The 72,089-nt window shown below is 37.4% G+C and overlaps 1 long non-coding RNA gene across 1 annotated transcript; it reads left to right on the top strand.

Annotated features, from left to right (window-relative positions):
- The first annotated feature begins 10,721 nt into the window (after positions 1 to 10,721).
- On the top strand, positions 10,722 to 22,243 carry LOC116574470. The gene is made up of 3 exons (XR_004279332.1): positions 10,722 to 11,279; positions 12,002 to 12,192; positions 17,237 to 22,243. It is a non-coding gene; the product is annotated as an uncharacterized LOC116574470 (long non-coding RNA).
- Positions 22,244 to 72,089: the final 49,846 nt, after the last annotated feature.

A 72,089-nucleotide genomic window follows, 5' to 3' on the forward strand; every position in this document is an offset into this window, starting at 1 on the left:
TATAATTTAGATAACATAGCCTTTGGTTAATTTTCGGCCCAATTTTTTTCTCTGAAAATGTATGTATTAAAAAGTCTATTCTCAATTTGTGATAACAGGTTTTAGAAAACATTTCTCTTGTATAAATCATCAGCTATTGTGTAGTGTTAGGAGTTTATAATATACTATTTTCACTAATCTACTTTAGTGAATTAAAAGCTTGTTCAAATGAAAAAATGAGTTAGGCAAAAGAAAAGTCAATAATAATAACCAATATTTATTTAGCACTAACCACGGATCAGTCATCATACTAAAATGCATGATGTCTTATCTGTATTCTCTCATTTGTTCCTTTCAAAACACCTATAAAGTAGGCTATTATTCTTTAACTTCCATTTTATACATGTTAAGTTGAATTTTTTTTTAATATGTGATTTTTTTTTTTTTCCTTTTTGCTTCACAAGCTTGCCCTTTGTCTCTGGTTAAATGACTTTGTGTTACAGGGCTGAAAGCGAAGTTGTCAGACATGCCTAAGACCCTCTTGTCTTGTTACTTTGTTGCAAGACTCTAGGCTCACTGAGGTAGAGCAATTGCCAGAAAGGGTACACTAACATTTTAAGAATGAGCCCAGTAGGGGAGAAAGGAGACCACAAATGCAAAAAGGTTATTATTTCTGGCTCAAGTTGTCTCATGAAGTTGCAGTCAAAATGTTATATCCATGTTCGCCTGGGTGGCTCAGTGGGTTAAAGCCTCTGCCTTCAGTTCAGGTCATGATCCCAGGATCCTGGGATCGAGCCCCACATCGGGTTCTCCACTCAGCAGGGAGCCTGCTTCCCCTGTCCCCTCTCTCTGCCTGCTTCTCTGCCTACGTATGATCTCTGTCTATCAAATAAATAAATAAAATCTTTGGGACGTCTAGGTGGCTCAGTTGGTTAAGCGGCTGCCTTCGGCTCAGGTCACGATCCCAGCATCCTGGGATCAAGTCCCACATCCGGGGGGGAGCCTGCTTCTCCCTCTGCCTCTGCTGCCACTCTGCCTGCCTGTGCTCACTCTCTCTCTTTCTCTCTCTCTCTCTGGCAAATAAATAAATAAAATCTTTAAATAAATAAATAAAATCTTAAAAAAAAAAAAAAAAGATGTTATATCCAGAGATGTGGTCATCTGAAGACTCAGGGAGAGTTGGAGTTGCTCTTTCTAAGACGGTAATTTTCTATTTTTAATAAAGTGCTGCTGGCTATCAGCCAGAGGCCTCATTTCCTTATGGGACCTCTCCATAGAGGGACTGTTCAAGCATTTTCATGCTATAGTGGTTGGCTATTTACAGAGAGAAAGAACCAAGGTGGGAGTGGCAGTATATTCTGTGACTTGCCTCAGGAGTTGTACAATGTCATTTCTGCTCTCCTCTGTCAGTCATAAAGACTGTCTCTGATACAATGTACAAAGCGACTACACAAAGAAATGAATTCCAGATGATAAGGATCACTGGAGACTGTCTTGGAGTCTGGTTACCACACCAGTGTACTCTGTGAAGGCCAAAAGTCTCTTTCTGTTAACATCTCTTAAGATACCCAGGACCCTTACATTATTGTTGGGAGGAGAGAAGATACTCCCAAAGTGAATGAGATTAGATTTTCTACTCACCTAGTAACTTTGGGAGGTGTTCAAGTCAGTCAACAAATGTTTGTGTCATGCATTGTTCTAGGCAGTGGAAGATAGTCACTGGCAAATGAGACAATGAAGTCCTTGCCCTCAAAAAGCTTCTATTCTAGTATAAAGAGATAATCAATGAATGCATTTTTTAAAAAAGTAAGATCATTTCAGATGTAAATAAATTCTGAATGGAAAATAAAATATGTGAGTTTGATGTAAACTGGTGGAGGGTTCTTTAGTAGTAGCTCATGGGACTCTATTCTGAGGAGAAGTTGTTAAGCTGACATCTATCTGAATGGTGGAAAGAAGACAGGTACCTACAAATCTTAGTGAGGGGAATAGAAGAGACATCTAGAAGAGAAAAGGCAAAGGTATTAAGAAAGGACCAAACTTAGAGGTTTAAAGGGGAAGAAAAAAAGCCATGTAGCTAGAATGCTATGCTAGAGGGTAAGTTAGGAGCCAGATCAGGTAAGGTCAGGGTAAAAGATTCTGATTTTCTTTTAAAGTCATTAAGTAGTTATGAGTAGTGGCAAATAAGAGAGAGACATGATCTGATTAACACTTTAGAAAGTTAACCTTGGCTCCTCTATGTAAAATTGAGGAGTAGAAAGTGAAAGACTTCTATAAGCCTGTTTCAGTCATTCAGGGGATAAATTCTGATTACTTGAATTAGAGTAGAGGCAATGAAGGCAATTTTTTACTATGGGTAAAAATAGAATCAGAATATACTTTGGGAATGGAACCAAAAGGACTTGCTGGTGAACTTGAAGTAGAGTTTTTAGGCAAGTGAGGAATCAAAGATAGTGACAAATGACTTGAACCACTGGACAGAAAGAAGGTGGCACCATCCATGGAGATGGGAATGGTAAGGAGGAAGCTGTATAGACACCACTGGAGACCATTCCGTTTCTATCACTAAACTATAATATTCAGTTTAATTTATGTTAATTTAGGACACTCACTAAACATCAAGTGGAAATGTATAGGCAGTAGGATATTAGTCTTTGAGAAGCAAGATTGGCAATCTAATTTGAGAATCTTCTGCCTAGTGATATAGAGTCATCAGCACATAGATGGTATATAAAACAATGAGACTGGATTTTGATCACTAAAGAGGGAATGTAGACAAATAAATGAGCACATAATCAGGGATATTAGGGAGATGAAGGAAACTAGAACAGCAGCTGAGGAGGAGTAGGCAATAAGGCAAGAGAAAAACCACAGAAGTACGTTATCTTGAAAAACAAGTGGGAAAGTACCTCAAGAAGAAGGTTGTGATCGGGTATGGTAAATTTTACATATGCATAAACTTTTATGTAAAACTGTACATAAAAATATACATACAAATAAAATTCCTCACAATAAATGCATGTATATTAATGCATACACATACATTTATTAAAGAGACTTACTATGAGGAATTGACTCAGGCAATTATGTAGACTAAAATGTCCCAGGGTTTACCACCTGCAAGCTGGAGACCCAGGAAAGGAGTTGGTATATTCCAGTCCAAGTCCCAAGGCCTGATTAGTAAGAGTATCAGTGGTATAGTTCTAGTCTAAGGGTAGAAAAAGTTCAACATCTCAGTTCAAATAAGCAGACAGAATTTTCCATTCCTCTTTTTTTGTTCTATTCAGGCCCTGACTAGGTTGGATAATGTCCCTCTATGTTGGAATGCAATATACTTTACTTAGTCCCCAGTTTCAAACATGAATCTCTTCCAGAAACACCCTCACAGACATATCCAGAAATAATGTTTAACCAGATATTTGGGCATCAAGTTGGGCAGTCAAGTTGACACCTAAAATTCCATCACAGGTTAGAACTGTTAGAACTGAGAATTAGTAACTGGATTTTGCCACATGGAGGTCGTAAGAGCAGTTTAGGACATGAAAAAGCACAAAAGAAGAATGACTGGCCACTGTGGCAGAAGGAAAACCAGATGAATGCTGGTCGAGTTACAGGAAAGGCAGTGTCCAAATTATTTCAAAGAAGAGAGTATGTCAAATGTGGCTGAGATGTTGAGTAATGTATAGGTGGCATACTGACCATGAACTTAGATAAGATATGGATTGTTGGTGTCCTTGATAAGGGTAGTTTTAATACAGTCACGGGGATGAAAACAGAAATAACTGAGGAGAGAGAAGTGAGGAATGAAGCCAATGAATCTGGACAACATATTGGGGAGTTTAAGGACCATTCAAATGTAGTCAGGTCTCCCAAAATTCTTGGAAAGAAGACCCTATATTATAGAAAAATTAGTCATTCTGACTTGTAATAGATATTTCAAAGGAATCTCTTTGACAGCATTTGTGAGACGTACAGATTATAACAGTATTTCTTTGGTAACTTTGAAAGATGTAGAAAGGCAGTTGAATTTTTTCCTGCTTGGCCTAGGTATGATATGTTCAACATCATTCATTTCCAGAGGTGTGATTTTTAAATGTTAGTATGCTTGGACAACACCTTAACTAGCCATCTGTGCATTAGTATAGCTACAAAATAGCTTGTTTTTATACATACAGACTATTTGTTTATGTTTATAATGACTTCATGAGAGGAAACATATTCTTTTTTCAAATGAAGTTTCTAAATTAATCCAAATGTCTTCTTAATTTCATCCAAATATTGAAATGATAATGGAACACTGAAAGATTTTCTACTGTATCCCTCTTCCCCAAGGCAAGCTGCACTTAAATGTCTTTTTCTATTTTATTAAATCTTGACATATTTCACATTGACATAATATAAAAATATATTGTATCTATTTAATGAACATCTGGGTACTATCACATAACATTAAAAAAACCTTTTGTTTATTTTTCCCTGATTTCATTTCCCACCCTTCCAAGAGGTATCCATTTTCCTGAATTTGGTGTTTATTATTTTTACTTGTATTTTTACATTTTATTACATATATTATATGACTGTTAATACACAAGTATTATATCATTATTCTGTGTGCTTCCAAACTACATTAAAATATCATATGTTGATATGCAATATGGTTTTGTTCAACATTATGTATGTGAGCTTTTTAATGGTAAAAAAGTTAGCTCTAAGTCCCTGCTGTATAATATTCCGTATTAGAAATCTGCCACATGTATATCAATGTTCATTATGAGGAAAATTTTGGATTGTTTCCAATTTTTGAATTTTAGAAACAATACTGGAAAGAGTTTTCTTATAAAAGTCCCCGTGTGTGTGTGTATATATATATATGCATGCCTGTGTCTCACAGTATTATGCCTGGGATAGAACTGAAGGGTACATTCTCCTTCACAGTATTAGATATTGCTGTAGTCCCCTTCCAGCAATTTGCATTTGTTAACACTCCAACTCTCAATGTAGAAAACTTTCCTTTCCTCTGTCAACTAGTCAAGCGTCCGTATCGTCATCCCCTACACCTTTAAAGTCCTATTTTAAAATCTTCTATATCTCTTCCAGTCCCGTCCATGTTGCTACGGAGGACATGGGGACTTAGAGTGGAGAAGGGAGTTGGGGGAAATTGGAAGGGGAGGTGAACCATGAGAGACTATGGACTCTGAAAAACAATCTGAGGGTTTTGAAGGGACGGGGGGTGGGAGGTTGGGGTACCAGGTGGTGGGTATTATAGAGGGCACGGATTGCATGGAGCACGGGGTGTGGTGCAAAAATAATGAATACTGTTATGCTGGAAATAAAAAAAAAAATTAAAAAAAAATCTTCTATATCAGTCTTGTTGATACCAATTGCAAGTAATGACTTTCATTAATTTTTCATTACAACCCTTAAAAATTTCTCTTACTATGATTCAAATTTCTTTCTTTTAGTTCTGACCTCAGGTGAAATAAAGAATAGTATGATTTACAAACTACTGCTCTTTAATATTTATTGTTATTTAAAAATCCTTGATTTAAGCTGGATTCTACAGATATAATAACCACGAAAATATTAATGATTTGATGATATGTATATGGTCCTCGCAGTTCTTGGAACATACGTGAATTTCAAGATACATTGTCCTGGTGTGTGAGTGGTGAGGGTACAGGAGAAGAGTAATCTCAGGACAGTCAGGGCAATAGGGCAGGTAGGATGGAGTAGGATGTGGGGAATTCTGCAATTAGGAAATTTATTTAAATACACTTAATCCAGAATCTTCTAAACTATTTGACCAAAATATATTTGTTTAAAAATTGATTATCATCTTATGGGACACTAGTTTTTCATGAGATATAGCATTTTTAGGAAAACAAATGATAAATATTTTCCTAAAAACTTAAGAATTTATACTTTGATAGGAAGAATTTACTTAGTGTTTTTGATTTACATTAAGAGCATCAAAGAGACTTTCTTTTTTTAAATACCAGAAATCGTTTGCCGATTTTGAATGTCTGAATGGTAATATTATTTTTAATGGATTAAAAACATAAAAGAAATGAGTGTTTTTAATTTTCTCTTGGGTAGTATAGTTTAATTGATAAAATGTTGGATGGTGTTTCTGTCCTCTTTATTTTCCATTTCTAATACAGAATCAATTAAGAGTAAGCATTTGGAAATAATTCTTAACATAATTCTGTGATCCCTTTTATAATATAGTTAATGCAATTCCTCCAAGTAAATGGATATCAATTTCAATAAGTTTCCTAAATGGAGGGTGCTGTATGAGGCCTTTCATCCTGCCCTTTTAAAATTGACAATTAAGTACATAAGAAGTAAGTGGCGATTTTATTAGAACCCTACAAATATCTGGCCAAGTCAACTGCTTTTCTATAGTGTTAACTTCTTTTTGTTTAAAAATATGAGGACTGAATTTTTTTCACTCCACTCCAGGCAATTGTTGCAATTAATTAAAATGTAGTAATATCTTAGGTATTCACACAGTTATATATATTAAATTTATATATAATTCAACTGTATGCCTATATGTAATTTTCAATTTAATAGAATGGTGGATAATGCTAAATGATGAAGAAATGTAACTACATTAGTCTACCAGCACAGACTAAAGACTGAGCAAAAATAACAATATTCATTTGTTAAGCAAATACTAATTGACTATCTACCTTGTAAGCTCTTGGAGCCTAAATTCCTAAATTAGATAAAGGAGTGCACAGTAAAGAAAAAAGATGAGTAAATTATATAATATGTTGAAAGGGCAAAAATGTACTGAACTCAGGCAGTCAAAAATCCACACATAACCTCACACCCCATCAAAAACTTCACTACTAGTAGCACTATTAACCAGAAGACTTACGGGTAATCAAAATAGTCTACTAAACATATTTTGTGTGTTATATGTATAACATAGTATATTCTTATAAGACAATAAGCTAGGAGAAGAGAAAAGGTTGTTAAGAAAATTTTAAGGAAGAGAAAATACATGAATAGAATTGTGCCGTATAGAAAAAAAAATCTATGTATAAGTGGATCCATGTAATTCAAACCTCTGTTGTTCAGATTTAACTGTATATGTATTTATATAGGTGTCTGTATATTATTTAAATATATTTATAATATAGATTATGAAACATCCTTTATAAAAGATCTAACTATATCTCTTCAGGTCACATGGTAAGCTTATTTCATATTATTTATTTTATATGTAACTCATACATAAAATATATAACATATAAATATATTTTTATCTCCTATTTATTTCCATAGTAATAGCATGTAGTATAGTGTATATATTCCAAATCCCTTTATCTTTTTTATTCTTCTGAACTTAAATAAACCTGTTTTAATACCTCATATATTTTTATTATTGCTTAATTTCATTATCCTTATTACAAAATATAAATGCTTTGACATTATTTTAATGCAAAAACCACTTTAAATATTCCTTTCTTTACATATTTGCAGGTTGCATTGTGAAATCAGAGTGAAAAATTTAATGTTGTGATATATTTAAGCAGCACTAGAACATTATTGCTTGCCGCTGCTCTATGTGAAACAATTTAAACTTACATAAATGTGAAACCATTCTATTCAAAGTGTTTCTATTAGGTAATATATAAATTGTAGTTTCTGAAAAAAATAGACTGGATAATTTTCAAGACAAATGCTATCATCTGCTAGTCTTTTTCTGTGAAAATTTAATATGCTTAAACTTAAATAAAAGACTGAAAAATATGTAGAACACAAATTTGAATAAAAGTTGAACATGCAGGAAGTAAAGAAATATTATAGTATTTTTCATTTGTGTTTTATTTTAAGTAAACATTTATTATTTATCTCTTCTTCTTCACCGGTAATAATGTCCAAGCTTGTTTAATATTATGTCTCCAAGGAAGCATAAATTCCATTCATTTATACGTGTATTCATTTAACATAATATAGTATATTATTGAATATACCATGGCTTCTGTGACTCGCTGGAGGCACAGAATAGTGGTCAAGAGAGACAAATGACTAAGTTTTCACCACACAGTGGAAAGCACCAAAATAAAGGTATGCCACAACTGTTTTGTGAACCCAGAGTAGAGAATACCTATGAAAGAAGGTTCAGAGAAGGTTCAGAGGATATTGAGTACTCAATACTCAAGGTAGGTAGGAGGAGTGAGGAGGACATTCCAGGCACAGTAAAGAGCACAAACTAAAATGTAGAGATAGGCAGGTCCAGGGACTAGGTGAGAAATTACCTGTAGATCATTCTTAGTCGCATGGACAGTATTCTGCAGGAAAAGGGATGATGAGGACTATTACAAGCAAGTGTCATGGCTGAACTGGGTGTTAGAAACACCACTGTGGCAATATTACTCAGCCATCAAAAAATATATATATATTAAATGTTGCCATTTGCAATAATGTGGATGGAACTAGATGGTATGATGCTGAGTGAAATAAGTCCATCAGAGAAACACAATTATATGATTTCATTTTATGTAGAATTTAAGAAAGGGAAGAAAGGGGAAAAAAAATAAAACAAGAAAACGTCAGAGAAGGAGACAAACCACAAGAATCTCTTAATCACAGGAAACAAACTGAGGGTTGCTGGAAGGGAGAGAGTGAAGGGGTGGGGTAACTGGGTGATGGGTATTAAGGAGGGCACGTGATGTGAAGAGCACTGGGTGCTTATATATGACTTGTGAATCACCGAACTCTACCTTTGAAACTAATAATACACTATATGTTAATTAATGGAACTTAAATTTAAAAAAAATAAAGAACTATTAAAAAAAGAAACAGCACTGTGACAACAACTTGGAGAATCGTTTAGAAAGTAAAGGAAAATGTGGTGACTACATATTAGTTATCGTGATAGTCCAGGAGAGAAACATTAAGGAACCTGAATCAAATCAGTAGTGTATCATGCTAGCAGAAAGCAGAATATCAGTGGTAAGAATTAATGGGATAATACAGTAAAAGGGAGAGCAACAGGATGGCTTCTAAGAGTCCTGGGTGACTAAGTGGGTTGGGGGAGAATTGATGGAGGTACAGAATGTAAGAGGAGCAAGTCTGTGAAGAAAAGGGATGAGTCCAGCTTCAGATGTAAAGTTGTTGAAGTTTCTGTGAGATATTCAGGAAAAGAGGTTCTAGTCTTTTGATATTTATCTACCTTGACCTTGGCTCTTGGTCAAGAAAAAGAAAGAAAGAAGGAAAGAAAGAAAAAGAAGAAAGAAAGAAAGAAAGAAAGAAAGAAAGAAAGAAAGAAAGAAAGAAAGAAAGAAAGAAATGCACCCCCTGAAACTGTAGCTATAAGCTTGCATAATCAAATTGGAATCAAAGATCCTATGATTCATCTATCTAAAAACAAATGAAATTAAACATTTAGTTGATACTTTGTCCTTGTTGCTAGGGCCCACAAAAAATTGGTAGAGTGGAACTGATAGCTTCAATAGAGGGACACTTTTAAACACAGTGCTCAAATTTAACTTTATCTTACAGATGCTTTCAAGAACTAGGGCCTAACCATTTAAAATGAACAAGCACATGATGTAACAAGTTACCATCCATGGAAGTTAACAACAACAACAACAACAAAAGTCTTGACTTTGACCAAGAACTGCAAATGTTAAGATTATCAGATACAAAGTATAAAATAAGCATGTTTTTAAAAAAAATTAGTTTAAATAAATGTATCAGGCCTGCCCTTCATCCTGTCTGAAACTGGCTTGGCCCACCTTTTGTTTTTTAACATTTTATTTTATTTTTTTAATTTAATTTTGTTTTTTCAGTGTTCCAAGATTCATTGTTTATGCACCACACCCAGTGCTCCATGCAATACATGCCCTCCTTAATACCCACCACCAGGCTCAACAATCCCCCCAAACCCCTCCCCTCCGAAACCATCAGTTTGTTTACACCAGGTATCATTGTATTCACCAGTTTTTAATTGGTGTAACTTGAAGGTGTCCCACCTTAACTGAGTGATCCATTTCTTGCTTTTTTGCCCAGGCTTCTCCAGTGCCAGATGTAGGATACCCACACATCCCCATCTGGCATGTTTTCACATAAACAGAAGTTTAAGAGCAAGCTTTAATCAGTTACAGATAGGAACTACTAAATAAATGCTCCCCTCTTTTACCTCTTGGAGGAGACAATCCTCAAGAACTTTTGCGTGGCTCTTCAGGAGGTGTGAGTGGGATGAAACCCCAACAGCCCACAGCAATGACTACGCTGATGACATGGCCTCCTATTGGCTTCCTTTTTCAAACCCCCACCTCCTAAAGCAAGCATATATACAAGTCTTTGCTTCAGGCTCTGCTTTCAAAGAAAGAGAAGGAATCCAGATTCTGTTCTCTGTGATGAAAGAGGAACACAGGCTAACAGAGTTGGGACTATAGGTGACTCTAAAATCCCAGATGCCTGGGATAACTTTCTGGAATTGTCACTGATGAGAAAAGGTGGAGCTGTGATAACCTTGGCAAGCAGTAGTGTTAAAAGTGCCAGGACTCTCATTGGAGGGTAGAGAGAAATGCAAGTAGAAGGTTATGCAGTGCCAATGGCACTTGAAAGATAGGAGGGCAATGATAATTATAAGAACAATGGAGCTTTCTGGCCTTTGTTATCTGCTTTAGGAGCCTCAAAAAAAGAAAATGACAGATTCTGGCGAACCAACTATCATTTTAAGGTGTGCTGTGAAAGTAAGAGGGTCTATATGTCAGTGTTTAAAAAGCTTCTTATCTCACAGAGCCGTAGAGCAGATAGTGATGAAAACCAGGCCCAGGACTTAATTGTCAGGTTAACAAAATGACAAGGGAGACGATGACCAGCCTTCATAGTCCTACATTAAATCTGGGCCTTTAATAGATGTAGCCGCAGTTCCTTCAGAACTCACTTGCGAACATTTGATGACTAAGCCAGAAAATCTTGGGCCATGGATTCTTCTGAACCTTGCACTAGGCTTTCTGTACTTGGAGAACCTGGAGAGATGTCACTCGGGACAGGTGCCTCAAAAGGGGTACATGTGTTCCTCAAGAAGTCGTCCTGCCTTTTCTGCCTCCAGACCAATAACCAGGGGCAGGACTCAGGATAGTCCAAACAGAGAAATACTTGCCCTGTTCTGGGAGGAAGTAAAGCATATAACCTCAAATTGTAAAATGCATACCAGTAAGAATTGCAAAAAAGTATGGTGGAGTAGAACTTGAGGGTGATGGATGGACGGCAGAGGTGGTATATTCAATAGCATCGGAGTACTCTCCCGTGACGCAGGATTTAAAGTTTTGGTAAGTGACCTTTATGCTGCTCAGGTGGCTTTTTGATGCTTTGAAATGCTTCCAGTCAGGGGAATTCCTTGGAGATCCCTTGGCAGAGTGTTGAACAAGAGTTAGAGGCCTCAGAGAAAGACCATTTTTAAATGGCCTTATGTGAGATCAGGGCACCCATTCCCTGGATCTCCTGGGATGGTCCAAAAGATTCCCTCTACTAATTCAATAGGTTAATAGAAAATGCACTGGTAAGGGGATGCCTCTTTTGGAAACTTGGTGGCTATCCTCCATGGGCTGGAGCCAAGAGTTGCATGTAGTGTATGATATTGGGTTGTTAAGTAACAATAGGGATAATGATTCAAAATTGTAAAGGCAGATATAATTATTGGTAGAGACAAGGCAGAGATAATTACTACTGATGACAGCAAGACCAGAGTGGCAACTGGATGACTTGACCAGAAGGGACTGATGGTGACATCTAATATCCATTCTTAAGAATTACTTAAATAAGTAGTCTAGGGTGTCCCTTGACTGTGTAACCAGGAAAATACTAAGAGCTGAAAAAGTGAAGGTGAACTCAGCTGCTGCAATGGAAATCAGGGTCCTTCAACAAGTTTTGGATCTGAACTAGTTTTCTGACTCAGAGCACTGATTTAAGGAGAGACTGGATCCCCTTAAGCAGGAACCCAAACACATCTACTGCAGTACTATATGATAAATATTCTTCTCATCTTTTCTAGAATGAACCTGTGGCTATTTACCAGATTAACTCAACACTGGAAAAAGACATTTCCAGCTGACATGGTTATTGGGAGACTCAAAACACTCTCCTAGTACCCTATCCAGAGTGGAGGCTAGTGGAGGAGAAGGGGCAAATGGAAACCTCATTTAAGTTGATCTCACATTGATCCATGGACCTGTGAGGCACAGGGTAAGTTGGTAGATATCGATGTAAATGGTCTATATCTTTAAAAAAGTAGAAACTATAATTGTATTAACAAGACACAATTTAACTATATACTGTTCATAAAAGACACAGCTAAAACAGAAGTACTCAGGCTGAAAAGAACACATTCAATATTTGGTGGGTGGTGTTTAATTTCTATTCATCTCAAAATATTGTCTAATTTCCCTTGTAATTTTTCTTTGTTTCATTTATTATTATCTTTCTAAAAAGACTTATTTATTTATTTGAGACAGAGAGAGCAGGGTGGGGAAGAGCAGAGAAGAGAGGGAGAGAGAAAATAACAAGCAGACTCTTCACTGATTCTGGAGCCTGTCGCGGGACTCGATCTCATGATCCTGAGATCATAACCTGAGCGGTGAAATCAAGTGTTGATGCTTAACAAACTGAGTAACGCTGGTGTCCCACTTATTAAGACTATCTTGTTTAATTTCCTCATACTTGCTATGCTTTTGTTACTAATTTCTCACTTCATTCCATTGTGGTCTGAAAAGATAGTTGATATGATTTCCATCTTTAAATTTATTGAGACTTGTTGGTCCATTCTGGGGAATGTTCTGTGGGTGCTTGAGATGGATGACTATTCTGCTATTGTTGGGTGGTATGTCCCCTAGATGTCTGGCACGGTTAGTTTTTTCTGAAATAGAGAAGATGTAAATATGTTTAATACTGAAATTTATTTTTCAGTGAGAATAAATAGTTAAAAAATAAACAGGGGGTGCATAATTGATGACAGAGAGAGCAAGGAAGTAAGAAAGCATGTATAATACAATACAGATAGAAGCATTCACCTTGTGGAAGAAGATGGGAACTTTTTCCTTTGATAATAGAGGGAAGCACATAAGAATGTTTTAAAAAAATGTATCTAAGATTGTTCATTTATAAAGTAGAAAAGTTCAGTGCATGGATAGCTATTTAATTCTTTTTTTAAGACATTGAAAACAAAACATACAATAGAGTTGAAAAGTTTTCTAACATATCTAGCTTTAAACGTATTTGCTGTGCCATTGATTACAAGGGAATACAGATAAATCCTAAATGGAAAGTCATAAATAATAATTTGTTTAGATTTTAAAAGTCTTATGTAGATGGCTCAGCTCTCAGTTTTTTATTTGTTTTTGAGGTAAGGCAGTAAGGAATTTTATTTTAGTGACCAAAAATCTCAATTAGCTCAAGATCTCATGAGTATGTTGTTGTTATTTTAGACACCTAGCCTCATATAATTTCTGGGAAACCCAAATAAGAGTTCCATTTTCGGGACGCCTGGGTGGCTCAGTTGGTTGGACGACTGCCTTCAGCTCAGGTCATGATCCGGAAGTCCCGAGATCGAGTCCCGCATCGGGCTCCCAGCTCCACGGGGAGTCTGCTTCTCTCTCTGACCTTCTTCTCTCTCTGACCTTCTCCTCACTCATGCTCTCTCTCACTGTCTCTCTCTCAAATAAATAAATAAAATCTTAAAAAAAAAAAAAAAAGAGTTCCATTTTCTACGGTTCTTTCCTGGTACTCACTGCTTGCAGCAGCCAGAATGCCCATATGTCCCTTCTAACTGACTTTTCTCAGTTGATACCATTTGTCCCAAGCATAGACATGGGCTACTGCTTTCATTGTCCCAGCAACCAGGCTTTGATATTTAACAAAACATTAAGGAAGACTTGGCAACATATGAATACGTATACATATACAAATGACACTTGTTATTTGAAATGGTTATCTTTAGGAACCCATCCCAAGCCAGTCCAAACCTAACCTGAAATTTCTGCCTCACTCCTTACATTATTTTGTGACACACAGCTAATAGCTCAACCTCCAGAATCTTGAGATATTTTTCTGCTTTGGAAAGCAGGCCCCAGAAAGCAAGGAAACCCTTTCCCTTTCTGCCCATGGCCCATTTCATACTTACTAACCCAGGTTGATTTTCAGGGAAACATCCATATTTGCCCATTCCTTCTCTTACCTTTGTGTGTATATCATTTTTTTTAAAGTAGAGTGCTACTCTTTTCTCCCTGCTTTCAGATCTTTTTAAGACAAGATGTGTACTTTCATAAATCTTTTCTAACCTTGTCCTCCTTTCTGTTAAAATTTCAAGATCACATTGTTTGTGGTCTGTAAGTTGAACAGTTACATATGTGAAAGAGAGGGGAAGGAACCACCAGGGAAGCAGGCTAAATGTGTGAATGAGGTGCTATGAAGTTTCAAACTTAAATCTGACGCCAGTAAAGAAATAGTAGAATGATAAAGTTGGAGGTTAGTAACTCGATATGGATGGCAGTGTTACATAAACAAGACAGAGACATATGTACTGTTTAAAAATTTTTTGTGTTATTTTCTGCTTTGCTTTAAGATACAGGAACATAACAACAAGAGCATTAACAAAGATTTCCTGGCTTAGCTGAGAAAAATTATTCATATGAGTATTATCTAGGAGATACATGATACTGAGTTAACTATTGGGGGAATGAGGATGTAGGGCATATAAAATTCCATAACCAATCTGGAAAGACAGCTTAAATGTATTATTGGGTAATTCCTCATGATGTCAAAGATAATGTCTTCCATGAATGTATTATCTATGTGATCATAAATACCTGATGAGACTTAGCTGGGTATAGCTGACTAGGATATATCCTAGATAGCAGATGTAAGAAGTTTATTAATTTAATGGACAGGGAGCTCTCTTAGCTAAATTTCCTATTTTTTTTTTATTGTTGACTTTGGATTTCAAATTTCTAAATCCCTTACCCCCAATTCTCTCTGTTCAATAGGAGAGATATTTGAAAACATCGAATATAAGCTGGTTTGGAATATGTTACAATTAATTTCATTTATCTAAATTGGTCTTGAGGATATCCTTGAAGATTGAACATCATGAAACATGCAAAGAATCATGAAAAATGTTGGTGGAACTTCATAGTCAAAGAGTAGCTTCCATAGTGTTTCTGAGCTGATAGATTGGGAAATGAGATTTTTAAAAAGATGCTATAAAGAAGTGTATGTTTTTTTACTTTATTTTTGAACAATAACCATCATGAAGAAGTGCTTTTTAATGATCTGAGGAAAAAATTTCACTTCAAAAACAAGCCTTTAGTTAGGTATTTGAAGCCTAAGAAAAAACAAGTAAATAACAATACTTTTACTGAAAAAATAATAATAACAGAGAATAATAGCAAGAGTTGATCTCCATTTTTTTCTAGCTTAAAACACCTCCTTTGGGTTCCATGCCTTCCATGTAGACACTTACTTAACTTCTTCCTTATAGTGATTTCCATCGTAATATCCTAATGTGATATTTTTAATTATTCTGGATTCTCAAAGTTAGCATTTCATAGAAATTAAGTGATGAAATGGGCCTTAAACTTAATATTGTCCAAAGTGCAAAATCATCATTTCCCTTCCTCTTTTTCCTGGCAATGATTCAATTAACTTCAGATGTTCTATTTTTCATTGTGCTTGAATGTGTTCCTCCCAGTTAGAAAGGAATCCAAGTTGGGGTGCCCTGTGATTCAATCCCTTACCAAGTGTTACCATGTGGGTTTTAATTTTTTAATTTGTAATTTTTTTAATTTTAATTTTTAAAGATTTTATTTATTTATTTGAGAGAGACTGAGCATGAGCCAGGGGTTGGGGGGGCAGGATAGAAGCAGAAGGAAAAGCAGACTCCCCACTGAGCAGGGAGCCCCATGTGGGGCTCAATCCCAAGGTTCCAGGATCATCACCTGAGCCACCCAGCCGCCCTACCATGTGGTTTTTTTAAAAAGTATAATTTTATTCAATCTCAGCTCTTGTGTAGGTTAGTCAGTTCAAGAGACATAGTTTATAAAACTTTATTTTATAATAAGCATAATCTTTTTTTGCATAACCACAAGCTCTTCATTTCTGATCCAGAATAAAAGCAGTAACTCCTTTCACTGGGCTCCACACTTTCTTTAGACCTAATTAATACCCATATATCAAGTCTGTGAGCCTTACTCTGGGCTTTCTAGACATCTTATGATTCCTTAACCTACAAGGCAAAAATTCTGTCCAGCTAGGATACTTTGTTACATCTTTAAATGCTGTGTGAGATGTTTTGGCGCTTCTGTTGAAAACTCTATACTAATGACTTAATAATTGTTAAGTGACTTTTTCAATAAAGTTTGAAGTCAGTAATTTAAGGACTCCTACTTTATCTTAGTGGCACTACTAAGGGCTGCTACAGGTCAGAAACCAACTTGCTGTTCCAGTAGTTTTGAATAAAGCAAGGAAGGAAAAATTGATTTTGGAACAATTTTTACTTTATACTTCAATGGACAAAAATCACATTATTTTCCACCTTTGTCATTGACATCCACCACAATATAACTGATCATATTACTTTAAGAATAATCCTAAGGTTAAAGGAATAATTTTTAAAACCCCTATTTCTCAGAGCAAAATTCATCAAGTGAAAATATTCTCAATTTTTCAAATGTCTTAGGATCTTAAGATTATTTTTTATTGTTTTTGATAAATGATCTAGGACCTTGTAGCCATGTCATCCACTCTCACCACCATTAAAAATGCTAAGAAGAGAGCAAAACTTTTAATTGAAATCTTACAATCTGAATGAAAATCTATATTTCACAATTGGGGAAACTTGAACCCAGAGATTAAATGACTTATTCAAACTCACAAAACAAAATACTCTAATTTGGAACTTCCCTGCTAAGATTTTCCAATAGTATTTTTATTATGCATTTTTATTTTACCTTACTGAATTTTATTAAAGTCATATATCTGTTTCCCCCAGAGACTATAAACTCCTTAGGGTCAAGACATCATTGCCTAGTTCAAATGTGGCATTATATAAATTCTTGCTGAGCTGATCTGACCACGCGCCTCTTTTAGAATTAGGTAAAAACACACTCCGTTCATTATGCCATCACATAAGCAATAGTTGGCTTCTTTGCTTGGAGACTATTAATGTACGTTTGTCAGTAAGTATAGTGTAGTATGCGTTATCCAATATCAATGCTTGAGTCTTTTGTCCCTGCAGATTCTAGATGATGCTGTAACACCTCCATTGGTACTATTGATATTGGAGGCCTTATCTTACTCACCTCTCCATTCTGAACACATCTGACAATTAGCTCTTCAGAGTTCTCAGTTGAGCCTGTTTTTAAATTGGATGTGGAAAGTGTAAGTGGAAAATTGGATATGTAAGAGAAAGAGACTGAAGAATTAAAATCAACCTGCTCGTAAGTATAGCTTATCTTTTCCTAAAAGGTGCCTTACGTTGTTGTGGCAGAAGGTAATCATTATACTGTCTTGGTTCTATTGTATGTGGAAAATATTTGCATGAAGTCATTGTCTAGAAGTAACACCTGGGAGTATGCAATTGATTTTGATTTTGGTACGTATCACCCAATTTAAGGTATGCTTCTATGGCACATTACTTTTCCAGTGGGAAGTGACTAGTTAAATGTTGAGCAAGAATCCTCATGGAGAGCAGTAGAAATATCTAATGAATAGAAATATCTAATGATTTGTGCAGAAACGAATGAACATAGCAGGACTGCTATCCTTAGAAAAGCCTGTTTGCAAGGCTGCTCCTTGACTGAGGATATACAGAGGGTTTCCAAAGCCTTAACTCATGAACGTGCTCACTCTGCCTAAATAGTTTGTGCAAACAATATTATTTATGCTGGAAACCTGCTTTCCTTCTGGGATTCTGGAGTTTGGGTACATGCTAGGTGAAAACTGCCTATCTGATCAGTCCCCAGTACAAATCCCCGGCACTGGGTTTCTCATTAGCTTCCCTGATAAGTAACACTTGTCTCATTTTCTCACAACTCCTACCTGGGAACTTAAGTATGTGCTATGACACTCTGGTGAAAGAGGGTTCCCGGGAGCTGTGTCTAGTTTCTTCTGGGCTTTACTCAAAGTACCTTTTCTCTTTGCTGATTTTGCTTTTTGCATCTTTTCACTTTAATAAATCATAGACATAGTTCTGAGTCCTGGGAGTGCTTCTGGAGAGATCAAATTTGGTGGGAGTCTTGAAGACCCCTATGACACTAACTCAAAAATGATACTGGCTAACCGGTACAGAGACTGATTTGCTCTAGGTACTGTTCCAAGAACGTTATGTACATGAAACCATTCGTTACTCACTTCGATTTCACTATGGGGATACTATCACGAACACAACCATTTGGGGAAACCAAGGCATAGAGAAATAGCTCGCCTTCCTCTTGTAAGTTTCAGAGCTGGGATGATATGCCAGAAGGCAATTATGCAGTGAACTGGAGGGAGAGAATTCAATCAGTGAACCGCAAACTAATTTTTGCCTGAATAAGCTCAGTGTTTGACTAATGATGGGCAATTTGAATATAAATTTTACTTATATAAAATTTTATTTACTTATATACATTTAAAGTTCTCTTATGAGAACTCTAGATTTTTACTCTCATCAGTGATCTCCTCAGACCTTTTAATATTTGACTGGTAAATGATTCTCCATCAAATAGCCCATGCACCTGTGTTTTTCTCTTATGTCCAAACAGTTATGCAAATAACAGTTTCTTTTTAGGTTGCTCTCTCAGGGCAGCAGTAAGAAAAAAGAATGTTTGGGAATGTACCTTAAAACCTTTTTGGTTGAAGGGTGCCTGGCTGGCTCAGTCGGTAGAGCATGATGAGGCTCGTAATCTCAGGGTTGTGAGCTTGAGTCGCCCATTGGATTTAAAAATAAAATCTTTAAAAAGAAAAAGAAAAAAAATTTAATTGATGCAGCTCTCCTCCATAACTTTGCCTCCAAACGAATTATTCAAATTCAGAATTTTATTTAATATTTTCTCAGGAATAAAAGCAATATTTTTGTCCAAACGAAATTATTTGCTTCTGTGGGACCCAGTTATCTGGCATCATGAATGATATTCCTTTTTTTTTTTTTTTTGAATGATAGTCTTGGAAATCTCTACCCTTGTGCAAGTAACTCTATGCTAAGATGTACTCCAGGGTTTATACCCATAACATGAAGAAGGTGAGTGCAGTGAGAAGGAAAGTTAAACAAGCTTTATGTAAGTGGTGAGTCAAAGGACAATTTATTCTTAGAGCACTAAGTCCGGATATCCAGAAACCAGATTTTGGTCAAAACTTTCATGGAGAGGGCACATGCATAGAACCTTCCCAAAAATGAGCATAAGGATGTTATCAGAAAGGGAATATTTATAGAGTCTCATATGATCTCCTCTCAAGGTTTTACTCATTATAAAGGGACAGATAAGAACATTTTAGTGGTGAAACCTGGTAGATTCCACCTTAAACGATTAATCATTGTTAGTATCACACGCCTTCTGATATAATGCACTGAGGGAGACAAAAGTTTGTTTTTAAGATAGTCTCACCAAAAATGCATAGCCTGAGTCCGTCCGGTCAGGGGTATACATCAGACAAACCCAAACTGAGGAACATTACAAAATGACTTCATGCTTCAAGAACATGAAGAATTGCCGATAGGTAATTCCAGATCAAGGGAGACTAAGGAGACATAAGAGAATTATATGTAATATACGATCTTGGATTGGATCCTAGGTCTGAGAAGTAAAAAAGCCAAGGCTACATAGGTCATTAGTGGGACAGCTGATGAAACTTGAATGAAGTTGGTATCTTAGAAATCACACTGTATCATTATGAATTTTATGATTTTTGATATTTCTACCATGGTTATAGTCTTTATCTTAGGAAGTATGCAGTGAAATGCTTAGGGGGGTAGAGAGGCACATGTCCGCAACTTACTTCAAAGTGTTGCTAAAACTAACACATGTGCGCGTGCACGTGTGTGTGTACGTGAGAGAGACAATGACAAGGCACGTGTGGTAAATATTCACATTTAGGGAGTATGGATGAAGGATAGCAGTAATGCTTTCTACCACTTTTGCAGCTTTTTTGTAAGTCCGAAATTAGTTCAAAAATTAAAAATAAAAGTTTTTTAATGAGGTCAGAGTCAGAGAGGGCTTTAGAGTTAAAATAAAACCCCGGGGCAGATTTCACTCACATGGAAGAGGTTATGATTAAACATTTGGTCAGTGAGCCAGGCCACACAGCTTGGCTGGGTGCCTCTTCTGTTCAGCCATTCTCCCGTGGTGTTAGACTTCCACATGAGTGAACGGAACAGCAGAGATCCTGCCATGGGATGCTCACATTCCAGTGGGAAAAGACCAACAACAACACAAACAAAAGTTCTGAGTGCATTAGAACGTGATAATAACTAAGGAAAATGAAAAACAGATTGGAAGAAATGTGACAAGTGTGCCAGGAGGACACTGTGGTTAATGACCTGGTGGCTACACGTCTGGGGAACCCTTTGGCCTCCTCCTTGAGAAACTCTCCACATCCAAGGGAGAGCTTCATTCAGTTCAGACCCCCAGGGTGACAGGACCTTTGCCACACGATAACTACTGCTGCTCTACTACTCTGACAGTAGGATGACTCACCTTGGTATGACGGAAGGATTGTTTCTTCCAGAAGTACCAGTTTTTATATGGAAAACACGACCCAAAGCAAGAAACACAGCACTATTTCTCTGATGCTCACAAGTATTGAGATTCGGTTCAAGTTAATAGATTAGTAAGATTTTCAGTTAGTTTATTTTCCAAAAGCTTCTGAGAGAACGAGCCCAGTGTTTTAGACTTCCAGAAACCTAGCTGACCCCTTCCTAGCCCTGTGATGCTACAGCCCACAGTTGGGACCACGTGACCGTCCCACCAGTTCAGGTTCACCTGCAAGCCTGGGGACCACTCCTCTTTGCAGGAAGGAAGCCCCAGGTTAGTTGTTCCGGTGACTCAACGTCAGTTCAAACTCATTGTACCCAGTTTAAATGACTGACTCTTTGCCTTTTTCTTAGACCTTGTACCGGAAGTCTTCCCACTCAGTCTTACTCAAGAGCCTTGAGGGTATATGAGAGACAGATTGGTCTGCTCCTGTTCCTTGATGACTTAACAGCCATAGGAATACTATTTATTGTTTAGTGTGTGCCAGATACTGCATTAAAGTCCTCTGTTCTTTGATATGGGAGTCTTGTTTGGTACACAAAGAAGGAAGACCTGGAGAGTGTGAGTTGGCCAAGATTGCCATAAGGTTGGGTTTAACCCAGCGGTCCACCCCAGAACTAGAGCATGTTCCTAACGCTGACTTCAGCATGCCTCGATTTCCGTATTCCAGTTTTTCTAGTTTGTCTTTTTCCCTGCTCTGTCGATTTCCTGCATCACTCACTTTTTGCTAGATTTATACAGATGTCCACATGCGGTTGCTCTTCTTTCTCTTGGGTTATCTTGCTTTGTTCAAAGCAGGGTTCCCCCAACCTGACGGGTCTGTTCCCCAGCACTCTATCCATTCCCAACTTCTTTTTGAGGCTCTCCATAGAACTTCCTAAAACAAAGCATGAGGAATCACAAACCTGGAACCAGTTTCTTCTCTCTCCAAACTTACATGAACTAGGCAAGTCAGTCATTCTTTCTATGTAAAATATGATGCTAGCTTGCCAAGGGAGAGTAAAACTCATAAAAGTAAAGTAAGATGGTGTACATGAAAGTAACCACCATGTTTCCAAGGCCATCGAATTTTTCTCTCTGTTTATATTTCAGTGTGTTTGTATCTGTGTGTGTGTGTGTGTGTGTGTTTAACCTCCTCTTGATGCTTAGACATTGCATTTGTATATTTACACTAGATGCGTCTGTAATGGGACTGTTAGATTACATATTACTATGTGCATGTTACAGGAACATCTTTTGCTCCAACTCATAATGATTTTGTGGGAAATTTTAAGAATTTAAGAATGCTTGGCTACCAAAGTGGTTCCCGGCCAGCTTTCTCTACTAGCACATCAGCAAGATGCCAACATACTTCATCGGGAGAAGTGACTCATCACCCAGAAATTACTCTCAACACCAGAAAGGCAGGCAACTCCAAGAGGGCATTTTACCATTTCTGTTGAGGAGGGATATAAATAATTTGAAACGTGCCTGTCTCTGGACTTTCCTGGTGTGCTCCTCAGAGAAAGGGCAGATATTTCTTCTGCTGAAAGAATTAATCAAAATACGGGTGAGAGGGGTATAATTTGAAAAGTCTCTGAGTTACTTTGATACTACCTCCCCACCCATACATATGCTTTCTAGGAGCGAAGTTCACTCTGCAGGTTAAAAAATCATTACACTGATCCTTTGCACAAATACACACACACACACACACACACACATATGTATACACATACATAGATAGATATACACACCATATATATATGTATATATCTACACACACACACACACACACACACACACACACACACTACGCACAGCAGTTGAAAATTTTTCATTCCTATCATCTGTATGATAAATGAGTATCCAAATTATGTCAGCCGAATGTTTAAATGACTACATGAGTTATATGTGGTTTCATTTTAAATTCATGTCTTTGATATCTTGGCACTCTAGTAATATATTCTCTTTCCTAAAACCATTTTACAATCAACTTATTCTAATTAATTTTCAGAGAGGATTTCATGATTGTATTTTATTTATTTTTAAAATTATTATTTTTTAATTTTTTTACTTTTCTATCTAGAGAGTAACTGATAAGATTCTACGAAAATATCAAAAACAGTGTGTGGCCTGGTCACACGGTAGTATAACTTATTTATCTACTAGTTTCAATGCCATATAAATATGCATTTGATAGCTTCTTTGCTTCAAGTGGATTACATATATAACATATGCATACGATATTCTAGCGTGGGTGAAAATACATGACACTGTAGCAGGGGCGAAGCAAACATCAAATCAATTTGATCTCTTTTCTCCCTTCCATAAATGGGACTGGAGGAGAGTAATCAAGAATGCTGTAAATGTGGTTCTGTTCTAATGATTCCAGAAAAGAACGGGGCAATGTAAAATATGTGTAGGGGTCTTCAGACTGCTGGAAGGAGGAAATGGGATGACTAAAGACTGTAGAAAACGGAGGAGAAATTCAAGATAAGGTACTTGTGGACGAACAGCCGACCTCAGGCCCCACGGATAATTCAGAATGCTCACCACCTTTCACTTTTAACTGAGACCCAGAAGACATGAGAAAAACTCAGACTTACTGGGCATCTCCTACATGCCAAGCACTGTTGGATACTTTTCTTTCCTTATCTCATTTAACCCCCGTAAGAATCTTAGGAAGTGGGCGTGATCAGCCTCATTCATGGGAGAGAAAAGTGAGGTCCCGGAGGTTGGGTGACTTGCTAATTCAAGCACGCTCGTCCACAAAGGCGCAGGGTTGGAGTTCCGGTGTGTGCGTCTGCTTAACAATTCGAAGTTCTTGCTCAGCTGGTCCTGCCAAGACACCTCACTGAGGCTCACTCCTCAACAGGGGTGGCGAGGAAGAGCACAGTCAATTTAGCCTGAGCAGAAGATTATAGACACACCAAGGGTACACACAATCCCAACGGAAGAGCTTGAACTCCAGATGTGTCAGTTTATTTCCAAGTTCATTATATAATCTCCAGGCAAATATCTGCATAAGCACAGAAGTTCTCTCCAACTCTAACCTTGAAATCCATGCTTATACTTCTCTTTTGACCCTGGGTGACCCTTGCATGAGGCAGCAGCCTTTAGGCTGGGGTCAGTCACCAAGATCCTGGCTCCGCACCCCTTCTGTTTTGCCTAAGAGGCCTCCTTGTGACCGTTTCTGACCCTCCACGCTGGAAGTACTGGCATCTGGCCAGCTGTGCATCATGGTGTCTTACCACAACACTTTATTCAAGCAAAGACCTTTCCCTCTTCTCTGTTGTACCATGTTGACTTCTGCGGGCAGTTCCAACATTTTCTTTTCACGGTTAAATCCACGCGGTGTTACCTGCAAGCTTCCCAATGTGCCATCTATTTCTAAAGACTGCTCGATCCTTTTTTGAAATCCGTAATATTGCTGAACACTTCCTGAACATGATGAGCACCAGTTTTATACTTACCTACTTGAACACAAAAGTTATGAGAAAATGGGAAGTGATGAGGAAATTACTTAAATAATTGATAACGATGCCATGGTGTGTATTATGATGTACAGAAACTGAAACATACACACATCAGTATATCCATTTCTTAATGGTGTTGTAACAAATTACCACGAATTCACTGGTTTAAAACAACACAAATGTATTCTCTTACTGATTCTGGAGGTCAGAAGTCTAAATATTTTTTTGACAGGGAGGTATTTCTTCGGGAAACCTGAGGCTAGAATCCATGCCCCTCTGGATTTTTTCAGGTTCTAGAGCCTGCACACACCCCTTGGCCCAGTGCGTTCTTTGCTTCTCTCTGACCTCCTCTTCTCTGTCTCTGACCCTGACCTTCCAGTCTCTGACCCTGACCTCCCATTTCTCTCAGATAGGTAACATTATGATTACATAGGGTCCCTGCAGATAATCCAGGAGTTTCCACATCTCAAGATCCTTGTCTTGACTACATTTGCCAAGTCCTTTTGCTATATATCATACTATATTCGGAGAGTTAGAATGGATATTTTGGAGGAGGAATTATTCCCCACAAAACAACCAGGGGGAAGAAAACTAGAGCATTAAACTGGTATAAAGATGAATAAATAAAGAAGCTAAAAGTGACACCCAACAGTGATACCTCTATAGCCCAGTAGCAGAAAAGCATTTCTGGTGAAACTGGAACTGCAAAGTATAAGGGGTTCAGACCGTGTTTGCTCAAGTTCATTGGACAGATTAATTCAAATATTCCCATCATAAGCTTCTGAATCTGATGACAGAAACTGAACTTGAAGTGTCTGATTTGTAGCTCATGTACCATTATTATAAGCTAAAATAATATGTATGTACATACATCATACTCACCTGTACACACATATGCACACATAAGAATGCATATATACATAAAACCTTGTAGTTAATGGATATGTGGAACACGAGTTAGGAATGTTAAAATAGAAATGAAACTTCAAAGACTTTCTGAATAATCTCCACCTAAAAAAAATCATCAACTCTATATTCTTTTGATACAAACACTATTTATATTGCTTCTGAAAACAAAGGAGCACAGCCTTACACATGTTCTAGCATGTTCTGTCTACCTGCAGTCTCAAGTGTTCACTGCTCCTGATTTGCCAGCAGGGGGTCTGGTGGGTGCACATGTAAGCCAGTGGACAATGCAATGTCATCAAGAACACTGGGCATTTACACTCTTTCACTGGCCTGGTATTCATTATTCAAGTCGATGAACCTGTATGCATGAGAACCTTCCGTCCATTTCTAAGGGTTGTGATCAATAAGCCGGATGGTGGGGGGTGGAGGTGAGGAGGCAAAATAAATGTGCCCTTTTTTTTTTAGAATGTGGCATATAAATACCTGAAACCAGAATTTCATAACAAAAGGGCAAGCTAACCTTACTAAATGCTGATTACACAGTGTATAATAGAAAAGGAAATAAAAGCGTTTTTATAAAATGTATCAAATCCTAAGAGTGCTGTTAAACTCATTAAAGAAAAAATGAAGTTAGAGAAACTGGTCTTATTTTTTTTCACTCCCAGTAGAGTTCATTTCTACTTCAACAACTAAGCCAAGGTCACATTTAACTCACTTCAATTTCACCCAGTGCACAAGCTAATGTCAATAGTACAGCTGCCATGCAGAGCTAAAGACTGATGGTTAGACAAAGCCATTTACACAAGGCTGGGTCTTTCATCTTCTCTCAGCCAGTGACATAAGAAAGCACTGAGGTTATTCTCAACTAGAGACGAAAACTGGCGTATTAGAAAGAATGTTATTCTCCTTAGCTGTCACACAAAGGATCTGAAGAAATGTAGAAATGTTTTTTTTCCTCCCCCCACTCTGGTCATCTGGGGAGATCACAAAGTGACTCTAATAGCCTTCACTCTGAAATTTTCACATGGTTTAAGTGATTGCCAAGTCTGATATTTTCCATTTACACTTCATTGCCATCAGAAAAAGAAAAAAAAATCAATATACCTACCTACTCAAGTGTGTCACAGGATGAGCTTATAAAAGAAGACATCAGTCTTTTTAGGGCATGAAAAATATACTTATTCAAATATATCTTATTTAAAATGACATAAATTGCAGTGGTTAGTCAAGATTCGATTTCCTCTAAAATATAAGATTTAAAATATTCCTTGACTTGCCAGGAATCGGAATCCTTCAAATTGTTGATATATACAGATGTACTTGTTTTCTGATGTAAGTCATTCTGACTGTATTTTATTTTAGTGCATTAGTGACTACATTTATTAATTTCATAGGAACTAAAGCATCACATTTTATGAGACTGCACAAGGTAGTACTTTTTTTTTTCTTCTCAGGAAATAATTTTATTTTCAACCGTACTTTTCCATTGTATGGCTTCTTGCACTTTTAGCTTTCTGTCGTGGAAAAAAATGAGGATGTTTCTTTATATTATTCTAATAATATTTTACATTAAGAGTCTATTCTTTCTTAACTTGTTTTAACTATTAAACTTCTTTATGCAGAAAAGGTGTAATGAGTTCGGTGTAACATTTCAAATGCTTTTGTTCAAATCAGAGGTAATTTTAACTGTCAAAGGAACATCCATGTCAGATTGGTCTTTCAATTAAAAGAAGTCTCGTGTCAAGTTTGAGTGTGATGATTGTGTGTTATATACATGCTCTGGGTTGCGGATATTTAGCATTACTCCATTTCCATGTTGTTGCTGCTGCTGCTGTTTTCTTAAACATGGTGTCGAAGGAAGAGTGTTGGTGGCTTGCTCCAGATTTCCTGAGTGCCTTGCTTGACGATCTCACTGTATGGGCGCAGCACCATTGTTTCAGGAAACCAAGAAGACCTGTACATACCATGCTTTCCAGTTTAGACATCGTATTCAAATGCCGCCTGTCAAGGAATGCTGAAACCGTCACGGCATCTCCACCGTCCCACTACCACAGGGGCCAACCCACAGAGCTGCAGGCTTTCGTGTCTGTTTATCTCTGCTCCTCGGCACCCCCGGCCCCAAGATGGAGAGGGCAAATCAACCCCCTTAAGAGAAGAAAGAAGAAGAAAGAAGCAGCAAAATTTCATGTCTGGGGTCACTCTCGGACTCAGTTCCCTACGTGGCAATACAACACACTAACAATTTGAGTTACTGGGCCGTCCCCCACAGTTACAAGTATTTCAAGGTCAATTTATCAATTTAACAGCTTCATCTTCTTAATCACTAAACTTCTGTCTCTTTGAGCTTGTGCTGAAAGACTGTGGCTGCTAATTAAAATGGAGCTTTACTAGCAAGTACACAAATTAGATCCTGTCAGTAAGTTTATTCTAACTATTGGTCATTTCTAAATGCCTTTTTAATCCCCTAATTTTTACATTAAAATTCAAAAGCCTAACAATCTTAATCACCCCTACATCAAATTCATCATTAAGAACAGGAAGCCAGATGGTATAATTTTGATTTACCGGACTTCAGCGTGAATTAATGTACTGAGTGCCGATAATGAATACATCAAACCTGGTATTGCAGAAACCTATGAATCTGGCATGTGAAATTAATAACACACTCTGCACAATGAAAGCATGTAAGCTCATATAAAACTGAGGAGTAATGGGCCCTTTTATTTTAAATGGTCTTTATTAGTCTTCTGTTTTGACTCTTAAGGAAAAGACGAGCATTTTGTTTAGGAGTGTACTTGCCCGTTGCACAACTATTTTTCCCCAATGGAACACAACAGGAGCAGAATTAGGATGATTAATAACAAAGCTCGTCTAGAGAAATTTGCTCGAAGGGTTCTCTCAGAATAGCTGCTAGTTCTGCATTTATTTTGGGAATTGTACCTATTAGAGAGGGTCGGGAGATTTCTGTGAAACATCATGGCCCATAAAATAGGACGTTACTGTTTTCTTACAGTGGGATCGACTTTTGGTAATACGGATACATGCCTGAGAACCACTCTTGTCTGTTAAACTTTTTCCTTGGAAACAGACATATACTCCTCTATCCCCCATTGTTTCACTATGGCTAAAGGGGGGCTGTTTCACAACCAGGAATTAGATAGAATCCAGATCCGGTCATGCAAGTCACGTGTGCGAAAGGATGCTCCTAATGGGCCATTGCAGAAGGCTGCTCACCACATAGAAATTATCGACCTCTGAAGTAAGTTGAAGCTGCTGTTTTGTGATAATGTTTATTAATGTCTTGGCTAATGCCTTCACAGGTTTTCATTAGATATATTTTTAGTTTTGTTAGCTTGCAGAGAATTCCCATTTTTGTTCGGGATTAACAGGATTAGAAGTGCAATATATTCATATACTAAGCAAACAACCGGTAGAGTAAATGGAGACAGAAAATACAACGTTTGGGGGCAACTTAGAGTTTGCCTAAGATAAAGTGGCCTCACCTCATAGAGCAAAAAATATGCATTATTTCCGTCTGGGTTTTTTAAAACACAGAATTTATTAAATCACCTTGTGACTGTGGTGTGAGAACGCTCGGGTGTTTTTCTTTCCTCTGAGGCACAGGATTACAAATCGGCTGTCCAGCACGAGCCTGGAAATGGCCCCGTGTAATATACTTTGCAAATGAAGTCTTTCAAATGTCCAAAGTGCTTCTGCTTCGGATTCCTAATCCGTATCAGCAGACAATGTAGAGATCCAGAAATACGGAGGCGAACGATCTTTGCTTTTGACTCAACACTATCGATAATGGTATTTGAAGAAGGTGAAAATGCCTATTTTACTTTTAGAGTGGTGATAGGTGACCAAACGCTGCAGGTTAACAACCTGAGCGGCTTTCCAGTTGCACGGACTGTCGTTTTTCACTGCTCGGCAGGTGTGCCAAATATTTCAGCAGCCTGCCTCTGGAATGAAGGCAGTGCCACAAATAGGATAATGTTCAAAAAAATGGCACAAACCTTCCACTAAGTGCTATTTTCCAGATAACATTGCTCATTGGCTCAATCTATACTCACACTCGGAAGACAGTATAGAGGATAATTTGTATCTCTTAGAGATTCAGTGGTACGATTTATTGCAGAATAGGGAAGGGATGTATTAGTTCTTTATCTTAAGGGTAGGGAAAATAAAAGCACTTTTTGGGCTCCTGATATTTATTTTTGTGACTTAGCCTTCAGAAATTGTGCGTTTTAATAAAGATTAGGCTTTTAAGAAGTACCCCCTTTAAACCTTACATCACTTTGAATGGAATAAGTCGGTTATTTCTGGCTGAAAATTTTTCTTACTCCTAAATCTCTTTAACTGAAGCTCATTTGACAAACCTATTATAAAATGAATAAATGCAGTACTGTGTGATTTGTCCACTGTCAACATGTTAACACACTTTATTTGAAGGTAGATTGATGGAGGGTGGCTGAAAGAGTTTACCCTCCTGAGTTAAAGAATAGAAAACCCTTTTTTCTTAGTTTTTTTTTTCTTTTTTTTTCTTAGAAGTTCACAAGAGTAGATATACAATTATCCTCGACTTGCTGATGCAAAGGAACAGAGCATTTAGTTTCTTGTCACTGTCTCTGAAATTCCTAAAGGTACAATTAGCATTTCATTTGACATAATGTTGAAAGGTTCATAGATTGATCTTCCCTAAAATGCAGCAAGAATTTTTTGAAATGCAAATTTTGACATTTATTAACTTTTATTCCAGATCTGTTTATAGACTGTAAAACTGTGCATACATTTAACTCGAAGAAGCTAAAAGGACAATGTTTAGGTGGATACTCTGTGTTATAATAAAAGTCTATTTTATTGTTTCAACAATGAAATTTTTATTATCAGAGATTTATGATATCAGCACAGCAGTTTTTACTGCATGATTCACAGTGTTTTTATAGATGTATATTCAACAAAACAAGGAGAGAAATTGTACCGCAGTGCTCCCTCTCAGGAGTGTATTTCCCCATTGAAATAATGTCAGCGGTTTTCCACCTTCAAAGCCCTATGTTTTCAAATCAATTAACAATTCTAATTGTGCAGGAACAGTTGTTCACTTAGCTTGGCAAATGGGACAGGAAACATTATTTCCTTTCTTTGCCTAAAATGAAGACTTTAATCTTCTGAACCATATTTAACATATAAAAAACACACCACTGAAAAGTTAGACAGTTTGAAACTCCCTCACTTTGCCTGTCCCAGGCTTCCTTTCCGTATGGCCTACATTCCTTCCCCCGGGGCTTCCCGAAGCTTCGCTGGAAACCTGGAGCGGTAACGCTTCTACTTCTCGGTGCGGACCAACCTTCTGCAGATTCATTTAGACCCTGCTTTAATCGGATATTTATCTAGCCGGGCAGTGGGAAGAGTTATTACTTTTCGGAGGTAGCAGACCAAGCATTGGCGGTGACCTCGGTCGTGACACTCGCATGCAGATCTGTATCTCCAGGTTGCAAAGAGCTGACGCACCAGCGTGGAGGAGCCCGGTCCGCGGTGCCCCTTCCAGTCCTAATGTCATTTCCACTTAAAAAAATTTTTTTTATTGGGATTAAAGTGCAGCTTGTAAGATATTGAACAAAGCGGTTCATAAAACAAGAAACGTGTGCGATCTCATAAGACGTTATTAAATATGTACAGTTTAACCTTTTCTTTTTTACAAATGTATATTTGAGTTATAGCTCATAACGCCTGTCCATATTTATAAAACACATAAATGCTATGATTAGAGAGGGAGATCTTTAGTACTTCGGTGTCAACTGGAGAATATGCTTTATTCTGTTTTCAATAGCTTCTGAGATCATTCGAATATATACTTTCAGAGAAAGCTTATATTCTAGAATGATTACAAGATCTCCAGCAAAAAGAAGACTTTTTTGGATTCACTTTCCCCACAGATCTTTAATTTAGGGCACTCTCTTGGGTGAGTCTCTGTGTGATTGACCTCTGGCTTATTAGTCCATTTGAATCTTACACTTTCCTAAATATATACCTGCTATTTTTGTCTAGGGAGGATCCTAGAATCTCTTAATCATGTCTCCTTAAGCATAATGCCAATGCAAGTAAACATGTAGGTTATTCAGTTCCCTCAAATAAAAATTAAAGTATACTCTCGGTAGTCTCATAAAGATCAAACGTACAAGAAATTTGTGCATAAACCAGGCCACCTGTGTGTAGACTTTGTTCTCTCAATGGAACTGCTACAGCTGATTGAAAAGTAGGGATACGTTCCCTGGCTGATGAGATGTAACACAGAAGTGCAAAAAGCACATTGTGGCCAGCTGGCTTTCAAATACTCCTGAATGTAGTTCAAGATCCTTTGTAAGGTCCTTGGGCCAATGGATAGTAGAGAATTCCAGGGCAGCATAATGGATAATGGAGGACATCTCCATGTATATTTTCTCTGCAGGAGCAGAAATAGATAACAGGAAGAGGAAGAGAAATTTTGTTCATGTGTCTTTTCTCATTGTAATGTAAGTGAAAGCAACTTGTTATTTTAAATGTCGTTTATGTTTTTCTTTTTTTAATGTATTTATTTGACAGAGAGAGATCACAAGTAGGCAGAGAGGTAGGCAGAGAGAGAGGGGGAAGTAGGCTCCCCACCAAGCAGAGAGCCCCATGTGGGGTTCGATCCCAGGACCCTGGAATCATGACCTGAGCTGAAGGCAGAGGCTTAACCCACTGAGACACCCAGGCGCCCCAATATTGTTTATGTTTTGAGAGGAAATATTTTATTATGCACTCATATACTGACTTATGTGATATGGCCATGTCTCCCAAACCTTCAAAAATCTTACTCAAATGCCCACTGGTCCTTAAAGATTCCCCTTACCTCTGTCAAGTGAGGAATGAATGATCTCTCCTACTTTCTGTATTCATAGAACACTTTTTTAAAAAGTCACCCTGAATGGGGCACCTGAATGGCTCAGTTGTTAAGCATCTGCCTTTGGCTTAGGTCATGATCCCAGGGTCCTGGGATGGAGCCCCCCATTGGGTTCCCTGCTCAACAGGGAGCCTGCTTCTCCCTCTCCCACTCCCCTGCTTGTGTTCCTTCTATTGCTGTCTCTCTCTCTCTCTGTCAAATAAATAAATAAGATCTTTAAAAAACAAAAAACAAAAAAAGTCATTCTACTTGTACTTATCACTTCTGTTTGTGTATTGTATGCTGAATGACACCATGGACACTGAGAGGAGGGAGACTCTGTTTTCTACAACGCTCTGCCCTCCATCAGGCCAGGTATTGTGGACTGAACATGATGCACAATAAGATGCTAAATGACTGAGTGCAGAAGCAGAACAGCAAGGGAGAATGCATAGCATGTTTTCTCAACCTCAGCACTATTGACATTTGGGACCTTATCATTCTTTGTTGTCTAGGCTGTCCTGTACATTATAGGATGCTTAGTGGCCTCTCTGGCTTGTACCCACTAGATGCCACAAGGACTGCTTCCCCAAGCTCTGACAACCAAAGAAGTCTACAGACATTAGCAAATGTCCCCTGAGGAGCAGTATTATTGCTCCTTCTCCCCCTCACTCCATGTTGAGAACCAGTGATACAGATGGTGACATCCACAAGGCCAAAGGAAAAGCTACTACGGTATTTTGGAAGGAAGCCATAAATTAACGTCACATACAATCTATACAATATTTAGCGCTACCAAATCACCTCATTGATTATCCTCACAAATCCTCACAGCTGTATTTTTCCCTCCCCCACATCATCTTCGTAGGTTCTCATAAATTATTATTATTATTCATCTTATTAATTTGTATGGGTTCATGCTAAAGTATGTCCTCTTTACATTCAGGCACTGTGAGCTGTATGCCCACATCTACTTCTCCACATGTGATTCCGAGAATAGTCTCTTAACAGTAAAATCAGTTTGACTTGGGGAGATCCTCTACCGTCAACATTGTACCAAGGCACATACTTCAAGGGGGAGTTGAAGTTTAGCTATATAGCTGCTGCAGAGTTTCATTCCGTTACCTACATTTTCTCAATTTAGACCTGAGTGTGTCCATAGTTGAGGGTATTTTTGGTACTTAGAAGGATGTTAAAGAGAGAAGAAATGGAGTAATAAACGTAGAGATTTCAACAAAGAAATTGTATTGGGGTGGGGGGTGCCTAGAACAGAGAAAATCAGGAGGAAGGGAGAACTGGAGAAAGTCTCATCGATAAAAATTAGTCATGCTTTGTGTGTCCTCCGGATTTTTTTCATAATGTCTCTTGGGCTTGGGCCACATGCTCTCATCATTCTCCAACCTACTTAGAAAACCAGAGGCTTGGTCTTTCTTCCTCCTTTATAACTTTTCATCCCACTATTATTGCTATTATTTTTTTTATCATTATATTTTAAAATATCATCATACCCATGCCTACTTTTGGAAAGGAATCATACGATTTTACAATGGGAAAATGAAAATGGGTATTCCAGGAATAATTATAGAAAGAATGAATGTAACAAAAATCTGAGGTGGCTGTTTACAATTATTTACCTATCCATTCCTTTATTTTCCCTTAAGCAACATGAAGTGGGGAAGGCTTAAAAATGCTTTTACGAAGACATTAACAATGTTGTAAGCTGCACTACAGTAGGACTTAAGTAGGGGACACGTGGCCACAGCAAAGGAAGGGTAGGGAATGAGATGGATCTAGCAGAGTCTGCTAAACAAAATGCACCTCATTAAGCCTTGTACGATTATTGGAGGGGAGGGCACAAAAATGGCTTCATTCTTCCTTGAAGGTAATGTGAAGAGGGAGACGATGGGTTAAGATTCAGTGTCCATTAGATGAAAAGCAAACCATCGTTTAGGAGACACGGAATGATATTTTACCCCGAGCTGAGAGAAACATTTTTCCTTTGGGAAGGTGAGCTAGTTACAACAATAAAAACAAAACAAAACAAAACAAACAAAAAAAACCCCTCAAATGAATTTTGCACTATTTAACAAACAAATAGCAAAAGGTATTTGATTAGATAGTTTTAAATGCTCCCTCCATAAGCAGAGTACAAACTTGAAAGAAAAAATATTGTTCCGTTTCTACATGGTAAGAAGAATATCGCATACGAATGCTTATATAAAACACTTTAGGTTACATGATGTTCAAAGTCTTTCAGTAGCTTTTGCAAAAGATACAGAATGGCTCTACAAATGGATGAATGACTATTCTTCAAAAATGACCTTTTATAAAAGCTGAGGGCATAAAATTAAATCATAATTCAGTGAAGGCATTTTTCCAGAAAATAAGATAATATAGTCCAGGTATATTACTTTCAGATGCCCTCACCTAGGTCAGTAATAGCATTTGGAGAACTTTGAAGGAATGGAAAGTTAACATCCCTTAGATCAGTGGTCCTCAAATATTTCTGCCCCAGCCAGTGCTGGATAACCCAACAGGCAAAACACAGGAGAAAAAGGGAGAGAATAAAGAAGAAAAACAGGAAAATACTGTTTCAATTTCTGTATATGTGTGAATTCTTTCACTTTGAGCTGTTTGATTTTTATTTAGACTACTAAAGTTATCTTCATTTTAAACTAATGTCAGTGGGGACCACAGTATTTTCCATGTTTTGGGCTCCTGATGGCCCCACAAACTTGAGAAAGAGGATTTTCTAGTATCAGTAAGAGTATGTCTGAAGATGCAACTCTCACCTTGGGTAATTAAAACTGATGTGGGCTGGGAGAGGCAAGAGAATGAGAAAGGACAAGGTTGGGATGCTAAAGTCTCCCTGAGGATGCGATTTTTAGTTGCCAGGGTAATATTTGCAAAAGTACTCATAGTGATTCTCAAGTGTCACCATTTCCCTTCTTCCTTTATAAACTCTCTTTTCCTCCCCAAAATCATCATCTCTGCTGAGATTTTGGCAAATAGTTGATCACAGTCAAATCAGAGCTGAATGTGCTCTTAAAGGCTTCAAGTGCCCATCTTGTGAGCTATTGATTAAATAAAAGTACACATCTCTTACTTAACAACTGTTCAAGTAGCAAATTAGATAAAGCTTAGACAACTGAGGAGTTTCACAAGTATCCTTGTTTTGACCATGGGAAAGTCACCATGGGTAGTACAGGGGTTTATGTCTGAAAAAGGCCATGATTTTTCTCAAAGAAGAACTTTAACTCCTCTGAAATTGATACCTCCAAGAACTAATATCCCTGAATTTCTGCACCCTCAAGCGTAGATAAATTTTGGACACTTCCATCATAGAAAGAACAACAGGTAGAAGTGATTTTAAGTAAGGCTTTATCCTAATTGGTTTGCCAACATGAATCCCTTGCAACATTCATCCTTTGTAGAAAATGAACATTCTCCCCTGGATATCAAGAACTTGGGATTTAAAACCTCATGAACCTAGCTAGAATCTTTTTTTTTTTTTTTTAAGATAGGAATAGTGTGTTTTGATTTATTGTTATTTCTTCCCCTCAACACTGAGTAAAACAGGATTATCAAATCAAGAAAAGATTGTCCTAGAGTAAATACCATAAGAGGGTGGACAGACTTTATTATTCTTATCACTGACTGGGATTCTTTTTTCCACACTAGCTTTATCCATGAATTCCTGTTTGCATATGTAATTGAAGAACCCCATATTATTGTTAGGGTCACTCAGTTTGCACTTACTTCAAAATTCAGAATTAACATTGAATTTTAAATGAATAATATTAATAAAACTATTATCATTTCTACACTATGGCTGAATTAAATAATTCCATTTATATTAATGTGTGTTACCCATTTTTAAGGACATATTTGTCTGGTAAAATAAAGGAATTAAATAATGATGTGCTTTATTTTCTGCTCACAAGTATGTTCTTAGTTCACATGTGGTATAATGTGTTTCCTCACATATATCATTTCCTCACATGTATATATATATATACACATTATACCAGTATATAGTATATTATACATTATACTTTCTTTTCCTTTGGAAAGGAAAGACTGGCACAAAATCCCTATGAAGACAGGAAATATTGAAGAGGAAGAACTTACAATTTTGGTTTGTCATAAAGAAAGAGTCCCTATCTTCTGTGCCAGTCTCAAGCCCCGTTTTTGCCCCATTTCGCTAGGTTCTTATATCTCCAGCCAATTGATTTTCAATGTCTCTTTCCCTCATCTGAGTGGATTTGAGTAGAATATTGTGGTTTTCTACAACTCTTTCTGCTCCTGACCTTCAGCACTGCCTACACCTTTGAATGGGACCCTGGTCCAACTCTATCAAATTAGTGAGTTCTTCTACTATGTTTCCATGACCTCCATAGACCTCGGGTGGTGATGACTGGCCCCTTTCAGGAGACAGCTTTTCCTGGGGCTGACTCCATACTCTCTTGTCCATTCCTCCTTACCCAGATTCCATTCCGCCTTGCATTCTATCCCTCCTCCCTGGCTAACTCCTTCCCTGAGAACTGATATTATTGAGGAAGTGGGAAAATCTCTAGAACGGAAAATAAGATGAAGAACAGATATAATACAGGTATTTGAAAACCAGTTGAAAATAATTATGATATCCTAATCTTAGCCAACGAGGTAGACTAAGGAGTTTGAGAAGATTAGAGTGATTTTTCAGAAGGCACACAGAGTAAATACATAGGGTTATAGAAATATTTAAAGAAAGGGGGTCGATTTGTCAGACCTGCAGTCAAATATAATGACTGTAGGGTTGGCAGGAACAATGGAAATGGTTTCTTTATTGGCTTACATGTATTTAGTAAACAAAATTTTAAAGGCAACATTTTTATCATCTACTTTTACCCCCTATGATTACTTTTTCCTTCCTTACAATACATGCATTTGGAGAAATTCTGTAAGTGAAGCATGCCTTTTTCTTGCTAGGTCAAAACAAAGCATTACAGTGGCCTCTTAATAAATGTCAATTACCTTCCCTTTTCCCTGAGCCTGGAATTATGCTAATAACATTCTGCTGAATATTCATAGACTCATACAATATTTGATCTGGAGAGGAATTTAGACATATTCCTACCTAAGATATTGTGGCTCAGAGACTTGAAGTGTCTTGGAGGTGGTTGCCCAGCAAGTTAGCAATGCAGCCAAGACCAGAAGCCAAGTATTGCGGGGAAGGAACAGCATGAACAAGATTCTGATGTAAGGAAACAACACATTCCAGGAACTGAAAGAACTGTGCTTCTAGGCTGGAGGGTTAGGTAGATGCCAGAGTGATCAGGGTCTTTCAGGCCATTTTAAGGATTCCGGGAGTAATGAGAGACATTAGATGTCAGAGAAGAATGGTGACACCGGGATGGTATTTTGAGAAGGTTGCATTACTTTTCTATATTATTTCCTTTGAGTGTTAAGATTCTCTGCTTCTCCCATACCTTTACTCTCTATGCAGGATGGAGTGCTGTTCTCAGTTCAGGATGCAAATTTTCTACCTTTGTCCTGACGACAATTTCTTCCTTTGTTCCTCTTCTACCACCTCCACGTACCCTCCAGGCCAGAACACTCTGCACTTAGATCATCTTCACCATCAGCTGAAAACAGTGGTGACCTTTCTTTGCCTTGCTTCTCTACCTCCCCACGCTTTTCTGGCTATTCTCCTTTCTTGGATTATCATACTTCACCTCAAGAAAAAAAAAAAATGTTTTTAGGCCTCATCTAGTCCTTAGCTCCTTTTTCCATGAGTGGATATATCCTCCAATACCTTCATGAATCAGACTCTGAAATCCAAATCTCTGAAATCTATCACTGCAGAATGTTCATATCTAACTTTATTTAGTCTTTTTGTAGGCATTTGTCCTATTAGCGAATCCTCATGTTTGTATACTTAACAGCAAGGCATTTGAAGTAATAATTCTCTTTTTTTTTACACTATATTCATAGCACTACCTTCAACTGTCACACCCTAGAGTATCCGGATTACATTGCTTTAAATCTCTGAAGGTCCAAACATAATGCCAGGATTAGAAAAGGCAGTTGGAACCTACTGAATAGTTGGCATATAACAGATGTTGTGCTATAAAATTTCCTTATCAGGCTGAGGTGAGCCAAGCTGGGATTCAGAGTCTAGACTTTGGCAAAATGCATGAGCCAGTGGCTCTTGTAGGTATCTCCTTATGAAAGTGAGTATTCAAGGGGACTTCTACATTTTGGCTAGAAGCAAAGAGATGGACTTGGGGAAAAGGAACGTGAAAAGAGAGAAGGAGGAAATGAACAATGCGTATGGGTTGCATGGCATCTGTCCTCTGCTAGCTGGTTCTGTGGGCCAAAGATGATTTAGACACAATAAATGCAGAAGTTGCATTTGTGGAAGAAATTGTGTCCTGGGCAGGAAACAAAAGCATGCTTCAGAGGCTCACATAGTAAAGTATATCCCAAAAGTGGGAAGAAAACTATTTGCTTCCTGACTCTGTCACAAACCACAGTGCTACTTGAGGGATCAGGGAAGCACCTTACTGAGGGAGGCTCTGTCTGGAAGAGGAGTTCTCTCATGGAAAGAAGCAAAAGGGGTCATGACAAGGTTCTACCACAAGAACATGATCTGGGACAAGAATGGGGCTCTCAAAAATAACTGAGAGGATTATTGACTTTGGTCATGCGGGTGGGGTCCAGGAGCAGTGTATGTTAATATTATCTCAAAAGAATAGGATCAGGTGACATACATATCACCTAATTTAATTCCTTAAAAGTCTTTTGAGAATAAGGTTATGATCCTCATTTCAGATGCGAAAATATATACTCAGGCAGATTAGTTTCTCAAGGTCACACAGGTAATGAATGGGGGTCCCAGGATTCAAACCTAAACCTTGGCAACTCCCCATACCTGCATTCTAGGACTATGCCATGTTGCTTCCTGATTGCCTGGTACTGCTTTCTGATTGGTTGAAATCATGTGAGAGGTGGCCAGAATAAAGGGTACCCAAAAGCTCATTCATTCATTCACTCATTCATATACTGAAAGGCATCCTAGAAGTGTGGGAAGAGTGTGGGCTTTCAAGTCAAGCAGACCTGAGCCCAGATCCCAAGATTGCCAAATTACTAGCTATAATCCTTAGGAAAGTTACTTTTACTCCATGAGCCTTGGTTTCCTTGTCATTATGTGGGAACATCAACATGCTTTTTGAATACTGATGTAAGGCCAAAATGAGTTAAGGAGTATATTGTTCATACTAAAGTGCCCCGGACACAGTAGGTTCTCAGGAAATGATATATATGTTATTATTGGAAGTTCCTGCAGTTTCTCCTGAACTCCTTGCATCCAGGAAAGAAACCATGTGAAACATGTCAGTGCCAAATACCAACAGATCACATGTTAGTTCTGCCAGTTCTTGTTTTATCTTGCATCTTCCCTAGCATACCTTTTTTATTTTTGCTTCCATATATAAAATAGCATATGGGAGTACATCATTCTGACCCTTCCTGCTAGGAACCAAACTATAACTTCTTTTTCTATAAAAGGAAGGAGATGGTATTGACCTACATCTTTTCTCCTTGGCAAGTACCCACATTACATGTTTATCGACATTTAGGAGTTCTTTCTTAAAGCAGCTTACTTATGGCTAGAAAGTGCATTTCTTTCACCTGAAAGGACATCAAAGAGGCATTCCTGTATAAAATTCACTGAGTTTTTCTTAACTATGCATTGTCATGAGACCATATGGCCGTAAATGATTTAGTTTTTCATGAAAAATGGTTTTAAATCAAAAATGAAACCTGCTAAAAAGAATTTGCATACTTGATGAAAAATAAAGGCAATAAAATGTTTAATCTGGCTGTGAGAAATGTACTGAGATTTCATAAACAGCCCTTACATAATAAGGAAATACATTTTCATTATGACTGTTGCATTACCAGGTTATGGAAACTTGGCCTCTTTAGATAGTGATACAGAAAACTGGAGCGTAAATGGTATTTACTTTAAAATTCAAGTGAATCTGGCACATCTGGAAAATTGTGAGGCAGTATCTGCCCAGGTCCATGTAAATGATAGGCTTACTGGGGAAACACTGAGATTTAGGGATATAGGGGGAAGTGGGATTGAGTGGAAGGAGAGATACGGTCTAATTGGAGTACTGTGACCTCATTAATAAGGACTGGGAAGGCAGATCTATAACATAACATCAAGTAAACACATAAAGAATGGTTTTACTAAAAATCTCTCTGGGAAATTGCACGTGAGAGGACTCAGCAGCACTGAGAGCAATAGTGCTGGTAGACTTGGGAAATGCCATCTTGGCCCAGATGCATCAGATGCTCTCTCAAGGTACCTGCCAAGAAAGGAGATGTCACCCAATAGGAAGGAGTACAGAGGATAATAGCCACCACTGCATGGTGGCAGGTAAACAGCAGGATTGGAAAGTGAACTTCACATGAGACAGCTGCCCCCAGGAAACATTCAGAAATATTTGGGGGAGAGTTTGACCTGATTGGCATTCCTGAAGAATCAATGTAGTGGAAAAACTATACTGGTGACACTAGGTCACCTTAAGTGGGTATCATAAGTTACATATTGAATTTCTTCCTACTTAAATAAGCTGCTAAATCACACTATAAAATGCAATCCCTGCTTCTGGACTTCCTTGAATATGTACAGTGTTACTTACAGCATACCTAAAATTCAGTGTGCCACTCCTTTGAATTTGTATTAAAGAGGCAATGTGGGGAAAATGCCATGAATAAAAAAAAAAGAATACAAAAGTAAAAGCATGTTAATATAAATTGTTGCAATTGTTAACCATTTTGGAAAGAAGCTTATTTCTCAATTTATCACATTGATTAGATGACAGCTGCTTCTTGCAGAAAGATATAATTCTGTGTCATTCAAGAGACTGTCCAAGCTACAAGCAGAGCTATGAATGACTTCACCCACACCACACACCTTGGGCTGGCTCCATGTTACACAGTCTTTTAGACTTCAGCCATTCTAGGAGAGATTCCAAGCATCTTGGGCAGTCACGCAGACTTTCAGGGAAAATGGGTTATTTCTGAGTCAGGTTCATGAGCTTCATAGTCTTAAAAGATATGGTCAAAACATTACATCCTCCCCCCATGTAAATAATAATTTACTTGTATCTAATGCTTATTTCAATTTGTTATAGTTTTGAGGTCCTTTAAATCTAAAGATACACGAAGACTTGAAAGATCACGTAGGAAATGTGTTGGTAATTAGGGATCTAGAAGAATGGAAGGACACTTGGCTGGCTGAGTAGATAGAGTATGTGATTCTTGACCTTGGGGTCATGAGTCCACATCCCATGTTGGCCCTAGAGATTAAACAAAAGGATCTGGAAAAGTGGACAGTAATAATTTTACATCTAATGAAAGACAACCCAGGAATCAGACCGGTATCTTCAACTTGTGATCAAAAAGATGTAAAGCTTGAGTGGCATCAGTTCTAAGTTATGCTTTCCCAGCTTGGTTTACGAGTATCTTCTCACAGAAATTTCTTTGACTAGTTGTACCTTTGGATAAGCTTCATAAAAGGTATTATAGGTTTGTGACACCTGGCTTGATCAGTCAGTTCAGTGTCAACTTTTGATTTGGGTTTAGGTCATGGTCTCAGGGTTGTGGGATCAAGCTGCATGTTGGGCTCCATGCTTGTCCTGGAGAACATCTGCTTGAGGTTCTCTCCCTCTCCGTTTGCCCCTTTGCCAGTTTATGAGTTCTCTCTCTTTCTCTCTCTCAAATAAATAATTTTTTTTAAGTGTGTTATATGTTCATAGTTAGGAGCTGGTATGCTTCCACCAGGCTTCTTGAGTTTATACCCTGATTCTCTACTTCCTTACTGTGTGGTCTTGGTTATACCATATACATCTTACTGGGCCTCAGTTTCCCAACTTTTAAAATTGGAATCATACAGCAACCTATGTGGTTATAAAGCTAAATAAGTATCTGGCGATATTTTGGATGGAGACCAAAATAGCTTTTGTAGTTATTCCAAAACCAGACACAACCAAGAAGAGATATTTGAAATAAAAACTTCTAACAAACATACAAGAAAGGTTCTTAGTCTTTAAGTGTTTTAGAAATGGCATTAATGATGACAAATAAAAATTATGTGTATATCAAGCTACAGAGGTCATAGAAATTTTTGCATGTATTATCCTATTTGAGAATTACAATTACAGATGGATATACGTGAGATTATTGAGGTTAAGTGCTGGGATTGAAATGACACAGTTTTTAAGTGACAGAGTTGGAAAATGTACTGAGATTTCCTAATCCCAAAGCCAGTGGTTTCCACTTCATTACTTACCCTATCAAATCAATTTTTTAAAGTTTAATTCTTGCAAGGTTAGAACCATACCTGAAAAATACACTTTGTATCAGTAGATATTTTCAACACATACGCTTTTACTCTGACTTCTGTCATTTCTTATATTGTGGACAAAATGTTTTTACTGATGCCTAAGTCATAGGACCTCAAGACGCTATAATTTGGGGGGTGATTAAAAGGTCACTCAGGGTGGGTCAAATAGTTGGTTCCTTCAGGGAATCTGGGAATAGGTCAAGGGCTAAATCTGTCAGGACTCATGGTATTTCAGAAAAGTTTAACAAAGATCGTAATCTAGTATTAGTCTTTTGTCAGAATCTTGATGAACTTTGAATCGAACTAGAAGGCTACAAAACACCTTCATTATTATCAGAAGTAAGAAAAGTCTGAGAAATTGCCACAGTTAAGAAGAAGCTAAGGAGACTTGATGGCTGAATGTGGACTGATACCTTGGAAATGGGATCCTGGAACAGAAAGAAAGGATATTGGGATGAACTACTGAAATCCAAATAAACTATGGAGTTCAGCTAGTAGTCATGTACCAGTGTTGGTTTCTTGGTTTTGGCAAGAGCATTATGGTCCTGAAAAATGATAACAGTTGGGGAAATGAATGAGGGACATAGATGAATGCTCTGGACTATCTTTGCAACTGTTCTGTAAATCCCAAAGTATTCCAAAGTCAACATGTTATTAACACTGAAAGAAAAGAATCCCTTTGATAGTGTCTGAGATTCTGTGTAACTTACATCGAGGTTTAAAAAACTGCAGTGTTCAATCCTATCTTCTTCTATTTCCATTCAATTTGAGGGTTACACAAAGGACCTTTGACTCCTTCTCCCCCCTACCACTACATACACACTTTTAAAAAATTATTTTCAGTCTAAATGCCTGATCTGCTCCTGATCTGTCTTCTAAAAGTAGAAAAGCATGCAAAGATGCTTGTTGTTCTCAGTGGAGGCTCTGAGAACCTCTCCATCAGGTTTTTGGGGCTCATGCTAGTACATCTTGTAGTCATCCCTTATCAGGAGCCCACTATCTACCAAACACAACGTTGTGTGCTGGAGATACAAAGTAGAAGCAAAACAAAATCCTTGCCCTTAAGAAGGACATGCTCTATTTAGGTAAGCACATAAAACACGTAAGAGAGAATTGCAAAGCATAGCGATGTAGCAAGAGTATCAGGGGAGTCCAGGAGAGGGAAACAGTTGTCTCATACAGTCTGAAGGAAGGCATCCAGGTGGGGGGATCCTGTGGGAGTGACCTCTGAACTGAGTCTCAGTCTAACAGTGCCAGGAAGGAAGGATGACAGGAGCGGGGGAGGTGGGCAGAGGAAACAGAAATTCTCCAGGCAGTAGAGATTGCATCCCAGGGCACTCTTGTGGGCGACAGGAGAAGCTTGCTGACACTTTCTGGGAAGAAGGAAATGACAAGAGGCAATAAAGCCCCAAACCTGGAAGAGTTGAACTATAATAATTTTCAGTTGAGATTCACTCCTCTAGGAAGGGGAGCAGACTTCCATCCAGTAGCTCACTTCAAACTGAATCATTCTTCTCATCCATTTCTTTGCAGTCATCATCATCAGTCTTAAGATAAAGCATCTTTATTGCTGCATCCTTTATTTGGAGATCTAGATCGAGCAAATGGCTTAAGAACATGGGGTTTAAACTCATATTCCACCTGTCCATAATTCTGTATCATCTCTCCATTCCTCGGCAAGGTGGGACTCTGTTTTCCCATCTCTAAAATGGGGGTGATAGTAATACAGTCTATTTTGTTTGGTGGCTGTGAGGATTTAAATGAGAGACAGCATGTGCTCTGGAAAGCACTCACGATTTCACACTGCGTCATGCCAAGTTTCACACAGCTGGGCTGCTCAGAGGTCGCACTCCAGAGCCGGGTGCCCCAGAGCTGTGTCCTGGCTCTGTCCTGTCCTGATTGTATGGTCTTGGGTCAGTTTCTTACTGCTCTCTACCTAAGTCTCCCTCAGGGAAATGAGCTTTGTTTTATCATAAGGACTAAATGAGCGAATCACTGTCGACCTGCTGAGAAGTGCCTGGCTTGAATGTTTGTTCTGAGCAGATCACATGATCTCATGAGCACAGCAAACGCAAAGTGGGAGCTACTTTTATTATTACTTGGAACTGGAGCCTAATGCTTCTAGCATGCTTGGGCAAGAAAGGAAGACCTAACCTTAAGGCCCACCACAAACCTACCAGAAAGCAGTTTTCTGGATTTTTGTGCTTTTTTTTTTTTTGGTTCCAGTCTGCCAGCAGAGGTCGTCAATCAAACAGATTAGTTATTGCCTCCTAGCTCTGTTATTGTTGACCCGTGTTCAAAATAAGAAAGGGAAAAAAAAAATGTATCCAAAGAAAACTACAAGCAATTTGCCACAAACCCCCAAAAGCTTTATTCTCATTTTAAGAGTGCTTTGTGGAGTTTGGGAAAGAAGTCTGACTACTCCCACCACAGATCTTTATTAACTTCTTAGTAGCACTTTCTATCAGTTATCCTAATAGGAGGAGGCACCCCGATATTGAAGTCCAGTTACATTATAGGATCACAAATGGCTCAGACTTTCATATGTACAAAAATTGCATTTTTTTACAATTGAGGTTTGAATAGACTCAGATGAAAATGAGATGAGTTTTTTTCCAACATATTCATAACTAATTGCTAACTAAACAAACCCCTTCTATTTCATTCTTCTGCTTTTATTTGGGGCCTAGCATTCAAGGTAATTATTGCCTAGGATACTGAGGTGTACTGGACCATGTAAAAATAATTCTTCAAAGATACACTTCTACAAACCATTGAGCAACATGAATAGAACTCTTGTCACAAATAGAGACTGACAGGTCATTCCTTGGCATTTTCACACAATATTGAAAATCAGCCTAAACTGGCAGGTGTAAAGTTCCTAGATTCTCACTTGACAGAATAATTCAGTACTGATAGTTTGTGACTGATAATAGGCAAAAGGTGTGCAACAGACAATAGCCTCCATGAAAAGAATAAAATTTTATTCAAGAGCAGCTAAAAGTATAAATATTTTTATATAAAGTTCTTAGCAGCTTAATGCATGTGGACTTCCAATAACCATAAGACAGCAGATTATCTCGAAAATATCGCAACGCGAACTCAGCAATACCTCCCAACACATGCCTCCTCCAGGTTTCTCTGCCTCCCTGGCTGGCAAATATTTATGAAGGCAAAACTTATCCTTTTCTTTTGTCTTAACGTAAATGCCAGCTCCTTGATCCCTCCAACAGTGCCCACTCAACTGGGGAACACGCTGACCGTCTCTGCCTTCTCTTGCTTGCTTATGAGATTCTGTAATCACTCAAATCAGTGACGGTCTTCACCTTTCCCTCTCTTTCAACAGCAAAAGAGAGATCAGTACAGTAACCCTTTAGAAAATCCTTCTGGTGAAATGAACTTCTTTTGTAACTAAATTCCCCAGAGATGTGACCATCCGATGCCACAAGACCAACAGGAGAGACTACCCTCAGTCTAGCTGTGTTTTCGGCAGCATTTTACCCAACTGATCCTCCAAACGTCTGTCCTAGGACAGTGCTTCTCCAACATGTCACTTGAGTGCTAGTTAAAACGCAGACTCTGATTCAGAACGTTTGGCAGGACTTGAGATCCTGTATTTCCATTTAGTTCCTATGAGATGCTGTTGCTGCCGGTCCAAAACCATATTTTGAGTCACAAGGCTCTGAGAGAGTCCGAACAACTCAAGACACTAAAGAAGGCATCTGCTTGAATTTGACCAGCATATTTATTTGCATAATAACCTAAATCCTCAGTGTATTAAAACTTTTTTCATCTTAGAAGAGGAGAATGGAGTGTCAACTTCTGCTTTAGACAGGATGAATAGAAAAATGGTAGTATTTATCCTTTTTAGAGAAAAAAGATTATGTAGGGAACAGGAACCCAAAGAGAATTTTCCTGTACAGCCCAGAGCCCATAAAGGACATACAGGCACCGGGTTTCTACTTCCCTTGGCTGAGTAAGAAACTCTCTCTTCCCTGCGACCACTCTGAACCATCTCCAGATGCCACAAAGATTGACACACTAATATTTACATTTTGGGAAGTATTTAATTCTGCAGGAATAAATTAAGGCATGAAATTAGTAATAGATAGCATTGCTTTAATTATAAATCAAATTACTCATTAAATCATTCACTGAAAACAATGGACATCCTATTAGCACGGAGAAACGTTTTGTTATAAAATGTATTAAATATTAGGTAGACTCCCCAGACTGTCGAACGGTACCTGATCTGTATCATCTGGCTTTGAGGACCCTCCATGGCTTCCTAGGAGATTGCCTCATCAGGAGCTCACAAAAGAAAGCTGAGGGCTACCCTTGTCTATCAGGGTTACAATGGGGACCCCAGACTTCTACTAGGATCATTCCTTGATGTGACATTCTTTTGGCAATGACTTGCTCAGATACTATTTGTTTGTCCTTGTTAATGTATTCAGTCCAATCCAGCAAATATTTATTGAGTATTACTATCGGGCTCTGGGGGACATAAAGATAAATAAGGCTTGATTTTTTATTCACAGAGCTGATCACTGTGTAGATTATTTTATCATGCTGTTATGTTAGAATGTGCATTGTTTTGTTGCTTTGTGTTTCTCCTCAACCAGAGTGTAGACTTCTTGAAAGCGAAGGTCTTTCTGAATTGTCTTGATGTTCAGTATCTGTAGAGTTTCTAGGCAGGAAGTCACAGTAGGACAGTAGGACTCTTAGGCACATTTGTCTCAGACACTTTCCATCATGACCAGTCTTCCCACATGGCTTCCCTATTCCCAGGGAAGCATGACCTCCCTAGCCCAGGATAGCAAGGTAGAAAGAGGAGTCTTGAGAAAAAGCCCTCCCTTCTCTCAACACCAGGAAAGAATAGAATGCCTTTACGTAATCTTTTCTTTTCTTTGTTAAAATATAAGGCATGACATCTAAAGTTTTGTTTTGTTTTGTTGAGCATTTTTGTCTCATAGGACAGATTCCCATGACTACCGGTTAGACAAACAACAAGAACACTTACATGTCAGGTACTGTTCTAAGAATTTTATAAATATTACCTTATTCGATCTGAATAGCAAGCGTATGAGGTAAGTCCTTATTTTAGAACTGGGCAAACTGAGGTACAGAAAGATTAAATAATTTGTCCAAAGTCACACAATCTTTTGTAACAGAGTATAACAGTGACTTGGGGCTTCATCCTCTGGTGTTAAATTTATTGACACTGAGAAAGTTGAAAAGAGGTATAAGGCTAAATCCATTCCAAGGTATGCAGAACGTCTCTTGCACGTCACACTTCCAGGTCTTTCTTCTGAGAAAACTTTTTTGAATCCCTGACTCAGTTTCATGTTTACTATAAATTACACCTAAGGACATAGGTCCCGAAGGAACTGTGTAACCCTTGGTATACTCGGATCACACTGTTGGTCTGTGTGATCATTGGGCTAATACACATATCCACATGAGATGGAAGCTTCGTGAGGTCAGAGCCTATGTGTCCTGAATGCCAACACAGTGCCTGGTCCACAGGCGAGGCTCAGTGATTGTTGTCGAAGAAAGTTGAATGAATCTCCGTTTTACAAATGGATAAACTGAGACCCAGAGAGATGAGAAATGACTTGCCCAAGCTTACACAACTTGAACGAGATAGACGAAGAAAGCTTTGAAACTTGTTCTGCCTGACTTTCAAGTCCACTTTCTGTTCTGAACTGCATTTTATAGTACCTACCCATGAATGGTTGCCATTATTCCCTGAATGGAGACACTGCAGTATTTACAGAATGCAGCTTATGTATGTGAGAGACTAAGACACGAATTGGGGCTGTTATTGAAGGTTGCAGTAAACTTATTGAAGATGCTTTTGTTCCTTTTAATATGTTTTTAGTTTATAATAATGTCTTTCACCAAATAAGGATCTAGTATGTAGTTGAATAACTGAATTGAAAAGAATACTGGGAAAGCAAAGGCCTCTATGGGTTTAAGATATTGTTGATGGAAAAAGAAGTATGTCATGCTGATGCTTGGACTGATTAATCACTCTCCTTTTTGATTTTATGGGAACCATCTTCATATCTGAAAATGATATTCCTAATAAGGACATACCAAAAAACAGCATCAGTCTTTCTATTATTGGCTTAGGAATAATTTAAATAGAAGTCAGCACAGTATTACATTGTTAAACTTTATTCAAGAATTAGAGAAAATATGTTATTAGCTTCACTTAAAGTTTAAGCTGAAGAATTTCCTCTGGAAGACATTTCCTGATTAGACCTGAATTGTTTTCTCTATGTCACCACAAAGACAATGCAAATGCTGATTAAAGCAATTAAAAGTTTCCTTTGTTTGCAGAAAGAGATGTACCCAGATATGGCTTTTTGTTTGTAGACATCTTAATAAGCACTAGCAGACTGAAATGAAATCTGTCATCAGTTATATTTTTCTCTTAGACAAACTGTCTACTTCACATACATATTAAGCAAGATTTGTTACCAACGCTTCCTTATATTTCTATTTGTTGTTGTAAAATGGTAAATGTAGAAATAACACTAGATCTATCAATTTGATAATATAATGCAATACATCTGGCAGCTGAACAGGAAAAAAAATGTAATGACATATTTGGCAGAGTGAATGGTTTTTATTATGGGTTTTTCTTTCTTTTTTTTTTTAACACAATTGTGCCATTTGTTGTAGACTAATGTCAAGGAATATAAAGTATTATTGGGGATGGGGAATTTAGCTTTTGTAGAACATAAATTGACTGCCATGTAAATATAACCATCAGTTTTATTGCTTGTTAAATATTTATTTACTGAAATGATTTGAATAGGAAAGCTTGCTGAAGGGAACCATGCCTGTTTTTAGTTATATATTGTTGAATTCCTCTATGATTTGGGCTTTTTTTCTGTTTTCGAATTTATAATTTCACATTACAATCTACCATAGAATATTGTGAAATAGAAGAACTAATTCTCTAGAATACGTAGGCTCATCCATTCTAAAATGGCTAGGGTAACTGAAATTTGATTTGAAACATGATTTTAATAATATTAACTATTTAGGAGCCCAAAGGAACATTCTTAATTCATCCATTCACTCCTATATTCATCAGAGTTTTCTTGACCACTACCGATAGGTCAGTCATTGGCTTCTAGGGACGTTAACGTAAACGACCCACGAGAGGCTTAGCCTTGCTGGAAAAAAACACACATATAATATGTTGAGCATTATAATAGAGAAGTTTGCAATATATGCCCATAATACATATATCAAAACAAATCAAGGTAAGTCACTACAAAAATAGTTTTTAATTTAATTTCCATTTCTTGGAAATAGACTTGACTGTGGAACAACAGGGGTTTGAACTACATGGGCTCACTTATACTTGGATTTTTTTGATAAATACAGTACAGTATTGTAAACGTATTCTCTTTTTCCTCATAATTCTATTAACATTGTCTTTCCTCTAGCTTATTTTATTGTAAGAGTACAGTGCATCCTACATCTATCGTGTACAAAAATGTGCTAATTCACTGTTTACGTTATCAGTAAAGCTTCTGGTCAACAGTAGGTATTAGTAGGTAAGTTTTTGGAGAGCCAAGTTATACTGGATTTTCCACTGCATGGACAGTTTGGTACCCCAAACTGTGTGTTGTTCAAGAATCAACTGTAGAAAATAATGGTTATGAAGTGATACATTATAATACTCGTGCTCTTATGGCCTGGAGAATGTTAAATTATGTTACTCACAAAGTATAGGGCTGCCTGCCTGGATGTTGGTTTGAGGTTTGCACTCAAAAGAGGAGAAAGTCTTTCTTGTAAATAGATTTTGAAAGAGCCACTCCCATTTTCTTTGGACCCAAGAGCATCTCATGGAGCAGAAAGAATCCAGTTACTGAGAAAAAGATGGCACTTACTGCGTATAGCATGGCATTTCGAAAGCAGCCACATTACACAATAGACAAAAATGAAGATTAAGACATATATGAGACCATGAGTTGGACCTTCAAACCAAAAGGGGACATCTTAGCCTGAGAGGAAGGAGAATCAAGTGGGATCCAAGAAGACAATCCAATCTGTACCTGAGTAATCCCTTTATACATACCAGACAAGGTTGTGATATTCTTTCATAAGAGATGAAAGATAATTATCAGAGTTCAGTGTGTATCTTTCTTAGTTTTTTTAGTATAATGATGTAGAACAGTTATATAAAAATTTAGAATGTAGGTTTCCTGATTTGCAAGAATTCTCTTGAAAATCTTCATAGAATCCCAAGAAACATAAACCATCAATGCAGAAAAAAACCTGGATATGAGTTGATTTCCCCCTCCATCAGAGTCCAGATTTCATGCGCCAATTGTGAAAAAAAGTCATGAAAGTAGTCACCAGGGGCACCTGGGTGCCTCAGTGGGTTAAAGCCTCTGCTTTTGGCTCAGGTCACGATATCAAGGTCCTGGGATCGAGCCCTGCATCAGGCTCTCTGCTCAGCAGGGAGCCTCCTTCCTCCTCTCTCTCTCTGCCTGCCTCTCTGCCTACTTGTGATCTCTCTCTATGAAATAAATAAAATCTTTAAAAGAAAAAAAGTAGTCACCAGTACAAATACTTCTGTGAAGAGTTTATTTCTATCTTATTGTGCCACACACTTCCTGCATAGAGTAGAAAATGAAGGAAAGTTACAAAATGTATCTGATTTATTCAATCAATGTAAATAGTCATTCTGGAAAACTCAATTTACCCCAAAACTGCATAATTAAATGAATATAAACCTTGCATGGTTATTCCAGTTATTTTCTAGAACCAACTCCAGTTTCTGTTCTCCCAGTGGTGGCATGGTTGAGCAGAAGGAGGACAGTGTGTTGAACCAGAGGTTGTGTCACACCTGTCCCACTGTTGCTGGATCATGGACAAGGTAATTAACAGTCCTTAGCTTCAGGATTATTATTTGTATATTGAAGCAAATAGAACTAGAACCTACCTTACAGGCCGGAGTTACAGGAATCAATAAATACAACACTACTGTTATAATTTTATACTTGTTTTTTTGGAAACTAGTTAGATAATAGGAAAGAGGGAAAAAATACCTTTAAACTGAAATGTGCCTTGAAATTATGGGTGGCTACTAACTAAATGTTACTTCTGTAGGAAAAATTTCAGTGTTGCAGTTATTGTTTATAAAACTGGGGATAGTAGATCTGTGTTATAAATTAGATTAAATTAGACATGCAAATATCCAGAAAAGACCTGGGAACCCATAGACTCTCTTAAGTCTTATTGATTTAAATGGAATATAAATTTTCTAAAAATATAATGTAGACATATCGTAATTTTAAATGCAAATGCCTTTGAACATCCAGGTCACTCTTCATTGTCAAACATCTTTTGTTCTTTTAACAAAATTTTTAAAAGAAAAAGAAAACTCCTGTGAGAGACAAAGCCAATATCCACTAGAGAGAAATCTGTATATAACTTGGAGCCCATATAATAAAAAATACCGAACTAATTTTGAGAAGTATAATTGATGTCTGACAAACGTCTAAGTGGAAAAAAGCAGGTTATAGAACCATCTGATCCCAGTTTCAGGATAAGTGGGAGTTGTGTGTGTGTGTGTGTGTGTGTGTGTGTCTGTGCATGTGTGTGTGTTATTCATGTATTGAAATTTTTTGAAATGATCCTATGTACAGAATATTAATAATGGTTACTTATGAAGGATGAGTTTTACTTCTAACTTTTTATATTGTCTCAAAGTTTTACCATGAGGTTGTCCTATATTTATAATTTTAAAAGGCTACTTCTGAAATAAAATTTCAAAGTATCTTTCTGCAAATAAATTGTTAATACAAACATTCTTAGCTAGCTATCATCAGTATACTTGCCATAAAGATTAATGAAGTCATAATTTTAAATTCTGAAATAAATTATTTGAGTTTATTTCATTTTATAAGCAAAATGCATTGAAGATATTTTTAAGGCACAAGATTTAAAGAGTGTTGATTGCCAAGTCTACCAAACACCACAGAGTTCTAGAAAGGTTTAGAACATTTAAAGTTTAACTACTTTGTTTTGCTGGACAAATAACAATGATATTCAGAATTTAAGAGTATTATTTTTTCCCTGATTTGATCACAGACTTAATTTGATAAAGAGGTCAGTACTTGGCACATTTGAGCAAATATCAAAATGGTATTGGATATTTATAGAACTAAATTAGATGTTAAACAAATGGAAATTATAATTTAGAGAAAGAAAAGACAGGATATTTATAGACATTGAGTATGATAGGAATCTTTTACTTCTCACTGTAAAGTGGTATTTTTAAGTTGTCATTTTTTAATGACAAACAGATCACTTAAAATATCTAACAAAATGTTTATTTTTACCTGAATTATGGAGACTTTGGGAAAACCTTCTAAATATTGCAGGTATACTATTCTGAGTATTCTTCAGCACAGGAAAAATTTGATAGGAACTTCAGTAAAGTAATGTTGAGTCAATGAACCTTGGGGTTGAATTGCTTTAACACAACTTCTGAGCCTAGAACTTCATTTATCCTTCCAAAGAAAGTTCTTGATTTGTCACAGTTACTCTTAGATATTGCTGTAGTCTAGAAAGAAAGCTACACTTCTAAGCAGAAAAAATCAGTAAATTAGTTAATTTTCTATGATCAAGATAGAGAAGCCACATTGTTAAGAACCTTGACCTCAGCCTTTTCAGCTCTCCGTGCTTTCATTTCAACGTGGAGTCTAAATGAACCCAGCCACCTTATTCCATGTCAACAGTGTTCTAGAGCTAGAGATTGGACATGCCACAAAATTACACAGTATTATAGTTTTTGAAAAACTTAAAATATTTCAGAGATAATTAGACTCCAGACCATATTTGTTGTATGTAATCCTAACCCCTGAATAAGAGTTACTCTGTTGCATAATCCCTTCAAAACTCTGTGTTCCCTTTAAGCAAATTCTAATGCACCCAGCAAATTACTTGCTCAACAAGGAGGATTTTACTTTCCATAGAGGCAACTTGTGAGTTTCTTCTGTTGAAGGTGAAAGACATGAAGGTGAGTATTAGGAACAGTAAAAGACCAGTAAACACCACCTCAGAGCTGATGATAAAAGGTTTTGCCTTAGAGCAGATAAAAGACCCGAATAGAAGCTAAACTAAACTGGACCTTCCAAGACACTCTCTGTTTTGTTAGGGGGAAGGAACTGAACTGTCTGCAGAAGGGACTTGGATTGTGAGGAGATTCTATCCTTCGCTTTGGAAGGAAAACAGGAGAAATATTTCTCAGCATGTCAGGGAGGTTAACCAGAGGTTACCCAAAGCTTTCTTAAATCTCAAGTATTTGACTTACTTTGCATTTGTGGGATTTCTGAGGCAGCAGTCAATACTTCTGAATCTTAAAACTTTCTATTTTTAAGTGCCTTTCTAGATGCTACTATTTGGTTAGAGGACAAGAGAAGGGGGGGAAATACGAAAGAATGCAACTTCATGAAATAAACTAAACTAATTTGTAAGTATTTTATTTAAATTTCTCTGAAGGTAGAACCTAGACTATTTCTTAGGAGCAAGAGATGATATATACCGTAGCTTCTACTGGTACTTGATTTGTATAAACATTTCAGTGTTTGTAAAACTGTATGCAGAGTTTCACAGGGCCTTTCCCAACCACAGTACTACAACATTTGTGATCTCAGAAGCGCTTTGAACCACAACTTCTCCTACCCTGGGGGGCTCTCAGAAACAAACCTGGCTGTGGAGCAGTGGCTCCTGCACCTGCACAGGCAGAAGGAATTTTTAAATATAAATAAAGGAGAAGAGCATCAATTAAGGAGGAGTAAGGTTTAGTCAGTCACTGTTCCAAGTTCACTATTGAAGCCATAGAAGTGGCCTGTCAGGGGCGCCTGGGTGGCTCAATGGGTTAAAGCCTCTGCCTTCGGCTCAGGTCATGATCCCAGAGTCCTGGGATCGAGCCCCACATTGGGCTCTCTGCTCTGCGGGGAGTCTATTTCCTTCTCTCTTTCTCTGCCTGCCTCTCTGCCTACTTGTGATCTCTGTCTGTCAAATAAATAAATAAAATCTTAAAAAAAAAAAAAAGTGGCCTGTCAAGTCCATTTGGACTTTCAGGATATTTCTCCAGGTCTGTTAAGCTGGTCCTTGTAGCTATAGAAGTCTCTGGTTGATCCTTAAACTTCTTAAGCTTCCTAACCTAGACACTTTCTGCTGGTCTGTCTGGGAACTGAGCTTTTTGTTTCTCTCCGAATAGCTTCTTGGAACTTCTTGGAAGTGTCCTTTCTAGATAGGCAGCCTCCTTGTGTTCATTCCCAGGGCTGCTATCAGCCCGGGAAGAATGCCACAGTCCTTCCAGCACCCAGCGTCCACACCTGATTGTTTTACTCTACCGTCAGTCGATCAGATTGCAAAGTTGCATGGCCTTTTGTAACCCATTCCCCTACTCGACCCCTTATCTCTTCCAGAACCTTCTGCCCCAGACTCTAGGGAAATGTCCAGAGCAGCAACAGCCCTAGCACATTATCCCTTTTGTTCATCGCAGTGCAGATCTTCTCGCTGTTGGAACTGGCTTTGCTTCTGAGATTGACAAATTTAACTTTTCTATAGCACAAGTTGTCTGAGAATAATAATCATAATAACCGTTTTTTAAAAAGTTTTATAATAGTATACTTTTCCCCACACATGACTATTATAGGCAGAAATTTTACATAATTTAAAAATTCCCCTGATTCAATATTCACTTTCTTCCCTTTGTGTGAAGGCTTTGAGGGCATAGAATTTAGCAGGAAGGAAAAGAAAGAACGAACCAGCATGTATATGATGTTGTTATTTAGGCATCTCCCTATTGATTTTTCCCATTTTTTCCCACACGAATATTTCCTTTTCTTTTCCATTGTGAATATTAATTGAAGAAATTATTCATTCGACTTGAAGTCGGATAATTTTGTAATAAACCTCTTATATAACATTGACACTGTGATTCAAACATGACTTTGAGGAATGATGACAGAGTAATTCTATTTTATATAGTAGTTGGTGTTACCAATTAATAGAGACAATCTGAAGAGTCAACATTTGAAGACAAAGATTTAAAAATTACATTAAAAGGAATCTTCGGGTGGAATTGTTGTAATGGCTTTTTTCCCCTGAGCCACCCCTCCAGGTTGGATTCAACGCAGGGACTATCCCTAATTGGCTGAAGCCTGTTCCAGAGTTTGGAGAAAAATCGCTCTCTCTTGAGAAAGGAGCAGAACAAATGGTAAGCTATCTCGAGGTTGCCCAAGACTGTAAGCAGATTAATAATGGCCAAATCACTTATCCCCGCAGCCTGGTGCACAGAGGGCTGGCAAGGGCTCTGAGTGGTCGAGTATCCCAAGTAGGGCGCTTCTTATACCCACCTGTCCCCTGAGTGTCTCGGGATGCCTTCCTGTGACAGGGCTTTCAGCACTGACCTCTCTGGGTTTTGTTGGTCAGTCATCTCCGGAAATGGTATCCGGGTTCCTTCCGGGGGCCTTTCCTGGTCACATGCTCAGAGGCTGGATATCCCAGTGCTACTCATCCAGTGTCACACCAAGTGCTCGGAAGCCGTCTGTGCATCCAAAGCTGTTGTTGCTGCAACGTCTTACTCTGCTCTTTCAAAGACTGACTCTTTCAAGAAACTATTTGAAACCTCTTAGAGGTGTGTTAAGGAAACAAATTGTGTAAAACCACACTGATCACTTCTCTACCTGGTCCCCTTAGCCTGCACTGAGGTGGGACAAGGACATCCTATACTTCTTCTCTGACTCAAGCTGTTTTCATGCCCTCTGTCTGCCTTCCAGGGAGGTGCAGCCATCTCGCACTACTTGGGTCTGGTCTGGCAGTTTCCTGTCATCACTATCTAGGATCCTTGGCAACTGCTACAAATACCTGCTCTTTGGTCCTTCTGCAGGGCCTGGGAACACTTGGGCAAATCATTTTGCTTCCCATAAGGTAGATGTGCCAACATAGCCTAGTTAATAAAGAGTCTGGCTTCTCTAACCTAGGCAACAGGAAACACACGGTGATGATAAAAAGATAGTTCTGCAGAAAATAAAGTTGCTTTCAGATGCTATTTTTATTTAAAGATAAAGTCCCTGTGCTTTGGAGGTCTGAGTCAAACATTCGCAGCTCAAGCTGTTACAGGCAAGTTGGAGCAAGAAAGAACTACTTTCGTCTGCTTTATTCCCAGACTTTCAATCTGGCAGGCTGGTTAACTTCAGCTTAGTGGAAAGCATTTGCGAATCTCGCAACGTATACTTTTCTCTTATCAGTCCTTTGTTGGGGGACACACATAGCAGACAACTCTGCCTTCAAGTTTACGAAGAGAGGCTCGTGCTTTTTTATTTCTGTATTTCTCCATTCTCAGAGAGGCAGACCTCTCTGTGAATGATCAGGTGAATTATGTCTGGCCCCTCGTATCTATCCTCAAAGAGAATTTTTCAAGTTTTTAAAATAGTTTTTCTAGCTTTTTAGTTAAATCTTTTCAAATGTGTGCAATTTTGGCACTGTATCATTTTGAGCTTCGACGAAAGGCACCACTGCCTGGAAAAGCCAAATCCAAATTCCAGAAGTCCCGATTTCTCTCCTGAAGAGTGGGCTGGTGGTCATATGCGGTGTCCCCGTGGTGAGGGATCAGTGAATATAATATGCATGAGAACGCCAAACAGAATGTCGGAGGCACAATGAGAGAAAAATGCATAACTTCTTCTTGCTTCTTTAGAGTGTCAGCTTCTAAAAGGCAGAAGTTTATGTATTTTCTTATACTGATATGCTAGGCAATGCACATGTGCCAAAATGTTCATGAACCGGAAAGACTGGCACCCCATCTGTACACACATTATAGTAAAGCACGAAACAATGAAGGGTTGTTTTCACTACATTTCCTCTAGATACTCTCAAATTCTTTTTTTTTTTCTTCCCAGTGTGTGTAAAAATTCCCACTGTTATTATCCTGCTCTTTGCTTTCCATTTTCTTTTCTCTTCCCCAGGGCAAGTGACTCAGCTAAAAGATGCATACAAGTATAAACTACACCAACTCAGAACGATTGGTGACAACATTTCTATCTCCTATAGCTGGATACTTCTCAGGGAATCCCTAAACCCTGAGGAAACTTGCTGATAAAGGAATAAACCTGAGGGATGTCTGTATTCAAACAATTATTCCAAGTCAATACATTTATGGTGCGTAGGAGTCTAGACTCCGTGCTGAGTCACATACCCCACAGGATAGAAAAGAAAATGAAAAACAAGAGGTGAGATTAGAATAGTGGGAATTCTTATAAACCAACTTTTAAAAATATTTGTAGACTGTTTACAATAGGCTAACAGTAAATCTATCTAGGTATATAGTCTTTCATCTTTCACTGTAATGGTTTGTTGAAAATGTGGTAAAATCAATCATTTCTTGAATATTTAATTTATTTTAATGTTTATCATTCTTTTAAAAAAATTTAAATGTTACTTAGTTAACATATGGTGCAACATTGGTTTCTGGAGTAGAATTCAGTGATTGATCACTTACATACAATATCCAAGGCTCAGCAAAAAAAAAAAAAAATGCCCTCCTTAATACTCCTTACCCATGTCTCCCATCTCCCAACTCCCCTTCCCTTCACTAACCTCAGTTTGTCCTCTATCATTAAGAGTCTCTTATAGTTTATATCCTTCTCTCCCTTCCCCACCACCCTTCCCATATGGTCTTCTGTTTTCTTTCTTAAATTCCACAGATGAATGAAATCATATAGTATTTGCCTTTCTCTGACTGACTTATTTCACTTAGCATAATACTCTTTAGCTCCATCCTTATCATTGCAAATGGGAAGATTTCATTCTTTTTGATGGCTGAGTAATATTCACACATACACACCCACATCATCTTTATCCATTCACCAGTTGATGGATATTTGGGCTCTCTCCATGGTTTGGCTATTGTTAATAATGCTGCTATAAACATAAACATTGGGGTGCAATTTTTTTTTTTGAATCTGTATTTTTATATCCTTTGGGCAAATACCTAGTAGTGCAATTGCTGGGTCATAGGGTAGTTCTATGTTTAATCTTCTGAGGAAACTGCATACCATTCTCTAGAGTGGCTCACCAGTTTGCATTCCCACCAACAGTGCTAGATCGCTCCTCTTTCCCTATATCCTCACCAGTACCTGTTGTTTCTTGTGTTGTTAATTTTAGCCATTCTGACTAGCGTGAGGTGATATCTCGTTGTGGTTTTGATTTGTATTTCCCTGATGATGAGTTTTTTGTGTGTCTGTTAGCCATCTGGATGTCTTCTTTGACAAAGTATCTATTCATGTCTCCTGCTTGTTTCTTAACTAGATTGTTTGTTTTTTGGGTGTTGAGTTTGATAGGCTCTTTATAGATTTTGGATATTAACCCTTTATCCAATATGTCATTGCAAATATCTTCTCTGATTATGTAGACTGCCTTTTAGGCTGTCTGTTGATTGTTTCCTTCTCTGTGCAGAAATTTTTATCTCGATGAAATCCCAATAGTTTATCCTTGCCTTTTTGTCCTTGCTTCCAGCAATGTGTCTAGTCAGAAGCTGCTACAGCAACTGTCAGTGTTCTACTCCAGGATTTTGATGATTTCCTGTCTCACATTTAGATTTTTCATCCATTCTGAATTTATTTTTGCGTATGGTGGAAGGAAGCAGTCCAGTTTCATCCTTTTGCATGTTGCTCTCCTGTTTTCCCACCACCATTTGTTGAAGAGAACTTTTCTCCCATTGGATAATCTTTCTGGCTTTGTTGAAGATTAGTTGGCCATAAGTTGTGGGTCTAATTCTGGGTTCTCTATTCTGTTTCATTGATCTGCAAGTCTGTTATTGTGCCAGTATCATACATTCTTGATAACTACAAGTTTTGTTTTGTTTTCTTTTGTTTTTACTTTCTAGTAAAGTTTATTTCCTTCTGGATAGTCAATCAATTTAGATATGACCATGTATCTGCATAGAACATGTACATATGAAAAAATAAAACAATTCCTATTGGGTCACTAAGAGCTGTCATATAACTTTAATCTTTTCACAAAAAGGAGTTTATATGTTCAGAAGAATATAGACATTATCTCACCATAAATTTTTATTATGTGAAAACACTGAGGCTTGTGATTCCATTTCAATGCATGTTCTCTGTACCTGCTCCTGAACACAAAATTTGTTGCACAGGTTCTATGAAGAATTTCACAAGATCTTTGTGGCTGACAGCCAAGGCTTTTTCCTTTTTTCTTAATGCGTAGCATCCTTGTGAGTTTATTCAACTATTACCAAGTTGGATAACAGCAACAATTGGGGCTAAATCTGGCTCTACTTCTTTATTTGATAAAGCATCAATATTGTAGTTATTCTGTAATAAAAATTTTCTTTGAAGTATTTTTTTTCTAGTTTGTTCAACCTCAGCAAATATCCTCAGAGATGAGGGATCATCCTAGATAATAACTACTGAAATTCAGTTTCAAATAACTGCTGTGATAAAATCATCACACTAATTGGCTATGGAATGTAGACACCAATGCAAATCTGTGGTTGGGATTTTGTGCACATATATCATACTGAAAGATAGAAGAGATCTATTCTGGCTGGGAACTAAATAAAGCAATAGGTGACCAATACAAGACCCAGCCCAGCTGTTGTTATTCTTTTGATTTCCTAATTCATCTTCTGGCAATTACTACAGTGGGCCTCTATTGTTTAGTATTATTATAACTGGCTTCTTTTCCATGAAGGGGAAATAATTCTTCTCTTATAGACCAAGCAAGCACCATTGGCCTTGGTCCCATCTCCCTTTCTCTGTCTCTCCCTTTGAGAAACAGGTCTAGACCTGGTAAAGGTGCATTTACAAATGAAACAAATGGGTCAGGTTAGTATTGGGTAAGACCAGACATGAAGGAAAATACTTTAAGTGGATATCACCATACTAGTTTAAGTATTGCGGCCCAGTTTTAGGAGAGTGACTTGGCCAAAAAAGGGAGCAAATATAACTATACTATAGTACAGTTCTACCACACTATAGTAACTATGTATTTTCTTTGAATTTTGTATTAATTCTATTTCCCTTCTATTACTTTCTTCTCAGCAGAAGGACAGTTGTTGTTTATTTAACTCATAAAAAGGTTGTGGTGGTTGGAAAAATATGAAAACCAAGTTATAATTTATTATTGTTTTTTTTTCTTATTCTTATTGGTGAGTGTATTGAATACCAAAAGCAAAAAGGTCAGTGGGTATTCGTTTTTTCTTTTAGTACCTGTTACCAAATATTGGATAAATCCTCCCTCAACCAGTACTCTCTTAAAAAAGAAAAGACATAAAATACATCCTCAGGACAAAACCAGAAGAAAGGGAAAAAAATACACATATATATTTTTTAATTTTTAAAATACATATGTATATATATTTTTAAGCCACTATTTCTGTGAAAGCAGAAATGGACTTCTTACAGCATTCTAGAAGCCTGACCTCTGTGGTTTGTGAATCAGAGACTCAGACAGAATATCCTAAGTAACATTTCAATGCTACAAAACCTTTTAATAAATGTATAACAAATCAACAGCTTCCAAATCTGCTGTTGGGAAAAGAAGTTCAAATTTGTTGAACCCTCATTATTATAGGCTTGAACGACTCTCATGTAGAAGCCAGATCTGCATGATTATGCTGCCAAGCGAATTGTGTTGGGCTGAATTCTGTTCCCCGGAAGCCTAATTGACAATTTTGTTGCCCTTCTCTGACTATTTAAGAAGAGTTGTGAGGTCAATGGCAATGATACTTCTCCGAGTCATAAATGCCATCCAGCAGGACTTTTTTTTAACCTGTTCTTTTAGAAAGCTCCTGTGTCAAATATTTAAAAATAAAATGTTTTACAGGAGGGAAGGAATCTGACAACACTGCTGACCCACATTTCAGAAGGAAAATGAGAAATATAGGGGTCAGATCCCAGCCAGCAGAAGCACAATGAGCACTTATGCTGTAAATGAAGTAGTGAAATCGCCCACTGGAACAAGCAATTTTCATAACCAGTACACTTCAGTAAAATGAATTTTATCATATCCTGTGACCTCCTCAAGTTCCCAAACCAGAAGTCTTCAGGGCATATTAGACTGGCAGAAAACACACAATCACCTCAGTATATGGCAAACTAAGAATGGTCCAGATACCAACTCTCAGAAAATTGACCCAAATAATATGCGGCGATTGGTACTTGAAGGGAATTTAATTTGATAAATTATTTATCAAATAATTTATTTATTTAATTTTATTTTATTCATTTATTTTCATAAAGAAAAAGGTTAGATGCCATATTGTCAAACTCTTTAAACTAAAATACTAAAATCAGGAGATTAAATAGAAATATCAGAATTAAGGTGTAGAATCCAAATATCTAATAATTAAGTTAATTTTAAGGTTAAAAGTGCAATAGCATGTTTTTTTCCCAGATGCATTGTAAATATTTCATTTTGTCCTCCAATGTGTGAGCAAATGTCTTTTCACTTTTTCACCTTTCAAATAGAATTAGATGTGTATTGCAAATTGAAATAAACATAGTGCAATTGAAGATATATAGAGTTAAGAGAGTTAAGCATTTGAAAAATACTGTGTCAGTGAGGAATAATTTTAACATTTTGTTATAAATTTTAGAGAAGAAATATCCATTTTGAAAAGCCACTGTTTGCCATGATAATTTGTGGAATATCTGATAATTCAAAACATAAAATCCATAACATTTTTATTAATCTTTCACATTTCCTAGTTGTAAAAATGAGAAAGAATAGATATGTTTCGATAAACAAAAATATAATTTTCTTTAAGTCATTTACATGCATTTTAAAGTAAATATATGCTGGAAAATATGCTTTGAAATTATATAAATATGAATCATATCATAAAATTCTTTGGAAAACCAAATGCAGATAATGCAGTTTGATTGTAGTGTAATGTCTGAATAAAAATATCAACTATCTCATAACTTTCAAATCACTAATTTAATTAAAGAGAAATCCAATAGTGATATAAAATTGAATAAACGAAACCCAAATTTCATGGGTCACTGTAAAGAATCCAGCTTTACTTATAATACTTTTCATAAGAATTACTTTTCATTCTATAACACTTCTCATGGATTAGATGAGCTACTAATTGATATATTTAGAACAATAGAAGTAAATTGTGTCACCTTACAATGGATGGTTTTCTCAGGCCTCATACAGATTAACTGTTCTGACATATTTAATCTTACCGACATATTTTCTAGGATTATCTTTGTACAGGCCTTATTTTGTACTTTAGCAATGGTGGATCAAATTCCTTAAATGATAATAAAACAGAGTCATAAAAGAGATGGTCAATAAGTTACACGGTGTTTCTTCATATCCCAATTCTGGCTTCTCATTCTGACACCATCTCCCCAAGTACACTTCTGTGAGTACTAAAAGAAAATGTAGTTTATATGCAATCTTAATTTTTCAGAGGAATTTGTGGCTGTATTTTGCTTCTCTATAAGGGCATGAATACTACATGATTAACAATAGTACAATAATAAGTTTATTTTGAATTTCATCTTTATAGTCTCATAAGAACCTCAACTTATGTCAGAATTTATACCTAAGGCACGTATTAGCTAAAACTAAAAAATATATAGTCTATACACATTATTTTATTGTTTAAATGGTCCTCATTCATGTTTCATTTCAATAATATTTCCCCAGCTTGTAAAGCTTATGTTACATCGAGCTCCTCTTTAAATTCACAATGCATAAAACTGCCAGGTGGCCTAATAACAGAGTGCATTAACAGATTGAACTATAAATCAGATGGTTGTGCTCACGTTCTGTAAAAATACCACCGATTTCTTTCAGATTATAGTTCGTACGCTGATTCTACAGAGTGATCACAAATGCTTTGGGAAATTTAAAGTGAATAAAGAGGTCATACATCCCAATCTAAAAGATAATATGACTCTCAGTTTTACCTGATCATTATTTTTATTTATCTTTGGCCATTATTATGAAATTAAATGAGATAATGAACAGAAACCCTTGAAACACTGCCTAGCCAAAAGCTATTATTATTACTATTAGTATTTAATACTATTAAATCTATGCTTCAAATCGTTTCTTTTTGATACTATAGTAATAGCCATGTATCTCAACACTTACTTAGAACAAATATATACCATGTTTGTTATATGAAATTGAGAAAATCGGAAATATGTATAGAAAATACTTACCTCTTGGACATTTGAATAATTTGAAAAATGAAATAATTCCTGTTGTATTTTCAAGAGGGGAAATTTTCTTACAGCATCTTAATTCAGAATAACTCATTGTGTCTAAAAACCTGAACTTCAAATATTTGGAAAGAGAAACAAAAATCAACTCTTATACAAGCTAGTATATGAGTAAGGAAACTGATAAACCAAGAATTCAACTGACTTCCTCAAGTTCCCAGTTCAAGTGCAAGTTCAAGTTGCAGCTCAAGTTCAGTGACAACAAAGCCCGAGCAAGGGATCTGGGAGTGCACTAATAATAACTTCCCTTTGCATAGCACCTGATGGTTTACAAAGTGCGTGTATAGACTTTATCTACCTTACAGCCATAAACTGGTTGAGTTGTATAGGGATCCAGTTTTTCTACCTTAGGTACAAAGCTTTATGTGCTATCTCATTACCCCACTGAAGTTCTTTTTCCATAACTTTATGATTCTTCTGTGTCCCATGAGTGGTTTCATGTTAACAGAATGTATTTTACAAACTAGGAGAAGCAAATAGAATTAGATGTGTATTGCAAATTGAAATAAACATAGTGCAATTGAAGATATATATAACCTAGGTGGGGCTAGGAAAGGTAAAGTCAAGATGATAGCTCTGTCTGTGAGGGTCGTAAAGAAGAAATTCAAAAGCAAAATAAAGACCGATTTAGGAAAGCTTTCAAAAATTGTTGATTTTCAATATTTGTTGATTTATCAGCAAAATGAATCTAAAGAACAGGTTCATGTCAGTGACTGGTTGGTGAAGCTGCAGTGATCACATTGAAGTCTTAAAAAAAATCATGCTGACATCCGTTAGCATTCTAGGAGTGAGCAGAATGTTCCATGAGTTGTTTTTTTTTTTTTTAAATATTCATGTGCATATGGCACCAAAGAACCGGATGTAGCATTTTGGTTAAACAATGAGCTCTTGCCTACATTACCTATCCTTTATCTGCGCGGTTCTCACTATGAATGCAGGCTGATTTCGGCCACAGGAATAATAGGGAACCAGAGGGTCTTGGATCAGTAATTGAACGCTCAGGACTATAAATGAATTAAGTCACTTCCACCTACAACATAATAGCCAGAAATAACAGTCATATCCAAGTGCAAGAGGAATGGGGAAGTATAACGCTCTCGTGCACATGAGAAGTAGGAATCTATGGGTAAACATTATAAAGCTAAACCATGGATATTATTAAAAATGAATATTTCCTTCCCAAAATGCTACCTGGTGGTCCTTTCAGACATTTCTGAGAACTGTCCCCTACCAAATACTGAGTACATTTCTGTCTGCAAGCCGTTATGCTTGACAGTCATGTCCTTACTCTGGTCTTCATACTCTACAGCAAGGTTTCTCAACCTCGACACCATAAACGTGTTGGACTGGCAAATTCTTGTTTGTGGTGGCTGTGTTGTGCATCATAGGGTGTTTAGCAAATCTCCAGTGCTATTCATTAAAGGCCAGAATCAGTCTTCTACCTCCTCCAGATTTTAACAATCAAAACTGCCTCCAGAGACTGCCTGATGTCCCCAGAGTGGGAGGGTGAGGGTAGGGTACCAGTAAAGTCCCAGTTGCATGCTGTATAGACTTGCAAATACAAAGCAGTCAGGAGAAGCATTTAATTTTCTAAAACAGACTCTAGTTTGGAGACCAAGGGGTTAATTTTGTTTGGGAAAGTATGAGGAAGTGTTTTGGAGAAGGTACAATTGACCAGAGGACTTTCAAGAAAAGACATGCTTTTTGGAAACTGTGGAAGTGGATTGGTCAAGAAGGTAAAAGATTTGGGGCAAAATCTTAAAAGTAGAATAAAATGGGCTGAATTCAGAGAGCAGCCAGAGATGTGGTACAGAAGGCTGGCCTGAAATTACCTTTGGTTATAGACATTATGAAATGGTAAATACACACACAGATAATAAAAATAATTGCACTGGGCTTTTTCTTACAATCCTTAGAGTGAACCAACATAAATTTAAATTTCCATTTATGAGTAGAATAAAGATTAATTGGAGAGGGTTTAGAGAAGATACCCACACAACGATTAGCAGGTTGAGAAATAAGATCTGCAAATTCAATTTTTGAAGAAAAGAGGTATTTTAAGAAACAAAGGTAGGGGAAATTTTATAATATGCCCCCGATTGATGTACCTCCCACAACTAAGGCTGTGGCAGAGATAGTAGAACTCACAGTCCATCTGTTTCCCTAAGTCTCATACCCCTCTGCAGGAGGGGGGCCATCTAACCTGGCCAGTAGGGAATGGGAAAGCCACGTGCTAAAGCTCAGGAGCAGTGTGACCCCATAGCTGGATCTTCTCTTGCTAGAGCAACAGAGAGAACAAAACACTCCACCTAAGTGCAACTGAGCAAAGTCACTTCAGTTATCTTGGATCTCAGGGATCATGTGGGGCAGAGTCTTCAGTCTGCCCACATTGCACATTTATTCTGCTGTGAAGGAGAAGTACACTTTTGTTGTATTTAGCTTGTGACATTTGGGAGGTTGTCTTTTTACCACAGCATTAATTAACCCAGTGTGACTAATACAAAGCATTCTATAAAGAGAGTTCTATTCTAAGGAGAAAAGAAGTCCAGATGGAAGTAAGAGAAATGTTAAAGTGAGAGTCAATAAAATCATACATTTCATAAAAATCACAAGAACAGCAAATATTTCTTCATCAAATTTGGTTTGGAGAAATATGGTCTTTGCTAAGACTCATGTATTGGAATAAATAACTCTTTGAGAGTTCCCTTCATATGGAGAATCTGAATTGGGACCTAATCTTCCTTTCTAAGATTATTTCTTACAACTCACCCGTATGAACCACCTTCCCCAACCAAATAGTTTCAGGACTTCCCTACCTCCAAGTCTGTCCCTACCTCCTTTCACTCTCAAAAGTCTACCTTTTTATCTCTAATTATCCAATTTCTATCTACCTTTCAAAACTTAACTCCACCCACTCCCACATGAGACCTTTCTAGATTCTTACTTGATGCAATGCTTCTGAAGTTAGTAATTTGTCTTGGAAGATAATCATGAGATGTTTGTGAAAATTGTTTCTTTCTGGCTCGGTCTGTACTTGTTTTAATTTCCAGGTCATCTCTAGGAATATGTTAAAACTTCCTGAGAGACAAATTCATTTGCTTACATCCCCACAGCAGTGAACATGTTTTGCACATAGTAAATACTTAATAAAAATATGGCGATGGCCCCTGCTCTGTGGGTTTAACCCTTAACTTTCCAATTTACATTTCATTCTTTTAAATTAGGTATATTCATTTCTTTTTGTTACTTACATAGCTAATGTCACATTTAATGAGATACTAAACATTAAGGGACAAGTCAGAAAGATTGTGAGTAGAGAACTTTCTATATACCACCACCAATTCTACACAGATGGAATTTAAATACCTATAATCTGGACATAGCATTTATGTGATACTTATTTGCTCCTTATATCATAACACGCTTCTCAAAAAAATTTATTTTTATTTTTATTTTTTTAATTTTTTAAATGTTTAAAAAAGATTTTATTTATTTATTTGACAGAGAGAGAGGGAACACAGGCAGGGGGAGTGGGAGAGGGAGAAGCAGACTTCCTGCTGACCAAAGAGCCCCACGTGGGGCTCATCCCAGGACCCGGGATCATGACCTGAGCTGAACAAAGATGCTTAACGACTGAGCCACCCAGGTGCCCCTTTTTTTAAAAATTTTTAATATACTGGCCTGACCACCCTTATATTCTTTGTAGTCCCTGGCAGAATGTATGAAGAAAAGTCATGATCAGAACACTTACAGAGGATAGAGAGAAGATACACGGAGAACCTAGAACACTTAACCCTAAGTCCACTAAGAAACTGGGTAGAAAAGAAAGGACCCCAGAGGAAGAACAATGTAGTTACTGTCTGATCTGTTCTATCTTATGATGTATCACAGAATAATTAGAACTCTGTGCCAACCAACAAAACAATTGTGGCAGGCCAAACCACTGTTCTCTCTGCTTCCAAACAAAGGGGAGTTCAAACTGAAAGATATTTGCCCACCCACCACTGGCAGCAGAGGTAATAGTAAGAGAAAAGTTAGAACATGTTAAGAGAAGTAATCTACTTGTAATGCTTTTGCCCTAACTTTTCAAGTGTCTGCAAGGTTCAGGTAGGTTAAATTTCTGTTACACAGCCTTTCTTTGTACTGACTTCATTGACATATATGTGAGTACATCCTAGAGCTTCTTACCTGGAAGTCCAGGTCTTAATGAATGTAATTGTACAGGAATAGTCATTCTTCAGTAGCTTTTTGCCTAAAAAATGCAAATCAGTGAATGAAAACGGTTTCCATTAATTTTGTTTTTAATTCCAGTTATTTTTAAGGCAATGCATTTCTGGATTTCTTGACTGGTATGAAAAGGTGTTTCATATATGAGTTTATCTACATTTGGGCATTGCATATTTGCCTTTTTGAATTCACCAAAAGGGGAAAAAATGTGTGTACACTATGAAAATGACATACTACTATATAGTTCAATAGTTTTAAGAGGTCAGATGTTCACAGATGTTCCTATATAGATGATCTAGAAATAAATTTTCTGTCCATAAAATAAAGTCAGGAAAATATACTATTAGTTCAAAATTTTTCATACTGAATTATTCTTCAACTGAATCTGAGGGTAAAGACAACATCTATGAAGAGATCACTGGAGAAATATTTATTATTCTAAACTTTCAAAATCCCTAGAAACTGTTATTTTTCAAGCATGAAATTAAATGTGGAGTTCTCAGGACATTTAAAGTACAGATTTTGTATTTGTTTTCTTGGAAATAAGGTCAAATCCACCATGAAAACTATGCCAAAGTGTAACATAGTGGCAAGTTCTATGAGCATAAGAAGTAGAATCAAAGAATTCTTATCCTGTATATGCTACATCATTACTGGGTCTAATTTCTTTGACTGTGGTTGCTCATTTTCTCTTCATCATTTTTCCTGAGAAATTGAAAGTCAAATAAAGTTTCAAACAAAACAAAAATAAGAGACAAATCTTCATATTTGGATTTTAAATGATAGGCATAAAAATAGCGCTGCTTCCTTTGCTTCTTGGTAGTCACCCCAAAATAATACAGATGACAAAAAGCTGAGAGAAGAAAAAAAAATCACTCCTTTGGTGCATCTGGGAGACCCCTCTAACCTGAGCCACAATACAGATGAAATGTCTACCAGGTAGAGAGAAAGACAAACAAGAAAAGTGCTAGAAGTGATGCCTATGGCTGAAGATCTTAGATGAAGACAACAAACACAATTCTTCAAAAAAGTAGTCTACTCTGTGGGATAGAGTAAGTGACATTATGTTATTTGGAAACATACAGACAGGATCTCGAGTTGGCCCTAGTTGCCTCCCAAGACCTGCTCTGGTATGAAGGAAAAGCAGGGGAAATGGACCTATGTGGAAACACATAGATTGTCCTTTTTGCAGGAAGCTCTCTATTGGTAAGGCTGGCCAGAAAACAGGGGACTTGACACTGTAGTTGACACTACAACTATCAACCTTGGTTGGTTAGGAGGAAAATAAGCAAAAAGACCTTGTTCCCAACCCTGCGTCATCAGGAGAAGCACTTCAAATGCTTTGAATGTAGTGCTGACAACCCTCACACCCAATGCAAACATCACTCAACTAGTGCGTTCAGGAAAAATTCATCTCAAAGTGGTCTACTGCCCTTGGACTAGGATACACACCATTGGCACCCCTCATTCTCAGGCCTTTGGGCTCAGACTGAATTACACCACCAAGATTAGCTGGATCTACAACTTAGAAATGGCAGAATGAGACTTATCAGTCTCCATAATCACATGGGCTAATTTCTCATAGTATCTTGCAATAGATGATAGATAGACAGATAGATTGATAGATTCTATTGCTTCTGTTTTTCTGGAGAACCTGACTAACGCAATCTCCTAATCCTCCATATCTCTGAATGTGATTTAGAAATAGGGTTGTTACAGATATAAGTAGCTATGTTAAGATGAAGCAATGCTAGAGTAAGGTCAGGCTCTTGATACTGTAGGACTGATGTCCTTACAAGAAGAGGGAAATTTATATACAGACACAGACAGGAACACCATATAAAGACAGTGCACACAGGAAGAGGTCTATGTGGTGATGGAGGCAGAATTTAAAATGTATCACCAGCAAGGCAAGGAGGACCAAGGGCTGATGGCCACCATCAAAAACAAGGAAGACAATAAATTTCTATTTGAAGTCATGCAATTTGTGCCACTTTGTTACAACAGCTCTAAGATACTAAAACAGGCAGAGAAGAGTCAGGAGACTTTGAAACCAGTGATTTCTAATATGACATCCCCATCCCTTATTGTCCTCTTACTTTTAGTCATTTTTTTAGTCACATGTATTCCGAGGGCAAAAGGAAGGGGAAAGAAGCGTTGACAAGGTTTATAATTAGAGGGAAGAGCACCACATTGCAGGGAGCCAAACTCTGGACATGAAGTATTCCTCAGGGTGGGAAATGCAAGTGGGAGGAGACCAGGAGAACATGAGACAATTGGCATGACTCAGACTGATGGCAGAGGGGAGCAGGCCCCAGGTATCCTGCTGTATGTAGGATGCATACCTGAGGAGTTTAATCATATCCTAAATAAAGCACAGTATCTTAAAAGCCTGGAGGGCTAGGAACTACTTGTTCGTGTGTGTGTTTTTTTTTTTTTTAAGTTCAAAGAAATGTGTGTTTGAGAGATTATAAAGGAGAGAAAATTGTAAGAATCCTGGCTCAAAGGAATAGCTTTCTTGGACAGGAGAGGTAGAAGGAAGACATTCCTTGGTGCTTGGAAAAGAAAAGAATGGGAATAATGAAGAATCAGCTTAAGATGGATCCTTTCAGGGAGACTGAAGAAACTGTGAAGTCTTACAGTGATTCCTTGGAAATCCTGTCAATTAACCACTTCTTTGTGGAGCTGTGGACAAATTAGTAGGGACCCAGTTCCCGCTCTAATGAGGGAGGGAGAATTTGATCCTCTGCACTAAGTGAAATACATTTATGTGCCTCAAAGGAGAATTCAAAATGCATTTTCTTTTAGAAACATCCTTATAAGTTATGATTGGAACTGTAACTCCATGGATATTCTTCTTTTGGTTAAATAAGCTGTCAAGGACTTTTCTGGAAAGCCAAATTTTCTTTATCAGAATGTTTCAATGGGAAAATACCATCGCTTGCCAATACATCTTTGTGACATGGCACACTTGTAAATAAAGAGTCCTCTGTGTATAGGTATGTGTTTAAAATTGAGTAAGCATGTTGGAGGAGCTTAACTCAGAGGACTTAGGCCTGGTACTGCCATGACTTTGGGTATATTTGCATGGATTTTCCTATCCCAAAAATGGGAGTAATAATTGAATGTCAATTTCTGAAGATTGGGCAATTTGTCAAATATGAAAGTCTTTCAAATCCTTCACACTTAAAAGAATATTTTTATTCTGAGTGGAAATTTAATAACCAGAAATTTCTAGGTTGCTTCATCTGAGGGATTTAAAAACATCTGCAAAAGTTTGACTAATTTCAATCAGTGTTTGTTTTTGTTTCATTGTAAGTCAATACCGGACAGTTCCAAAAGCTAAGCCAGATCTGCATAGAGTTGTGTTTTGTTGTATTTGTACAAATGAGAAACAGTTTTCACAGGCCAAACTTACCTTTAACCTGTTTAATAACAAATATAATCAAATGAGGTATTAACAGTATGAAGTCATTGAAGCTTTTGAAATGTTGAGGTAATACTGAAGAGCTAAGAAGAACAACACAGAATCTATGAAATTTAAGAGCAGATGAGGTTCACAAATAAGGAACTCAAGGAGTCACCTTGATAAACATAATGTTCGTGGTCACAGTACATTCGTTTATATTAATTTCTATTTTAATCAGTCTATGTTCTTAAATAGAGCTGTAAAAACTATTTGCATTGGAAGTTCCCTGAGATGACTTCAGAGCCAAAATTAAACTACTGAATTCCCTCTATTTAAAAAAAATTGGGATTTCACTGAAAATTAAAAAGAGAGAGAGAGAGAGAGAGAGGCAAAGCTCCATAAATACAAAAGTAAAGAGAAGTCTATTCAAATGGAGTGTCAAAGAAAACAAATCTGGTTTGGGGCTGATTTTATATTTAAGCTTGGAGTTATGAACCACAAAAATAGCAGTGTTTCATCGGATGAACTTTTGATCTATTCTTTTTTTCTCTTTTGCTTTTTTTCACCAAATACAGTTTTGATGTCTAGACCTCAGTCTAGGTATTTATTCAGCTTCATTTAATTTCTTATTATGTCCAGCTTTTTTGTCAATAGTGCATTTGGAGAACAGATTTTCAGGATTGTGCACAATAGCCTTCCTATTGCTGATGTCTGGGCAGAAATTGGGATATTGG

This window comes from Mustela erminea, chromosome 15 (assembly GCF_009829155.1).
Source record: "Mustela erminea isolate mMusErm1 chromosome 15, mMusErm1.Pri, whole genome shotgun sequence".
Classification (NCBI taxonomy): domain Eukaryota; kingdom Metazoa; phylum Chordata; class Mammalia; order Carnivora; family Mustelidae; genus Mustela; species Mustela erminea.